The sequence below is a fragment of the Nannobrachium achirus genome (assembly GCF_963921795.1).
Source record: "Nannobrachium achirus genome assembly, chromosome: 1".
NCBI classification, from domain to species: domain Eukaryota; kingdom Metazoa; phylum Chordata; class Actinopteri; order Myctophiformes; family Myctophidae; genus Nannobrachium; species Nannobrachium achirus.
The window spans coordinates 69,989,264-70,061,352 of NC_137810.1; the positions used below are offsets into that span (position 1 = coordinate 69,989,264).

General features: G+C 41.7%; 2 protein-coding genes and 1 long non-coding RNA gene across 3 annotated transcripts in view; all 3 read left to right on the plus strand.

Annotated features, from left to right (window-relative positions):
- Nucleotides 1-26,578: 26,578 nt before the first annotated feature.
- On the plus strand, nt 26,579-32,457 carry LOC308282739. Its single transcript, XR_013961902.1, has 4 exons — nt 26,579-26,664; nt 27,680-27,790; nt 30,509-30,619; nt 32,361-32,457. It is a non-coding gene; the product is annotated as an uncharacterized lncRNA (long non-coding RNA).
- A 12,526-nt stretch (nt 32,458-44,983) lies between these two features.
- LOC308289629 (protein NLRC3-like) lies at nt 44,984-48,135 on the plus strand (the record flags this gene model as incomplete). Its single annotated transcript, XM_080731368.1, has 3 exons — nt 44,984-44,999; nt 45,131-46,895; nt 47,949-48,135. 3 exons carry the CDS (start codon nt 44,984-44,986, stop codon nt 48,133-48,135), a joined length of 1,968 nt encoding a protein of 655 aa, XP_080587494.1.
- A 12,933-nt stretch (nt 48,136-61,068) lies between these two features.
- The window catches only part of LOC308289640 (uncharacterized protein), a gene marked incomplete at both ends in the record, with an annotated part of 158,574 nt that continues 147,553 nt past the window's right edge, over nt 61,069-72,089 (plus strand). The window contains 4 exons of the mRNA XM_080731380.1: nt 61,069-61,207; nt 62,092-62,291; nt 62,663-62,885; nt 63,631-63,796. Of these exons, the coding sequence (XP_080587506.1) occupies nt 61,069-61,207; nt 62,092-62,291; nt 62,663-62,885; nt 63,631-63,796 (728 nt within the window). The remainder of the gene's footprint in view (nt 61,208-62,091; nt 62,292-62,662; nt 62,886-63,630; nt 63,797-72,089) is intronic.

Genomic DNA, 72,089 nt, shown 5'->3' on the forward strand with positions numbered 1-72,089 from the left:
TCTATTGTTCCAACGTTCAAAGCCAAATACTAAACAATATCATTGTTTGTATGATAATGAATCAGCAACTAAAATGTAATGATGGAGTCACTCCTAGAAGTGTTCAGTAGTTGTGGATGTTTCTCGTTTGGACCAAAGAGTTCTTGGCTGCTGAAGACCAAGAACTAATTATTTCTGTAAGAACAACCTATTTTAAACACTTATGGCTTTTTATATGTATCTGACTGTGCCTGATTGATATGAACTTTTTCTATTTTCATAAAATAAAATGCTTTGTAAACATCCTAATCGTACTCTGTCTTAATAGATGTAAACTTTAATTAAATCTTTAGCTCAGTCTGTGATTAATAAATGCATTATGATGTTAATAATAGGACATTATTTGACAACAATACTATTAATATTTTATTAAATGGTTCCAGTGTAAATATATTAAAAATGTCCTTGACATGAAACAGTTTGAGCGCCAATAAGACACCAGACTCATCTAGCTTTTTTAATCTTGCCATAATAGACTGTCATTCAAAAGTATGCAATATTACAGAATACTAAGATATTATATTGTACTGTCATCAGGAAACTCTGTGCTATTCTTCTGCCATAAACACAATGATCAATACATGATGTCATACAACGTCATACTGTATTATTGTGACCGTAAGGTCGCAGTTTAGTATCAACACCTCCACCGGCCGTCGGTCGGTCGGTCGGTCGGTCGGTCGGTCGGTCGGTCACACGTCACACGTCACACCTTTGCCCTGCTCATATCTGGGCTCGTTTGTGTATTGTATGACATCACGCCACATCATCGGCTGAGGACTGTGTGATGTCATCATATCTCCATATATGGAGACATAAGTTGCTCATGCCCAAATATGGGCTGGTGAGGTCAGACTTAGTGTGATGCGTAGGTTATCTCCATATATGGAGATTCAACTTCAATGAGTAACCATGGCAAATCACACCGTACACAAATGACCCTTATATAAGACCGGCATTATCTACCGACAGCTGCTATAAGCCAACCCTGGCGATAAGGTCTGAGTCGAAGAAATGCTTCTTTCCTGGTATAAGACCGGCATTGTCTGTCGTACATTTCAGTCAATTCTAGTGGGGATGCCATTGAAAAGTTAATCTAGTTGTACAAAGTAATCAAAGAATGGGTTGACTGGTAGGCTGGTTGACTGCTTTATCTGTGGAGAGTGTATGTCACTGAGAGTCCTTTTATAGCGATTGAAATCATGATGAGGTCACGATGAGTCATCTATGCCCAAATATAGATTTCTAGGTCAGATGGCCCATGGAGTTTGTGATGTCAAACCTAGCAACCCAATATAAACAAACCTGATGTCAGACCTGAAGTATCCTTTTATACCCATATATGGAGATACAGAGATCTCCATATATGGGCATATTAGAAAGCCCATATATGGGCATATACGGATGACATCAGGGATATCCATATATGGGCATAAAAGGGACAAGGGCTTACAGTTAAGAGATCTCCATATATGGGCATATCAGAAAGCCCATATATGTTCATATACTGATGACATCAGGAATATCCATATATGGGCATAAAAGGGACAAGGACTTACAGTTAAGAGATCTCCGGGCATAAAGGGACAAGGACTGTTACAGTAGATATAGAGATGTCCATATATGGGCATAAATGAACAAGGACTGACAAACACTGAGATCTCCATATAACCTATGGGAATATAAGGGACGAGGACAATGCGTAGCATTGTGAGCTTGTAGACCTATTTTCTAAATATTGTTGTACATTAAAAACTTGAAATGGGTCGTTCTGCATAGTACTTGGGATTTGTTGATGTAAATGTTCACATAGAGTGTAATAATTGGTAAAACAAACTTTTGGCCTATTTGTGGAGATAAGCGACCAACGGTCGCTTATCTCCCGATTAGGGAGTCTTACTGGTAATACTGTATATCGTCCAAACATGTAAAAGAAGATTAATGTTCCAATGTTCTGATTTAACATCAGCCTGTTTTACTGCAGTACCTTTGTCAACCTGTAGTTGTCCTACCAGACCACAGGAACATAACATAACAACTATTATACTCAGAGTGGTCAAAATAATATCCTATTAACACAACATAAGAAAGGGGAAGGTCTCATGACCCAAACCTTGATCTAATAAAGTATTCTCTTGAACTTACAAGATCGAGGCACGTTTGTTTTCATTCTTTTCTCTATGAACTATACGCAAGGCCAGTGGTTTTCAAAGTACCCAGGGGTACGTGTATTTTTCATTCAGTAGGTGGGGGTAAGTGGGGAACATAGAACCTGGGGAACATAGAACCTTTTTTTGCGTGGGTAAATAGGGAACATAGAACCTGGGGAACATGGGAAATGAGCTCAGTACGGTGTTTCTCAAACTGGGGTCCAGGGGAAAAGTAGTTAACATAGCATCACAATCAATTGAACCACTTTATCCATTGTTATGTTGGCTATCCAAAAATAGCAGATCTACAAGCTCACCACAGCTTGTAGGTGTTTGAAGATATTTGAAAAAAAATATCGAAAATATTTAGAATATTTAGAATAATTGTGAAACTTGTTTAACACAAATGCTCTCTTCTGGGGGTCCCTGTTCAAAATCATTTTCAGATGGGGGTCCTCGGCCAAACATACATTTAGGGGTCCTTGGCATGTAAAGGTTAGAGAACCAAGGCTTAAAGGACATCCCTCATCTTACAGGATGTCATTTGTATAAACTGTAGATGTGAGTGGACTAGGATTTTCTGCCTCTTCTGCCAGTGATCAGTGATCAGTGATCAGCCTCCAAGGCTTATTTTTAGTTTGGGTTTAGCTTATAACTTTATATCAATTTCACCACTTTTGCAGTAAAATGTTTTTATACTAGAATCCATGTCATGCATGGGAGGCCTTAGAGAGAGTTGTGTTTGGTCCTGTGTTTCTGTGTGTTTGTCTCTGGTCTGTTGCTGTTGGACTGGTTTGACTCACAGAGAGATGGGTGCAGTCTGGCACCATGCCAAGAGCACTTGAGGACGTTTAGAAGGGGCGTGTGTGTGTGTGTGTGTGTGTGTGTGTGTGTGTGTGTGTGTGTGTGTGTGTGTGTGTGTGTGTGTGTGTGTGTGTGTGTGAGAATGGGTGAATGTAATGAATGTGTGTCAGTGTGTGAATGGGTGAATCACACACACACACACAACACACACACACACACACACACACACACACACACACACACACACACACACACACACACACACACACACACACACACACACACACACACACACACACACACACACACACACACACACACACACACACACACACACACACACACACAGGGTGGGGATGGTGTTACGTTACAGCACACACTTGTGTTTGTCTTTCTCTCCTGATTTCGCCCCACTCCCAGTTCTAATATGATGATGTTGTGGATTGGTTGAGAGGTAAATCTAAATGTATACCTCATAAATTCAGAAACTCTTCTCTAGACACCTACTGCCAGTTGGTAGAAAGGGATGTCGCTGCCATCTGCAGTAAGAGAAAAGAATACAAATTGGCTGACAACATGACAAAAGAGGAACTGGAGGAACTAAATAACATAAAAAAGGATAAAACATTAGTTATCCAGAGTGCCGATAAGGGGGGTGCCATAGTGATTCTTAAGAGGGATGACTATGAGGGGGAAATATTGAGACAACTGGCAAATAAAAAATTCTATAAGAAATAATCCTATTGCAGACACCAAGAAATCTATCCACGATGGTCTGAATAACTTATTAGAACAAGGGATCATCACCAAAGCTGAACATGAATTTATGAAGGTGGATTTTCCCATTACGCCGGTTTTCTATACCCTTCCCAAGGTACATAAAAAAATCACAGAGATCCCTCCAGGCAGACCCATCATTTCGGCCATATAGATCTTTTTTAGATCTGAGAGCTGACTGCAACCCAAGCACAGACTGCTTAGTGGGTCTCATTAAAGATGTCCTAATATCCAACTATTTCTTATTTGGCGATTCCTTCTATTTACAGACGTCAGGCGTGGCCATGGGATCCAGGATGTCCCCTAGCTTTGCCTCCCTATATGTGGGACTCTATGAGCAGGACATCATCTTTAATCACCAGGTAAATCCATATTTAAGATACATCTCCAATTGGAGGAGATACCTGGATGATATTTTCCTTATCTGGTCAGGAACAGAGCCCCTGCTAAAGGAATTCCATGAATTTATGAACGCTCAAAATAGACATCTACAATTTACTATGGATGCAAGTGTCAAGGAAATGAATTTTTTGGACATTCTAATAATCAAGGAAAACAATGGCCTGAAAACAAATTTATACAGAAAACCCACAGACAGGAACTCTCTTTTACATGGTGACTCATATCATCCTCTCCCTCTCAAAAGGAATCTCCCCATCTCCCAGTTCAACCGCATCAGACGGATCTGCAGTGCCAACGAAGACTACAATACCCAGGCCAAGGACTTGGAGGAACGCTTCCGGAAGAGAGGTTATAAAGAAGCCTGGATAAAGAATGCAGCATCACGGTTCTCTGGCACTACACAGGCTGAGTGCCTTACCAGTAAGCGGCCTAAGCAGACCGAACCCAGAGTGTTCTGTGCTCTTGACTACTCACCTGTATCCAACAATATAGAAAAGGCCATAAAGAAACATTGGTATATTATCGACACAGATCCCGTGCTAAAAAAATGTTTACCCCAACCCCCCCAGGTGGTACACAAGAGGGCCCCCAATCTGCGTAACATGCTGGTGAGGGCTGATTTGCCCCCCCTCAGCACCCTCACACTTTCTTAGTGACAACCCAGCTGGAAATTACCCCTGTGGCCGATGTCAACAGTGTGACTTTACACGCAAATCTAACTCGTTTAACCATCCCCATACAGGGAAGAAATTCAAAATCAAAGGCATAATTTCATGCTCAACAGCCAATGTGATATATATGTTGAAGTGCCCTTGTGGGCTGGCGTATATTGGGAAAACCTCACGACCATTGAAAAACCCGCATTGCAGAACATCGCAGTACAATTAGAAACAATGTTATCACTAGCCCTGTGGCTGTACACTTCTCTAAAGCAGGACACACTGTCTCTATGCTTAGATACACAGGTATCGAATCAATACAACTACCACGCAGAGGGGGAAACATTAATAACATGCTGTTAAAACGGGAACTTTTTTGGATTCACACATTGCAGACTCTAGCTCCTAAGGGCCTTAATGAGGACTACGATATTAGACCCTTCCTATAGGGGGTCTCTGCTGGATTTGGGCCTATATGGATCTGGGTACTGACAGACACAGTGTTTGTGTTTGTTGTCTATTTCTGATGTTCATATACATCTGGTGTTTTCTTTTTTCAATTGAAGTACTGCCCTGTTTGTTTATTTCCTCTAGTATAACAGTCTCTCCTGTGTATATTGTAATTGCGACCGAAGGTCGTAATTGCGACCGAAGGTCGCATATACTCTGAAGAATCGTGTCGCTTGAGTGTCCTTCCTTCCTTCCTTCCTTCCGTATCCTCGTGACCGTCCTTCCGTATCCTCTGTGATGTCAGTGTGATGTCAGCGAGTTGTGACATCACTTCCTGTACAGGGCGGCTACACGAAATGTGGATAACACTATATATGGAGATAGTCCAGTCCATCATGTCATATGGGACTACCGTCATAGAAAGTAGCCATTGTTAGGCCGGAGTCATTGGCTGTCTAAACATGGAGATGTGGATAACACTATATATGGAGATAGTCTAGTCCAATATGTCATATGGGACTACCGTCATAGACAGTAGCCATTGTTAATCCGGAGTCAATGGCTGACTGTCTGTACAGGAAGTGATGTCACATGATGTACTTTTTATGCCCATATATGAGTCCTAACATGGAGATGTGGATAACACTATATATGGAGATAGTCTAGTCCAATAAGTCATATGGAACTACCGTCATAGACACAGCCATTGACTCCGGCCTAACAATGGCTACTGTCTATGACGGTAGTCCCATTATGACATGATGGACTGGACTATCTCCATATATAGTGTTCTCCACATTTCCATGTTTAGGCCCCATCGCTCACACCCTCGGTGGGGTTGGCGATAGGGCCTTTCTGTGTGGAGTTTGCATGTTCTCCCCGTGTCTCCTAGGGTTGATACCCTCACAAAAACATGAACAAACTCCCCCCAGAATGATAACAACTAGAATCGTCAGAGAAACAATGTGGTTGGCCAGATAGTCAAGTATTGGCGCGACCGAGGTCGCATGTCACCCTGAGGTGTCTTACTAGTATGTTAAGGTGTTTTTGTCCCATGTTTACTAATCTCTACAATAGACAAGAGGCGCCTCTTTTAGGTAGCATTATGATGGCCTAAGGGCCTGAGTCCTTTTGTATTTGTATATTTGTAATTCTTGGGAACAGAATTGGTTATGTATATGTATGTATATAATGTATACGATGTATGAGGTACAAATACAAGACATGTAATATGTATTGGTGACATTGAACATGGGACACTGATTGGGGACTGATTGGTCTATGGCCCACAGGTGTGGGATGACACACTGACTAGATAAATGCATGTCTACACTGCTATTGTGAATGTCTGATGAAGAGCCGTTAGGCTCGAAACGTTACCACAAGTAAACTTTTATCATTGGGAGCATAAATCGGTGTGCAGACTTTTATTCTTCTACCTATGTGGATTGGTTGAGAACCACTGATTAATTCAGACCAACACTCCATTATTCTTTATAAGAATTTGTCTTTAAAACTTTGTAGACACCCCCACCCATTAATTGTGGGCTCGCCTGGAAGGCGAGCACACGTATGTTATCTTCATTATTTATAGTCAGTCAGTCAGTCAGTCAGTCAGTCAGTCAGTATCTCCTCAAAACTTTGGCGCGATTCATCTCCTAAACGCTTACACCTTTAAACACCATTCAAATTTTTATGTGTTCAGCTTACTGAGGACACGTGTGCTTGTACTTTTGGTTTTGAAATGTTTTGTAGTTTAATTATAAAAAAATAAAAATGTTTAACTTTAAGCACCCAATGCATTTTCAATGGGTTTAGTGAGTGGGGAGAGAGTGAGACAGGGGAAAGGGACCCATGTTTATATTAAGTCGCTGTGGCTGCAATATTCACACTTCAGATATGCTATTCATATCAATGTGTTCACACAGGTCTGCTGTCTGATTTGATCCAAATGTCTAAGCTGTGTGATGTATAAAACTATAGTTATAGTTAAAACTATAAATAAATGTCCCTCTACACTCTACTGATTGACACAGCTGTGATTAAAGGCTTGGCTGTCATTGGCTGTTCTGTGGTGATGTAGCCTTACATAAGTCGGCCCTGCAGTGACAATGCGAAAGTCTCGGCAGATACGTCTTAATGTAAGGCTAGTGGTGCTGCAAAGTAACCAAGTACATTTACTCAAGTATATACAAGTACTTGTACCTACAGTACAATTTTGAGGTACTTTTATTCTACTTTCCATTTTTGTTACATATACTCTACTATAAATACAGCATTTGACAGCTTCAGTTACTTGTTATTTTGCAGATTTTATTATTAATAAAAAAACATAGATGGACCACTTAATACTGCTATGAAGTTGATCTACAATGTGCACGCACACGCACGCACGCACGCACGCACGCACGCACACACACACACACACACACACACACACACACACACACACACACACACACACACACACACACACACAAACAACTGTTACTGTGGAGACGTTTGCTTGTATTTGTCTTTGAGACATGTTTTGTAGTGTTTTAGAAATTTTACTTAAAAAGAATAAGGGATTATTCTAAGTTATAGTTTTGCTTAGGCTTGCACCCCAATTGTTTGGCTACAAATCGGGAAAAATGGTCTACATTTTTTGTGCTGGATGTGCTCTAATTTGTGCAGTTGAAATCATCAATTGTGCTTTTATATATATTTATATATATAAATATTTATATGGTTATGAATTAGCAGATTTAGCAGCAGTATACTGATTGCCGGTGCAGCAGTATTTCATTGTAGAAGATAGCAGCAGAACAGTGGTGTCGTGTAGAATATCTCAATAATGATAGCAGCACAAATTATAAAATTTACGGCACAATTCAGCACTAAAGAATGACACCATTTTTATTATGTTTTCATCATATCTTACTTTCCATTTTTGTTACTTATACTCCACTACAATTACAGTATTTGACTGCTTCAGTTACTTGTTACTTTGCAGATTTTAGAATTAATACAAAACATAGGGAAACCTGGAGGTCCTTGAGGGTCCATTGCTGGTTCCCAAAGTGTGGTTCGGTTACCCCCGAGGGTCCCTGAAAGGTTTCCAGGGGGTCCATGGCTGGTTGCCAAAGTGTGGTTCGGGGACCTCTGGTGGGTCCCTGAGCTGTTTCCAGGGGGAGCATTGCGAATTCCCAAATGGCCGGGCTTTAAAGAGCCATAACTTCAGTTCTCAACATGCTACTGGTCTCGAACTTGTTTGTTTACCCGTCCACATTGTTTTTATTGTTATCTTAATTATTTCTTTATTTATCTATCATAGTAGTATCTCCTGCAGATTGTATTAATACAAAACATACAGTAACCACACACTGTGCATCTGACATACAATGTGACACGTTATGAGCTTGTAGATGTGCTATTTTCAGAAAATGAGAATACATTTTATTCGGTAAGTTAAGTAAACCTTGCTGAGCATGTGCCTCCTGCTTGGCACTTAACATGGTAGTATCCACACGTTTCCAACGTCCCATCGTGCATTGTGCAGGTGGTGTGAGGTTGTATGTCTGCTGTTCTCCGGATGTGTCCCACACATAATGCTACAGTAAATTCTCGCGGAAACAGGTGGATATTTTCATGCTAAAACGTATACCCCCCATACCGTTAAAGGACCAGGTCACCTCTGGGACAACAACCAGATCTTATTTTATTGTTGTGTGGGACACGATCAACACAATCCTGTAATTTCTTGTGTTCAATCTGTGTTTTTAGATATTTTAGTATTTCAGCATGCTACAACTGGTCATGATGCTTTGTAGCATGATATTGCATCATCTCATGCATCATATGATGCAAAATGCATCATATGACCAGTTGTAGCATACTGAAATACTAAAATATCTAAAAACACAGATTGAACACAAAAAATAACTCAACATTGTGTTGATCGTGTCCCCACACAACAATAAAATAAGATCTGGTTGTCCCAAAGGTGACCTGGTCCTTTAAGTTCATGTAATAACACTGCTTGTCTACATTGTATTTGCATTACCATTTTACGTCAGTAAAATGAAAGAGAGCATTGCCTGGGAACTTGACACTTTTACTATTATTGTTTTGGGTTGGAAGCGAGCCCACACTGTTTCGAAGGAACAGTCTTTCTAGTTATGATTAGATATAGTTGATCCTGGGGAAACATTTAGCTCCTCCTATGTGACCTCTATCACATTTGGAGGTTCATGGTGACACAGTAGCAGGGCCTGGAATGGAACCCTGAAACTTCTGCTTTGCAGGTGGGCTCTCTACCAATATATCACAGAGAAGAGGAGAGGAGAGGAGAGGAGAGGAGAGGAGAGGACAGGACAGGACAGGACAGGACAAGCATGGTGTCTTAGTGTAACTGTGTTCACAAAATGGACTTGTGTTTTCATTTGGTACACACGCCATATTTTCAAATGACACATACCATTCATTCAGTACACACAACTAAGCATTTGCTGCACACTACCAAGCATTTACAGCACACTGGAGTGCAAAATTGAAAACACACCATTGAATTGGAACACACCATATGAATGACATTGACTCTGGAGAATGAGCTATTTCTCCTTTTGTAAAATTACTCAGTGTTGGCCTACTTTTTTTATATAGTCAAACATAAAACAGCACACAAATATGCATACAAAAAGTTTTATTTGGGTACATGATTTAGCCTACAGTAGATTTAGGCATCATGCCTCCGGTCAGAGATGGGCAAAAAATATAAAAAAGTATTTTGAAAAAAATCTAAATACTTGGTCAGTACTTGGTCTAATATTGACCAGGATAGTGTCACCAAGATAGTATCTTTGTATTTCAAATATTTTTTGTATTTTGTGCCCATCACTGTCTCTGGTTCCTGTCTCAATGTTCAGTTGTGCAATAGTGTTTATACAACAAGGTGCTTGTGTAATTGACATCAGACTTGAATGTGTAGAGTTTTGAATAGTTGTGTGTTGTGTGTTGATACTTTGAGATTTTACGTGAGAAGTGTGTGCAACAACTGAACATTGTGTAGTGTTTCGACAAGGTGATGTGTAATTGACATCTGTATGTTATAGGTTGATGCTTTGAGATTTTACGTGAGAAGTGTGTGCAACAACCAAAAAAAAAGAAAAGTCATGTTAGGGGTGAAATACTCCTTTAAGGTTAGGTTTAGGCATAGTTGTAAAAACTAGAACTGTCAAAATGTTAAAATGTTAAAACAATATAATAATTGTATATAATAATAATTGAGTGCGTGGCCATGGCATGCACAATAACTGCACACAGAGTAAGAAAGTTATGCCATACGTTGTGTTTTGCTCTGCAGTGCCTCACATGTTAGTGACACCCGACACCGTTGTTTCAGCTGCAGACAGAGGAGAGGCAGGAAAAGACTGCTCTCCTCTCTTCCTTAAAGTTTCCCTCCATGAGCTTTTCTTGAAAGAAACATTTAAGAAACTGTAATAATTATGACAACAATGAAAATGTAATGTAATATTTGTCTGTCTGTAATGTAAAGGAGCAGACAGAGCTTGTAGGTCGGCTATTTTCACTACTAATTATTTGAGTTTGGATCAGAAATTAATATTGTGTAATAATTCAGTTCCACAGTCACTTGTTAGTTAAATAAAAACGTTTCCTTATGGATTTAGTCAACAATGACAATCCAAGTCAACATCAAATATAGCATTTTTAATATTGATACTCTGTGAATGCCAATATGTATGTCAGACTTGTCAGTCTAACCTAATAGACTATACATGTCAGTCTAACCAGTGTGGCTGGTTCTACAGACAGGGATCTCCATATATGGGCATAATAGGGATTATGTTAGTGTGGTTCCCCTACTTGATATGGGCATACCCATATATGGATGCCACATCGGCTACATACAATGCCTTTTATGCCTTTTATGCCATAATAATTATAATATAATTACTGACTTCCAACATGCGTATAGAAAGGGATATTCTACATGTACAGCTCTAGAGCAAATGACAGATGACTGGTATAAAGATCTGGATGACAAAAAGATTTGTGGGGCAGTTCTATTAGATTTTACAGCTGCGTTTGACTTAATTGACCACAAGCTCCTTCTTGGAAAGCTGGAGACTTATGGATTTAAACAATCTGCTATTGCTTGGATGGAAAGCTATCTGACACATAGAGCGCAGAGTGTCTTCTTTAATGGGAGTTTCTCAGATAACAGGTCTATGGAATGTGGAATTCCTCAAGGGAGCTGCCTGGGGCCACTTATGTATTCCATATTTACAAATGATTTACCTCTTGTTCTAAAAAATGCCAAATCAACGATGTACGCAGATGATACTACTGTATATGCATCAGCAACAACATCTGCAGATTTAAATATTATTTTGAATAGTGAGCTAGAGAAAATTGGAAAATGGATCCTGGAAAATAAATTGATACTTAATACATCCAAAACAAAAAGCATAGTATTTGGTTCAAATTATGCTTTAAGGACAGAGCCAGAGCTCAGACTATTTATAAATGAAATACCCATTCAACAAGTAAAGGAAACTAAGCTCCTGGGCATCACCCTTGATGACAAATTGTCATGGTCTAAGCACATAGATGGTGTTGTAAAGAAAATGGGCAGGTCATTGGCAGTGGTAAGGCGATGCAGAACATATTTGACACCGGATCTAATGAAGATGGTACTAAACACACTTGTTCTTTCACAACTTGATTACTGCCAAATTATATGGTCAAATGCAGCAAAGAAAGATTTAAGCAAACTCCAATTAGAGCAGAACAAGGCAGCACGTCTTGCTCTCCAGTGTCCTTTCAGAACTAACATCATCACCATGCATTTGGATCAGCCGGTGAGAAATCACTGTTCAAAAAGACAATAAAGAAACACCTGGGAAAATATCTGTTTTAGAATGTATTGGAGGAACGTTTAATGCTTTTTAATTGGTTTTATATATGTTTATACATTTATTTTGTATGATTGACTAAATGTATGTATGTTTTCAAATGTATGTTTTAAATGTATGTACTGTTTTTATATGAGGACCCCAGGAAGACTAGCTGTGCTTTAGGGCACAGCTAATGGGGATCCTAACAAATAAACAAATAAACAAATAAACAAATGCCTTTTATGCCCATGTATGGAGGTCCCTCACACTGCACTGACATTTTTAGTCTAGAAGTTATATAAACTTAGGTGTCTTACTAGTAAGTAAAGTAAGTATAAGTACTTAATAATTTATAAGTAAAGTAAGTATAAGTACGTACTTAGCCTATAATTACTACTAATATCTAATAACTTCTAGTCAACATGCTGTATAGGAGACAACTCATTATTGTCTGTCTGATTGATCAACTTTACTTTGTTTAATTATCACACACACACACACACACACACGCACACACACACACACACACACACACACACACACACACACACACACACACACACACACACACACATGTCCACTCCTCACCCTCATGAGCAATGGGTTTCAGACAATAAGCCACTCCTCCTCAACTCTTTGCACATGTATTTCTTTTTTTTTTTTCTTTTGGGGGGGGGGGGGGGGGGGGGGGGGGCTTTATTTGATAGGACAGTAGACTGACCTACAACCTACAACCTACAACCTTCACAAAGTCATGTCAATAATTCCAAAATGTTGACTTTCACTACAAAAATGCTGTGTTATTTTATCTACGGTATTGATTGATTGAAGGGTTTATTAGCAGTTTGCAATAGAAAAAAGTACAGTTTCATGACAGCACAAATCACTGGTACAAGGTAAATTACGTAAAAGGAGATCCTAGTAAGCTTTATGGCTTATTTCCACAGGAACCGCTTTATGTATCTCATATAACATTGAAAGACAGAAGGATAGAACAGAGTAGGCCTACTTTGCTTAGGATAACATCAATTACAAAAGCAGAAAAAAAAAAAAAAAAAAACAGCCGATTCCCGTGTTATCCTCCCTTGGGATGGGTCTGTTTTCACCCCTGTCATGCCAAGGCAAACGGGGCAATAAAAACAACAGATGGGGGCTTAGTCAGGCCTGAAGGTGACTTTTCAGAACAATTTGAAGGAGGCTAGGGATTTGCTCTCCTTTAAGGCCTGCGGTAGGGCGTTCCACATGTTGGTGGTATAGCAGAAGAACAAATTAGAGCCTTGTTTAGTGGTAAATTTAGGTTGATCATGATTAGTGCAGCTGCCTCTGGTGTTGTGATCGTGAACATCCTTGACCTTTAAGAAGTAGTTTGTCAGGTACAAGGGTGTCTTGGAGGTGTAGTGTATCTTGTACACCAGGCCCATTGCAAGATGCTGTACTCTGTCATTAGTTTATTATTATGTGGTATTCATAATCATAATGCTTTGATGTGCCAAATCTCCCTGCCTCCCTCCCTCTCTCTACTTTACTGTAAATCACGTGTCTTCAGCAGCAGTTGGCCAATGGCCATGAGAGAGAGAGAGGGGGGGGAGACACACACACACACACACACACACACACACACACAGAGAGAGAGAGAGAGAGAGAGAGAGAGAGAGAGAGAGAGAGAGAGAGGGAGAGGGAGGGAGGTGTTTAAAGTGCTTGTCGCAGAGTCGGAGCAGAAAGGAAACACGCACAGACTGGATAACCCAACAACTCGTCTTTACATGCCTATGGAATATTTTGGAACACCCGCGACGTTACGGAGGGACTGCTACCTGTTTAGGGTAATCACTGACTGTACTTTATATTTATGTTTTAGTTTAGTGTAATCACTGACTGCACTTCACTTTATGTTTTAGTTGGTAGGCTACAGCCATGTTGTTGGAGGAGGAGAATTGCACTTTGGAATGTCAGTTATAGTTTTGGGAGAGTATAGCGACAGAGAATGTCAGAGATAGACGTTTAGGCTAAACCTTGGCCAGGAACGATATCTAGCCTAATCATAATTATGGCCGAGTTGTTAATAGAACTTCACGACCGTTTTGAATGCATCTTCAAAACCTGGGCAGGGGCGGAAATATAACATTAACAACAACAGCAGCAGCAGCAGCAGCAGCAGCAGTAGTAGTAGTAGCAGCAGCAGCAGTAGTAGCAGTCAGTGAGAAAGATACATGCCGGTTATAGTTTATCTCGAGAACAGTTTATCTCGAGACGGCGTCGGTCGTTGTCCTAGTAACATGCTGAGGAGAGGTGGCAAACGGTGGCACCGCTCAAAATATGGCTATAACACCGTAAATACGATTAAGAATATAGACTGGATATGAACGACATCTATCTAAGCCCATCCTCACCTCCCCTTTCCACTGTAAATCTGCTTCTGTTTATTTTATTGGTGTCAGGCAGATTCGCCTAAAACTATTGATGTGGTTACTATGGAGTGCATAGCCATGTGTAGGACTAATGGTCACCGTTTGACAGCCAGGTAACACCACTGTCACAGTCACTATAATACTTAAATGACAAAGAGATAATATGCAAACATGGACAGTCTGACAGCAGAATTGGGGGTAGGCGAAATGAGTCATAAACTGCGGTGAAAAGACTCTCTTGTCTGTGTGTCTGACATGCCTGTCTGTCTGTCTGTCTGTCTGTCTGTCTGTCTGTCTGTCTGTCTGCCAGTCTGTCTGTCTATTGTGTGAACAGGCTAGTGCAGTGGTTCTCAACCTGTGGGTCGGGACCCCCAGGGGGGGCCCAAATTATTTTAGGGGGGTCCCCAGATGATTAACTTAATGTGAAACATTGTTTTCTCTCTCAACAGTAAACAAACCAACATAAGGAGAGGGTATCTGCACACTTCTAAAGTGACAATTTAAGGACTTTTTAATGCTTCTAAAATGACAAATTAAACATTGGCCAAATTGTCAAATTTTAAAGGCAGAAATTGTGAAAATAGCAGATCTACATGCTCACAATGTTTCGTTGCGAGGCGTTGTGAGCATGTAGATCTGCTGTTGTCCCAATCAAACCGTGTTATACAAAATGTAACGGTTCAGGGTGGGGGGTCCCCAGTTAAAATATGATTATTTGGGGGGTCGCGGTCTGAAAAGGTTGAGAACCACTGGGCTACAGTGTTCCTACAGTACAAAAGACAACAAATGCATGGCGTTGTATTTCAGCATGTTTTCATGCAGGGTGAACCCTGTCCTCACGTCAGTCAGCCCAATGATCTTCTATTGTGTGTTTAAACACTGACTACAATCATAGCATAGGCTACTCATAACATAATAACTTGGGGGTTGGAATGAGAGTATGACTGTATGAGACATGTGGGATTTGCCCACCTCGTTCCCTGACTATTATGTGTTGGTTCCTCTGTGTAGAATAGATGACATGATATCATCTAATTCAGTGGTTCTCAAACTTTTCAGGCAGCAACCCCCCAAATAATCATATTTGAACTGGGGACCCCCCTCCCCTGCACAAGCACTTGGAATTATAGGAGTTGGCAGTTGGCATTACCCTTAGTGGTAACACTTTACTATAAGGTACAAAGTAATACACTTAGTTTATGCTTAACTAACACTTTATTACTGATTAACTAATGGATCGGTTAATCATGAATTAATCATGAGAAATCATCAAGTAATGTTGGAATAGCTATTACTTGTCTTAACTAACGTAATCTATCAGTAGTTAAGACTATATTAGTTAATAGTTAGTTAACATCAACCATATTATGGGTGGTTTGTAGATCTGTTTATTTCTGGTCAATTCTATGCCCAGGATGAGTGCTTCATAGGCGGGTAGGATTAGTGCGTTGACCCGGTGATACTGGTTGGTCTAAAACTTCCAGGGGTCTCCCATATTGGACCAGAAAAAACAGATCTACAAACCACCCATAATATGGTTGATGTTAACTAACTATTAACTAACTTAGTATTAACTACTGATAGAAGAAGTTAGTTAAGTAATAGCTATTCCAACATTACTTGATGATTTCTCATGATTAATTCATGATTAACCGATCTATTAGTTAATCAGTAATAAAGTGTTAGTTAAGCATTAACTAAGTGTATTACTTTGTACCTTATAGTAAAGTGTTACCCATTTGGTTTGACCCGATCTGTTCCATTGTGAAAATAGCAGATCTACATGCTCTGTGAGCATGTAGATCTGCTATTTTCACAATGTCTGCCTCTAATATTTGACAATTTGACCAATGTTTGACCAGAGGTACTAAAAAGGTCTTTAAAGTCTTTAAATTCTCACTTTATAAATGTGAGATACACTCATAAATTATAAGACCAACATACATTATAAGTTATAATGTATGTTGGTCTGTTAACTGTTGAGAGAGAAAACAATGTTAACATTTAGCTAAACGTCTGGGGACCCCCCCAAATAATTTGGGGGTCCCGACCCGCAGGTTGAGAACCACTGATCTAACTGACTGTAGCCCTAGAGCTGTAGAGGCGGGTCAAAGTCACAGTATAAGGAAATGAAAGGCACAGCGTATCTCAGGGAGCCATTTTGAGACACGACAACAACTGTGAACTTGACAGTGAGGACAACATGTGAGGAAGACAAAACAAAACACAATAAGGACCAAAAGCTAACGTAAAGTAGGTGTTGTTGTTTTAATATTCACTACTAGAACCACTTGGTTCTCACAGGAACAGTTTATAGGCTACTTTATGCTTCTGGTTTCTACTAAAGCTACCACTCCCTGTTGTCTAGTCTGCCTGTCTGTACTTGTTCTCTGTGGTTAATCTGGTTATGAATCTTATGATTGATGTCACCAGCAAAATACTTATTTAGGCAGAGCAGAACATTATGACATAATTATGTTATTATTTAACCCTATAAGTGACGTGTGTATTTGGTATAATTATTTATGACCTTTTATGACGGAAAACCTGCTGCTTCAGCGTTGCACTCTGCAGTCTTTTCCCACTCGGCTGAAACCTTGTTGGTTTCATTGTGAGTGTAAGTGTCATCCAGTCTAGAGCCCGCCTGCTGTATCCTGTTATCTGTAGTGTAGACACACACACACGCACGCACGCACGCACACACAGTGTTTCCGTTGCAGACCACATGTGCAACATGCAGAGAGCAGGCTGCTGCTTGCTCCCTGCTTCTCTTGAATATAAACCACGTGGTTGAGAGGAAGTTGTTTTAAGGATGTGGTTTGGTTTCCTTTTGACTATTTAATGTTTGTGAATGTAGTAAGCTATTTTACAATTAACACATTTACAATAAAAACAATCCAATCAAGAAAAAATATGTATATTTTAAATATTTTAATACAAAGGAACTGTCCGACATCTCAAAGCTGCCAGCAGTCCATGACTTGGTTTAGTGAATGAAACATTATTTTAACCAGGGTAAAGTATGTTAATCAATAGTATTATTAACATGATATTCAAAGGTCTACCTTGTTCTGTTGGAACATGAGTGTCTCCCTGTTCTTCTATTGTGATATTTCAATTCTGTGGTGCAGTAGGACACCTGTTGGTTGACAAGAGCTACTGCATGCATCTGCATCTACTGTAGTCTCATCATTATGATGGTGATATTGTTGTTCATCTACTGTAGTCTCAGCATTATGATGGTGATATTGTTGTTCATCTACTGTAGTCTCAGCATTATGATGGTGATATTTTTGTTCATCTACTGTAGTCTCATCATTATGATGGTGATATTGTTGTTCATCTACTGTAGTCTCAGCATTATGATGGTGATATTGTTGCCTCATAGCAGCTCACAGTTAATATTTCAACGTATCATCCTATGTCAATGTCATATTAATCAGGGTTTCCTGCAGGAAAAAGTGTTGACCAGGGGGGATCTCATGGCGCACGCGCAAAGCGCGTGCGCAGAAAATTTTTGATAATTAATTAATTAATTCGAGTAATTAATTCACTTAATTTTTAATATTAATTCTTATTTTTGCCCTATAAAAAAACACATGAATGTGCCCATGATGACGGAAAACACAACTACATGCTATCATCCACATTTATTCAACATTGAATAACTTATATTGCCGGTTCGCCACCAAAGGGTTAAAAAAATAGTGTGCACGCTGGTGTACGAATTCGTGCACAGATGATGCACTATGCATGTACACGCTTTTCACAGCTTTCAAACAAAAAAATTCGCTTGGAAATCCGTTCAGGCATTCAGGAGATACCAGCCCTTATGTTTTCTTCAAATGTAAACAAACATGGCTGCCATGTTTGATCGCGATCATGCCTAGTACATTGTTGGAGGTCCAAAAAGTTTTTTTGAAAAAAAAATTTTTTTTGAAAAAAAAAAAAAAAAAATCTTTTTTTTTTTTTTTTTTTTTTTTTTTTTTATATCCTTGGGGGGGCGTGGGGGTTTTCTGGCCAGGCGGGGCGCCTGGCCTGTAAAGTGCTGCAGGAAACCCTGTTAATAATACAGAATGAGATTGAAATATTACTGACACTGTTCTAGAAGTGTGTGTGTGTGTGTGTGTGTGTGTGTGTGTGTGTGTGTGTGTGTGTGTGTGTGTGTGTGTGTGTGTGTGTGTGTGTGTGTGTTTTGTACATTCATTCATTAATCATTTACTATTTTCTGCTAACCTTGACAGGTTAAATAAAGACCAAAGATGAGTGAGTGTGTGGAGAGAGAGGAGGAGGAGGGAAGAGACAAACATCTCATCCACAGAGCAGAGTCTCCAACAGCCAGCTGTGGGTCTAAAGATGAACCTCCACGCTTAAAGTAAGACAATCCTCCTCCACACACAATGGCAGTGGTGTAAAGTAACTAAGTACATTTACTTAAGTTCTGTTCTTAAGTACACTTTTGAGGTATTCATGGGTATTTCCAATTTTACTTCTACTCCACTACATCTTGGATTTTACTTTTACTCCACTACAATTATTTGACAACATTAGTTATGGCTTTTTAAGAAAGTCCAAAGCAAAGCCCATAGACCTTATTCACACTGCGGCCATCTTGTATCACATGACCACATGGGGTGGCAGCCTGCATTACAAACCATTGTAAACAATGGAGCGATGGTCCCAAAATATGAGTTTTGTTCAACCAATTTCTTTTGACCAAATTGACAAATGGGCAGATGACAACATCAACATCCCCTAAAGGATTAAAATAATCCGCAATATTCATTGCAATATTACTCTGTGCAAAGACTTGCTACAGTATCTGTGCAGACTAGTGCTTGCTCTGCCATCATATTAACTTACTGTATCGTGATTTTTGCATATTAATCAAGAACAATTTAACATCAAATAGTTAATATAATGGCGATTTATTTTGAGGCTGGAGATGGGGGGGGGGGGAATTGGGAAATGATCTGAACTTTCCTCCACTTGGAGACATCATCTGCTCCGGCCCCTAACATTATCATTCAGGACATGATCATTGTATGAATATTGTTGTGATTCCAGAAGTGTTGACCACAGAGCAGAGTCTCCAACACCCAGCTGTGTGTCTATGAAGAGTGACGCGTCTATGGGAATACCTCCTGTCTTCAGTGAACCTGGACCTCCACACACACAGTATGTCAATCCTCCTGAGCTTCTTAAACTGTAGCTTACTGTATGTGGGAGCCACGGGAGAAGAGAAACACTCCCATTTCTAGTGATATTTTATCAGAGAACAAGAATACGATTCCTGGGCAGAATCTCCACTTTTGTCAACAAAAGTGCCCTCTGGAGTCTTCCCGGGACCCTCATTCAGTCCCACTTTGACTACGCTTGCACCTCATGGTACTCCAACATCAAAGAATCACTAAAGACTAAGCTCCAAACCTCCCAAAACAAACTGATTGGGCTACTTCTCGACCTGGGGCCCATGACCCATGTTTCTCCCAGACATTTTGCTAGCCTAAGATGGCTCTGCGTTGAAGACAGAGTTAAACAACTAAAAATGGGAGTGACTTTAAAAATAGTCAACGTAAATCTGCCCTCCATCCCCTAAGTACCCGCATATCTGACCAAACATCTCCAAAAAGTTAGCGACACCCACAACCACTAGGCCTGGGGCGGTATCGTCATTTTGTTACCGCGATTACCGTCTTCCCATTTACCGCCGGTACTGCGGTAATTACCGCACCCCCGTATCTATTAATTAAGGTTCGGCGATAAGCCAAAATATTGCAATCATCTTCCCAAAAGTCGCCTCTCCACAGCCTGACTGCCCGAGTTATACTTCTCCGTACATCACAGCGGGTATGGCTTTGAAAGGAGCAGATCTACAAGCTCACAACACATCGCATCCGAGACGCGTTCTGAGCTTTTAGATCTGCACTGTCGGGTTACCATAGTAACGTAGGCTAGCTACTTGGGCTTTTCAGACACAAACAGCTGTGTGAACAAACCAGAAGAAGACGGGTAGTCAGATCGTGTACAGTGATTCTGTAAACTCACGTCACGTCTCAACTCTCAAATCGCAGTGATTGAGTGCTGCTATATACAGGTTTTAGTTACAAGACTTGACAGAAAAGGTTATAAAATCGCAGACGCGCCGCCTGACGGGGCACAACGTGCGACGCGGTGGAAAAAGTAAAATAGTTTCATTTTCGGTTTTAGTCCACGCGGCCCACGCTCCGCCAGTAATCCGTATGAATAAAAAAAAGATATGCCACAACACAAGATTAACATCCTTGTGTCGAGTGGATTACAGAGAAAGTTTATGCTGCTCCGTCATAGTTGTGCTCCGTACTCTCCTGCCCTGTGCACTGTGTGCAGGTCTGTGTCTGAGTGACATGTGGCTTCCAAACATGTGGTACACGGCCCAGAGCAGAGCGGCATGGAGCGCATGCGGTCCTCGCTTCTCCACCGTTTTCAAACTCGCTTGTTTTCCAATAAAAAATATACCTTTTTTTGTCTTTTTTACCGCGGTAAGCACACTGACACCGCGGTAGAACTCGGTATAGCGCGGTACGGCGGTACGGCGGTTACCGCCCCCAACCCTAACAACCACAACACCAGAGGGAGCGCACACAATGACCTGATAACACAAATCCATAAGACAGATATGGGTAAATTCTCCTTCTACAACACTGCCACCCAGGTGTGGAATTCCTTGACTACCTCCCTTAAAACATGTAGCTCGCTGGCATCCTTCAAAACTGCCCTGAAAACTTACCTTTCATGAGGCCAGAGAAGGAGGTAGTTATCACTTCTCCCATAGACAGGTGAAAACTCACCTTTCAGGTGGCCAGAGAAGGAGGTAGTTATCACTTCTCCCATAGACAGGTGAAAACTCACCTTTCAGGGGGCCAGAGAAGGAGGTAGTTGTCACTTCTCCCATAGACAGGTGAAAACTCACCTTTCAGGAGGCCAGAGAAGGAGGTAGTTATCACTTCTCCCATAGACAGGTGAAAACTCACCTTTCAGGGGGCCAGAGAAGGAGGTAGTTGTCACTTCTCCCATAGACAGGTGAAAACTCACCTTTCAGGAGGCCAGAGAAGGAGGTAGTTGTCACTTCTCCCATAGACAGGCCAGAAGTGAGCACCCCCACCTTTACCTTAGCCCCACCCCCTTGTTTCCCCAATCCTGTACATATAGTGTTTTTATAACTGTGATATTATTGAATGTTTTCTTTGCTTGCTATTTATTATGTCCATTAATTAAATACTGAGGGCTTTCAAAAATAAAAAAGACCGTAAAAGGTCTTATTTGAGATGTTCCTTTTAGGCAGGGTGTTTAACTGTACTTGTACTGTACTACATTTATATTGTATTGACTATACTTTTACTGTTCTCCATTTTTGTCTAACCAGTAAGACTCCCTAATCGGGAGATAAGCGACCGTCAGGTCGCAGCGTGATTTTAGGGCAAAATGTGTAGGAGCAGTGTCCAAAAATGTGATGGTGGCGCTATATGGGAAAGATCCATGTTGATGAGATGAGTGTAGACATACTGTGTACCGATTTGCGTGATTTTAGGGCAAAATCTGTAGGAGTAGTGTCCAAAAAGTGTTTTAAAAAATCGGCCTGAAGGTGGCGCTAAATGGGACAGATCCATGTTGATGACATGAGTGTAGACATACTGTGTACCGATTTGCGTGATTTTTGGCCAAAGATTGTAGGAGCTGTGTCCATAAATGTGTTTTGCAAGAACTGGCCTCATGGTGGCGCTATAAGAGGGTCATGTGAGCATTGATGCTTTGTGGTTGTGGTTTGGCAGGCAAGGAGTGTGTGTGCAAAATTTGGCATGGATCGGGGCAACGGTTGCGGAGATATGAGCAGGGGAAAAGTGTGATGTGTGACGTGTGACAGACAGACAGACAGACAGACAGACAGACAGACAGACAGCTGGTCGAGGTTTTAACAATACAGAATCTATAACAAACAGACTCTTTCATTCACATGATCATTGTATGAATATTGTTGTGATTCCAGAAGTCTTCACCACAGAGCAGAGTCTCCAACACCCAGCCGTGTGTCTATGAAGAGTGATGCGTCTATGAGAACACCTCCTGTCTTCAGTGAACCTGGACCTCCACACACACAGTATGTCAATCCTCCTATTATACAATACACACTATGCAAACTTCTAATAAAGTCTTCAAACTATAACACTATACAATATACACAACGCTATAAAACAACAAAGTAATGTGACAATAATGTGCAAATAATGGATAAAAACAAGACACAGTCTAATAATCCCCTTTCAAGCTGTATTCATAGCAGTGGTTCTCAACCTTTTCAGGCCGTGAACCCCAAAATAATCATATTTGAATCGGAGACCCCCAAAATAATCATATTTGAACTGGAGAACCCAAAATAATCGTATTTGAACTGGAAACCCCAAAATAATCATATTTGAATCAGAGACCCCCAAAATAATCATATTTGAACTGGAGAACCCAAAATAATCGTATTTGAACTGGAGACCCCAAAATAATCGTATTTGAAATGGAGACCCCAAAATAATCATATTTGAATCGGGGGACCCCATACCCTGACTTGCAATGTAGTAGTTGAGGCATTACATTTAGTTTCACTTGGTTCCATAAGTAAATAGAGTGAACATAGAAGATCTACAAGCTGACAATGCCTTGAGATGTGAGGTGTTGTGAGCTTGTAGATCGGCTATTCTCAACATCCTTGCTTCTATTTGACAATCTGTCTAATTTGACCAATTCTTCCTTTTTTGTATAGTTTGTTGATTACCATTCACAGCGTCAGAATGGACACGTATGACAATAACGTTCATCAAACGGAAACAAAGAACGTTCAGTTCACATTCGCCCAAAATATGAACGTGTTCATGAACGATCGTTCATTGAGCGTGTTCGGGTACAACCCTGATATTATGTACACTCATGTTGATCTACTGTATGGCTCTATTTTAATACATTTTACTGCTTTCCAGTGATATTTTATCACAATGTTTTTCCTGTTACTTCAAGATGGAGTTTTACTCTCTTGTAAAATACAATGTAACAATACAGAATCTATAACAAACAGACTCTTTCATTCACATGATCATTGTATGAATATTGTTGTGATTCCAGAAGTGTTGACCACAGAGCAGAGTCTCCAACACCCAGCTGTGTGTCTATGAAGAGTGACGCGTCTATGGGAATACCTCCTGTCTTCAGTGAACCTGGACCTCCACACACACAGTATGTCAATCCTCCTGAGCTTCTTAAACTGTAGCTTACTGTATGTGGGAGCCACGGGAGAAGAGAAACACTCCCATTTCTAGTGATATTTTATCAGAGAACAAGAATACGATTCCTGGGCAGAATCTCCACTTTTGTCAACAAAAGTGCCCTCTGGAGTCTTCCCGGGACCCTCATTCAGTCCCACTTTGACTACGCTTGCACCTCATGGTACTCCAACATCAAAGAATCACTAAAGACTAAGCTCCAAACCTCCCAAAACAAACTGATTGGGCTACTTCTCGACCTGGGGCCCATGACCCATGTTTCTCCCAGACATTTTGCTAGCCTAAGATGGCTCTGCGTTGAAGACAGAGTTAAACAACTAAAAATGGGAGTGACTTTAAAAATAGTCAACGTAAATCTGCCCTCCATCCCCTAAGTACCCGCATATCTGACCAAACATCTCCAAAAAGTTAGCGACACCCACAACCACTAGGCCTGGGGCGGTATCGTCATTTTGTTACCGCGATTACCGTCTTCCCATTTACCGCCGGTACTGCGGTAATTACCGCACCCCCGTATCTATTAATTAAGGTTCGGCGATAAGCCAAAATATTGCAATCATCTTCCCAAAAGTCGCCTCTCCACAGCCTGACTGCCCGAGTTATACTTCTCCGTACATCACAGCGGGTATGGCTTTGAAAGGAGCAGATCTACAAGCTCACAACACATCGCATCCGAGACGCGTTCTGAGCTTTTAGATCTGCACTGTCGGGTTACCATAGTAACGTAGGCTAGCTACTTGGGCTTTTCAGACACAAACAGCTGTGTGAACAAACCAGAAGAAGACGGGTAGTCAGATCGTGTACAGTGATTCTGTAAACTCACGTCACGTCTCAACTCTCAAATCGCAGTGATTGAGTGCTGCTATATACAGGTTTTAGTTACAAGACTTGACAGAAAAGGTTATAAAATCGCAGACGCGCCGCCGGACGGGGCACAACGTGCGACGCGGTGGAAAAAGTAAAATAGTTTCATTTTCGGTTTTAGTCCACGCGGCCCGCGCTCCGCCAGTAATCCGTATGAATAAAAAAAAGATATGCCACAACACAAGATTAACATCCTTGTGTCGAGTGGATTACAGAGAAAGTTTATGCTGCTCCGTCATAGTTGTGCTCCGTACTCTCCTGCCCTGTGCACTGTGTGCAGGTCTGTGTCTGAGTGACATGTGGCTTCCAAACATGTGGTACACGGCCCAGAGCAGAGCGGCATGGAGCGCATGCGGTCCTCGCTTCTCCACCGTTTTCAAACTCGCTTGTTTTCCAATAAAAAATATACCTTTTTTTGTCTTTTTTACCGCGGTAAGCACACTGACACCGCGGTAGAACTCGGTATAGCGCGGTACGGCGGTACGGCGGTTACCGCCCCCAACCCTAACAACCACAACACCAGAGGGAGCGCACACAATGACCTGATAACACAAATCCATAAGACAGATATGGGTAAATTCTCCTTCTACAACACTGCCACCCAGGTGTGGAATTCCTTGACTACCTCCCTTAAAACATGTAGCTCGCTGGCATCCTTCAAAACTGCCCTGAAAACTTACCTTTCATGAGGCCAGAGAAGGAGGTAGTTATCACTTCTCCCATAGACAGGTGAAAACTCACCTTTCAGGAGGCCAGAGAAGGAGGTAGTTATCACTTCTCCCATAGACAGGTGAAAACTCACCTTTCAGGGGGCCAGAGAAGGAGGTAGTTGTCACTTCTCCCATAGACAGGTGAAAACTCACCTTTCAGGAGGCCAGAGAAGGAGGTAGTTGTCACTTCTCCCATAGACAGGCCAGAAGTGAGCACCCCCACCTTTACCTTAGCCCCACCCCCTTGTTTCCTCAATCCTGTACATATAGTGTTTTTATAACTGTGATATTATTGAATGTTTTCTTTGCTTGCTATTTATTATGTCCATTAATTAAATACTGAGGGCTTTCAAAAATAAAAAAGACCGTAAAAGGTCTTATTTGAGATGTTCCTTTTAGGCAGGGTGTTTAACTGTACTTGTACTGTACTACATTTATATTGTATTGACTATACTTTTACTGTTCTCCATTTTTGTCTAACCAGTAAGACTCCCTAATCGGGAGATAAGCGACCGTCAGGTCGCAGCGTGATTTTAGGGCAAAATGTGTAGGAGCAGTGTCCAAAAATGTGATGGTGGCGCTATATGGGAAAGATCCATGTTGATGAGATGAGTGTAGACATACTGTGTACCGATTTGCGTGATTTTAGGGCAAAATCTGTAGGAGTAGTGTCCAAAAAAGTGTTTTAAAAAATCGGCCTGAAGGTGGCGCTAAATGGGACAGATCCATGTTGATGACATGAGTGTAGACATACTGTGTACCGATTTGCGTGATTTTTGGCCAAAGATTGTAGGAGCTGTGTCCATAAATGTGTTTTGCAAGAACTGGCCTCATGGTGGCGCTATAAGAGGGTCATGTGAGCATTGATGCTTTGTGGTTGTGGTTTGGCAGGCAAGGAGTGTGTGTGCAAAATTTGGCATGGATCGGGGCAACGGTTGCGGAGATATGAGCAGGGGAAAAGTGTGATGTGTGACGTGTGACAGACAGACAGACAGACAGCTGGTCGAGGTTTTAACAATACAGAATCTATAACAAACAGACTCTTTCATTCACATGATCATTGTATGAATATTGTTGTGATTCCAGAAGTCTTCACCACAGAGCAGAGTCTCCAACACCCAGCTGTGTGTCTATGAAGAGTGATGCGTCTATGAGAACACCTCCTGTCTTCAGTGAACCTGGACCTCCACACACACAGTATGTCAATCCTCCTATTATACAATACACACTATGCAAACTTCTAATAAAGTCTTCAAACTATAACACTATACAATATACACAACGCTATAAAACAACAAAGTAATGTGACAATAATGTGCAAATAATGGATAAAAACAAGACACAGTCTAATAATCCCCTTTCAAGCTGTATTCATAGCAGTGGTTCTCAACCTTTTCAGGCCGTGAACCCCAAAATAATCATATTTGAATCGGAGACCCCCAAAATAATCATATTTGAAGTGGAGAACTCAAAATAATCGTATTTGAACTGGAGACCCCAAAATAATCATATTTGAATCAGAGACCCCCAAAATAATCATATTTGAACTGGAGAACCCAAAATAATCGTATTTGAACTGGAGACCCCAAAATAATCGTATTTGAAATGGAGACCCCAAAATAATCATATTTGAATCGGGGGACCCCATACCCTGACTTGCAATGTAGTAGTTGAGGCATTACATTTAGTTTCACTTGGTTCCATATATACAGTAAATAGAGTGAACATAGAAGATCTACAAGCTGACAATGCCTTGAGATGTGAGGTGTTGTGAGCTTGTAGATCGGCTATTCTCAACATCCTTGCTTCTATTTGACAATCTGTCTAATTTGACCAATTCTTCCTTTTTTGTATAGTTTGTTGATTACCATTCACAGCGTCAGAATGGACACGTATGACAATAACGTTCATCAAACGGAAACAAAGAACGTTCAGTTCACATTCGCCCAAAATATGAACGTGTTCATGAACGATCGTTCATTGAGCGTGTTCGGGTACAACCCTGATATTATGTACACTCATGTTGATCTACTGTATGGCTCTATTTTAATACATTTTACTGCTTTCCAGTGATATTTTATCACAATGTTTTTCCTGTTACTTCAAGATGGAGTTTTACTCTCTTGTAAAATACAATGTAACAATACAGAATCTATAACAAACAGACTCTTTCATTCACATGATCATTGTATGAATATTGTTGTGATTCCAGAAGTGTTGACCACAGAGCAGAGTCTCCAACACCCAGCTGTGTGTCTATGAAGAGTGACGCGTCTATGGGAATACCTCCTGTCTTCAGTGAACCTGGACCTCCACACACACAGTATGTCAATCCTCCTGAGCTTCTTAAACTGTAGCTTACTGTATGTGGGAGCCACGGGAGAAGAGAAACACTCCCATTTCTAGTGATATTTTATCAGAGAACAAGAATACGATTCCTGGGCAGAATCTCCACTTTTGTCAACAAAAGTGCCCTCTGGAGTCTTCCCGGGACCCTCATTCAGTCCCACTTTGACTACGCTTGCACCTCATGGTACTCCAACATCAAAGAATCACTAAAGACTAAGCTCCAAACCTCCCAAAACAAACTGATTGGGCTACTTCTCGACCTGGGGCCCATGACCCATGTTTCTCCCAGACATTTTGCTAGCCTAAGATGGCTCTGCGTTGAAGACAGAGTTAAACAACTAAAAATGGGAGTGACTTTAAAAATAGTCAACGTAAATCTGCCCTCCATCCCCTAAGTACCCGCATATCTGACCAAACATCTCCAAAAAGTTAGCGACACCCACAACCACTAGGCCTGGGGCGGTATCGTCATTTTGTTACCGCGATTACCGTCTTCCCATTTACCGCCGGTACTGCGGTAATTACCGCACCCCCGTATCTATTAATTAAGGTTCGGCGATAAGCCAAAATATTGCAATCATCTTCCCAAAAGTCGCCTCTCCACAGCCTGACTGCCCGAGTTATACTTCTCCGTACATCACAGCGGGTATGGCTTTGAAAGGAGCAGATCTACAAGCTCACAACACATCGCATCCGAGACGCGTTCTGAGCTTTTAGATCTGCACTGTCGGGTTACCATAGTAACGTAGGCTAGCTACTTGGGCTTTTCAGACACAAACAGCTGTGTGAACAAACCAGAAGAAGACGGGTAGTCAGATCGTGTACAGTGATTCTGTAAACTCACGTCACGTCTCAACTCTCAAATCGCAGTGATTGAGTGCTGCTATATACAGGTTTTAGTTACAAGACTTGACAGAAAAGGTTATAAAATCGCAGACGCGCCGCCTGACGGGGCACAACGTGCGACGCGGTGGAAAAAGTAAAATAGTTTCATTTTCGGTTTTAGTCCACGCGGCCCACGCTCCGCCAGTAATCCGTATGAATAAAAAAAAGATATGCCACAACACAAGATTAACATCCTTGTGTCGAGTGGATTACAGAGAAAGTTTATGCTGCTCCGTCATAGTTGTGCTCCGTACTCTCCTGCCCTGTGCACTGTGTGCAGGTCTGTGTCTGAGTGACATGTGGCTTCCAAACATGTGGTACACGGCCCAGAGCAGAGCGGCATGGAGCGCATGCGGTCCTCGCTTCTCCACCGTTTTAAAACTCGCTTGTTTTCCAATAAAAAATATACCTTTTTTTGTCTTTTTTACCGCGGTAAGCACACTGACACCGCGGTAGAACTCGGTATAGCGCGGTACGGCGGTACGGCGGTTACCGCCCCCAACCCTAACAACCACAACACCAGAGGGAGCGCACACAATGACCTGATAACACAAATCCATAAGACAGATATGGGTAAATTCTCCTTCTACAACACTGCCACCCAGGTGTGGAATTCCTTGACTACCTCCCTTAAAACATGTAGCTCGCTGGCATCCTTCAAAACTGCCCTGAAAACTTACCTTTCATGAGGCCAGAGAAGGAGGTAGTTATCACTTCTCCCATAGACAGGTGAAAACTCACCTTTCAGGTGGCCAGAGAAGGAGGTAGTTATCACTTCTCCCATAGACAGGTGAAAACTCACCTTTCAGGGGGCCAGAGAAGGAGGTAGTTGTCACTTCTCCCATAGACAGGTGAAAACTCACCTTTCAGGAGGCCAGAGAAGGAGGTAGTTGTCACTTCTCCCATAGACAGGCCAGAAGTGAGCACCCCCACCTTTACCTTAGCCCCACCCCCTTGTTTCCCCAATCCTGTACATATAGTGTTTTTATAACTGTGATATTATTGAATGTTTTCTTTGCTTGCTATTTATTATGTCCATTAATTAAATACTGAGGGCTTTCAAAAATAAAAAAGACCGTAAAAGGTCTTATTTGAGATGTTCCTTTTAGGCAGGGTGTTTAACTGTACTTGTACTGTACTACATTTATATTGTATTGACTATACTTTTACTGTTCTCCATTTTTGTCTAACCAGTAAGACTCCCTAATCGGGAGATAAGCGACCGTCAGGTCGCAGCGTGATTTTAGGGCAAAATGTGTAGGAGCAGTGTCCAAACATGTGATGGTGGCGCTATATGGGAAAGATCCATGTTGATGAGATGAGTGTAGACATACTGTGTACCGATTTGCGTGATTTTAGGGCAAAATCTGTAGGAGTAGTGTCCAAAAAAGTGTTTTAAAAAATCGGCCTGAAGGTGGCGCTAAATGGGACAGATCCATGTTGATGACATGAGTGTAGACATACTGTGTACCGATTTGTGTGATTTTTGGCCAAAGATTGTAGGAGCTGTGTCCATAAATGTGTTTTGCAAGAACTGGCCTCATGGTGGCGCTATAAGAGGGTCATGTGAGCATTGATGCTCACATGACCTCAGGCAAGGAGTGTGTGTGCAAAATTTGGCATGGATCGGGGCAACGGTTGCGGAGATATGAGCAGGGGAAAAGTGTGATGTGTGACGTGTGACAGACAGACAGACAGACAGACAGACAGACAGACAGACAGACAGACAGCTGGTCGAGGTTTTAACAATACAGAATCAGACTCTTTCATTCACATGATCATTGTATGAATATTGTTGTGATTCCAGAAGTCTTCACCGCAGAGCAGAGTCTCCAACACCCAGCTGTGTGTCTATGAAGAGTGATGCGTCTATGAGAACACCTCCTGTCTTCAGTGAACCTGGACCTCCACACACACAGTATGTCAATCCTCCTATTATGCAATACACACTATGCAAACTTCTAATAAAGTCTTCAAACTATAACACTATACAATATACACAACGCTATAAAACAACAAAGTAATGTGACAATAATGTGCAAATAATGGATAAAAACAAGACACAGTCTAATAATCCCCTTTCAAGCTGTATTCATAGCAGTGGTTCTCAACCTTTTCAGGCCGTGAACCCCAAAATAATCATATTTGAATCGGAGACCCCCAAAATAATCATATTTGAACTGGAGAACCCAAAATAATCGTATTTGAACTGGAGACCCCAAAATAATCATATTTGAATCAGAGACCCCCAAAATAATCATATTTGAACTGGAGAACCCAAAATAATCGTATTTGAACTGGAGACCCCAAAATAATCGTATTTGAAATGGAGACCCCAAAATAATCATATTTGAATCGGGGGACCCCATACCCTGACTTGCAATGTAGTAGTTGAGGCATTACATTTAGTTTCACTTGGTTCCATATATACAGTAAATAGAGTGAACATAGGTCCAAAAGGTTATCGACACCCACTACACCAGAGGGAGCGCGCACAATGATCTGATAACACAAACCCATAAGACAAATATGGGTACATTTTCCTTCTACAACACTGCCACCCAGGTGTGGAATTCCTTGACTACCTCCCTTAAAACATGTAGCTCGCTGGCATCCTTCAAACTGCCCTGAAAACTCACCTTTCAGGAGGCCAGAGAAGGAGGTAGTTATCACTTCTCCCATAGACAGGTGAAAACTCACCTTTCAGGAGGCCCGAGAAGGAGGTAGTTGTCACTTCTCCCATAGACAGGTGAAAACTCACCTTTCAGGAGGCCAGAGAAGGAGGTAGTTGTCACTTCTCCCATAGACAGGTGAAAACTCACCTTTCAGGAGGCCAGAGAAGGAGGTAGTTATCACTTCTCCCATAGACAGGTGAAAACTCACCTTTCAGGAGGCCAGAGAAGGAGGTAGTTATCACTTCTCCCATAGACAGGTGAAAACTCACCTTTCAGGAGGCCAGAGAAGGAGGTAGTTATCACTTCTCCCATAGACAGGTGAAAACTCACCTTTCAGAAGGCCAGAGAAGGAGGTAGTTATCACTTCTCCCATAGACAGGTGAAAACTCAACCTTTCAGGAGGCCAGAGAAGGAGGTAGTTATCACTTCTCCCATAGACAGGTGAAAACTCAACCTTTCAGGAGGCCAGAGAAGGAGGTAGTTATCACTTCTCCCATAGACAGGTGAAAACTCACCTTTCAGGAGGCCAGAGAAGGAGGTAGTTGTCACTTCTCCCATGGACAGGCCAGAAGTGAGCACCCCCACCTTTACCTTAGCCCCACCCCCTTGTTTCCCCAATCCTGTACATATAGTGTTTTATAACTGTGATATTATTGAATGTTTTCTTTTCTTGCTATTCATTATGTCCACAAATTAAATACTGAGGGCTTTCATCCTAAAAAAGACTGTAAAAGGTCTTATTTGAGATGTTCCTTTTAGGCAGGGTGTTTAACTGTACTTGTACTGTACTACATTTATATTGTATTGACTATACTTTTACTGTTCTCCATTTTTGTCTAATAAAATAATCAATCATAATGTTTTTCCTATTACTTCAACATGGAGTTTTACTCTCTTGTAAAATACAATGTAACAATGCAGAATCTATAACAAACAGACTCTTTCATTCACATGATCATTGTATGAATATTGTTGTGATTCCAGAAGTCTTCACCACAGAGCAGAGTCTCCAACACCCAGCTGTGTGTCTATGAAGAGTGACGCGTCTATGAGAATGCCTCCTCACTTCAGTGAACCTGGACCTCCACACACACAGTATGTCAATCCTCCTGAGCTTCTTAAACGGTAGCTTACTGTATGTGGGAGCCGCGGGTGAAGAGAAACACTCCCATTTCTAGTGATATTTTATCAGAGAACAAGAACAAGATTCCTGGGCAAAATCTCCACTTTTGTCAACAAAAGTGCCCTCAGGACTCTTGCTGGGGCCCTCATTCAGTCCCACTTTGACTACGCTTGCACCTCATGGTACTCCAACATCAAAGAATCACTAAAGACTAAGCTCCAAACCTCCCAAAACAAACTGATTGGGCTACTTCTCCACCTGGGGCCCATGACCCATGTTTCTCCCACACATTTTGCTAGCCTAAGATGGCTCTGTGTTGAAGACAGAGTTAAACAACTAAAAACACAAGCACACAATGATCTGATAACACAAACCCATAAGACAAATATGGGTAAATTCTCCTTCTACAACACTGCCACCCAGGTGTGGAATTCCTTGACTACCTCCCTTATAACATGTAGCTCGCTGGCATCCTTCAAAACTGCCCTGAAAACTCACCTTTCAGGAGGCCAGAGAAGGAGGTAGTTATCACTTCTCCCATAGACAGGTGAAAACTCACCTTTCAGGAGGCCAGAGAAGGAGGTAGTTATCACTTCTCCCATAGACAGGTGAAAACTCACCTTTCAGGAGGCCAGAGAAGGAGGTAGTTGTCACTTCTCCCATAGACAGGTGAAAACTCACCTTTCAGGAGGCCAGAGAAGGAGGTAGTTGTCACTTCTCCCATAGACAGGCCAGAAGTGAGCAGAGCACCCCCACCTTTACCTTAGCCCCACCCCCTTGTTTCCCCAATCCTGTACATAGAGTGTTTTATAACTGTGATATTATTGAATGTTTTCTTTGCTTGCTATTCATTATGTCCATGAATTAAATACAGAAGGCTTTCAAAAGTAAAAAAGACCGTAAAAGGTCTTTTTTGAGATGTTCCTTTTAGGCAGGGTGTTTAACTGGAGAACGGGGTAAGATGAACCACTTTGTGCTTATGTTGCCCTGGGAGCAAGAAAAAGTGAGCTGGCAGTAAATTCAAAACATCTAGACATATTTCAGGATGTCTGCTATCATTTGAAATTACAAGTAAGTGTCTATGACAAAGGACCATAAAAATATGACTTATTAAAAAAAAGTGGTCATCTGGTTCAACTTGCCCCAGGTGAGGGGTAAGTTGATCCAGGTAAAGGGGTAAGTTGACCCACGTGATATTCTAAACTTTTAAGAGTTTAAACTTGAACAAAGAATGTATGTACTTATTAGAAATATTTGAATAACACATTTCCCTTTTACAAATAGTCTTATTTCCTTTCTTACGGTTATTTAAACCGTAAGAAAAAACATTAAAACCAATTAAATTAAGTTTGTTATTCAGAACCTTTTAATATCTGCAATTATTAATATAATATTAAAATCTTCTCTTAAATTAGTGTATTCATCAAAATGAAAGATCATTCAGCATAAATTGAGTAGCAAAGACATAATACAAAATATGAATGGTGATTCACATAGTTCAATTTACCCCAAGGCATGTGGTTCATCTTGCCCCACGGCCACCATTTTGACAAAACCTGGCAAGCTTAATGCTTAAGGCTCATCTTTAGCTAAATGATTCACATAGTTTTATACATTGGGATATTACCAACATGCATGATATATAAGTTTAGACCTGGGTACATTTGCTTTAACATAAACATCATTATACCATAAAAGTAAAAAATGTACTTCGACCAGCAAAAAACACTTTTTGGGGTAGAAATATGCTTTCCACTTTGCCCAGGTGTCTGTAAACTCCACAGCCAGGTGGAAATGATGTTTGCGTTCTTATTGTGGGGTCAAATGACAACTCATGTGTAGGCCTGGGGCGGTATGGACATTTTGTTACCGAGATTACCGTCTTCCCATTTACCGCCGGTACTGCGGTAATTACCGCACCCCCGTATCTATTAATTAAGGTTCGGCGATAAGCCAAAATATTGCAATCATCTTCCCAAAAGTCGCCTCTCCACAGTGGAGAGGCGACACAGCCTGACTGCCCGAGTTATACTTCTCCGTACAGCACAGCGGGTATGGCTTTCAAAGGAGCAGATCTACAAGCTCACAACACATCGCATCCGCGACGCGTTCTGAGCTTTTAGATCTGCACTGTCGGGTTACCATAGTAACGTAGGCTACTTGGGCTTTTCAGACACAAACAGCTGTGTGAACAAACCAGAAGAGGAAGGGTAGTCAGATCGTGTACAGTGATTCTGTAAACTCATGTCACGTCTCAAATCGCAGTGATTGAGTGCTGCTATATACAGGTTTTAGTTACAAGACTTGACAGAAAAGGTTATAAAATCGCCGACGCGCCGCCGGACGGGGCACAACGTGCGACGCGGTGGAAAAAGTAAAATAGTTTCATTTTCGGTTTTAGTCCACGCGGCCCGCGCTCCGCCAGTAATCCGTATGAATAAAAAAAGATATGCCACAACACAAGGTATGTATTAACATCCTTGTGTCGAGTGGATTACAGAGAAAGTTTATGCTGCTCCGTCATAGAGTTGTGCTCCGTACTCTCCTGCCCTGTGCACTGTGTGCAGGTCTGTGTCTGAGTGACATGTGGCTTCCAAACATGTGGTACACGGCCCAGAGCAGAGCGGCATGGAGCGCATGCGGTCCTCGCTTCTCCCCCGTTTTAAAACTCGCTTGTTTTCCAATAAAAAATAGACCTTTTTTTTGTCTTTTTACCGCGGTAAGCACAATGACACCGCGGTAGACCTCGGTATACCGCGGTACCGCCTCCAACCCTACTCATGTGTATAGTTTTAAAGATAAAGGGGGTGGTTCATCTTACCCTGCGGTTCATCTTACCCCGTTCTCCCCTACTTGTACTGTACTACATTTCAATTGTATTGACTATACTTGTACTGTTCTCCATTTTTGTCTAATAAAATAATCAATCATAATGTTTTTCCTATTACTTCAACATGGAGTTTTACTCTCTTGTACAATGCAATGTAACAATACAGAATCTATAACAAACAGACTATTTCATTCACATGATTGATCATTGTATGAATATTGTATGTGATTGCAGAAGTGTTGACCACAGAGCAGAGTCTCCAACACCCAGCTGTGTGTCTATGAAGAGTGACTGGTCTATGGGAAATCCTCCTGTCTTCAGTGAACCTGGACCTCCACACACACAGTATGTCAATCCTCCTATTATACAATACACACATTATAAGACCATACAATATACACAACGCTATAAAACAATGTGAAAATAATGGATAAAAACAAGACACAGAGTCTAATAACAGTATCCTCCCCTTTCAAGCTTTATTCATAGCAGTGGTTCTGCTATGAATATTTGAATATTTGCATATTTGAACTGGAGACCCCCAAAATAATCGTATTTGAACTGGATGACCATTTTTTTCCTTTTTTGTATAGTTTGTTGATTACCGTTCACAGCGTCAGAATGAACACGTATGACAATAACGTTCATCAAACGGAAACAAAGAAGGTTCATTTCACATTCGCCCAAAATATGAACGTGTTCATGAACGATCGTTCATTGAGCGTTCGGGTACAACACTGATATTATGTACACTCAGTGTTCCATGTAGATCTACTGTATGGATCCATTTTAGTACATTTTACTGCTTTCTAGTGATATTTTATCACAATGTTTTTCCTGTTACTTCAACATGGAGTTTTACTCTATGAAGAGTGACTGGTCTATGGGAAATCCTCCTCACTTCAGTGAACCTGGACCTCCACACACACAGTTTGTCAATCCTCCTGATCTTCTTAACATGTTAACACGTTCAGAGCAATGAATGTGTTGAGCAAAAATACTCCTCCTGCTCATAACCTACTGTAGTTTACCATGACTCTGTGGGAGTCTAAATGTCAAAGCAAGAGAGGAAACCTCAACCCTCTTTAGTATAGAGAGGAGCTGGTAGTTTATACCTGTCACCAGTGGTACCTTTTTTAACCCAAGACCCAAAAGAGAAATTAGATGTTTGCCCGGGACCCATACTAGTGAAAATAGCAGATGTACAAGCTCAAAATGTGTTGCTTTGTGCCATGTTGCTTGTAGATGAAGACATCTCTGAATAAATAGTTACTCCTGTGACCACAGTAACTGCTACTTAATACAAAGATAATAAAAGTAATCGTTATTGTCCCTGAAGCGAATTTTGTCTTCATAAGTCTGTCTGTGGGTTGAGATTTCCAGGGGCAATCGGCCCAGATCATGCATGTCACACGTGTCCTTTTCTTCTTTTTTAGTTTTTTACTCTCAAAAAAGCATCTGCAATGTAGTGCATTTGAAACTACATTGCAGTGCACATCATGGGGTGATCACTGCTTGCCTCCTGTGAATTGTTTTATTTGTATTTTTGTTTATTTTATTTTTATTTTGTTGCTGAGTGAGGTCAGCAGACAAAGTAACATGAGTGATATGAAAAAAAAAAAACATTGAAAAGTGTCAATGTGAACCAGAAACATCGGTATAACACACAGACAGATCATCAGGTCTCCACTATGCACAGAAAACCATCCTATCAGTTTAGTGCAGCGATGGCTGAGCGGACAAAACTCCTGCTAAACCAACCTTGTACCACTTCAGGGTTCTGTATCTTCACCCTGATGGCATGAGGTGGAAGTAGAGATATAGAGGATGATCAGTGTAATTTATTACTGATATAGTTATTGATACAGAGGATGATCAGTGTTATTTATTACTGATATAGTTATTGATACAGAGAATGATCAGTGTAATTTATTACTGATATAGTTATTGATACAGAGAATGATCAGTGTAATTTATTACTGATATAGTTATTGATACAGAGAATGATCAGTGTTATTGATATAGTTATTGATACAGAGGATGATCAGTGTTATTGATATAGTTATTGATACAGAGAATGATCAGTGTTATTGATATAGTTATTGATACAGAGGATGATCAGTGTTATTGATATAGTTATTGATACAGAGGATGATCAGTGTTATTTATTACTGAGAGGACTAAGCGTGTGATGGCCTTATTGTTCATACTTCTTACTGTCCAAAAACACAAAAGGTCAAGAATTGGGCAGAATTCCAACAATAAGCACTGCAAAGAACAAACAGGACTTAAATGTCTGGAGATTATAGGATGGATGTTGTTAGATTGTTAGAACTTACAGTTACAGACCAATAAACAAAAAGATAAATGTCTAAACCAGCCAAACACAATAATATAAGGGAACATCATTAATAATAATTCCATGACAGAGTTAGTGTTTCTATCAGTGAAGAATAATTATGGATAATGAATTTATTTATACATTCCAGACGTCACAAAGTGCTTTACAGAGCAGGGTAAAAGAACAACATGATATGCATTTATTGACAATCTACAACACACGATCAGTGAATAAAAAGTAGACACACATTTTAAAATAGACACATGCAGATATAAAAAACTAAAAATGGCAAGAAGAATTTAAGAAAAGGTTTGGACATAGAGGTGGGTTTTTAAAAGGGCTTTAAAAGATGACACTGAATTCACACGTCGTAGGTCAACAGGTAGGGAGTTCCACAGCTGAGGGGCCCAGACTGTGAAAGCCCTGCCACCCTTTGAGACAAGCTGTGCTGTGAGCAGGGGTGTTGCACCAAATCCTGGGCCCTGGGTTCAAGCATTCACTGTGGGCCCCCCATGAATGTTCTTCAGGGGAGGGGTTTAACCCATTTAGACTGGGAACGCTTTATTACACGTTATTTTGTGCTTTAACTATTGAGACATAGCAGATATACAAGCTCAAAGTGTGGCACCGAGCACTTGCAAGCTTGTAGATCTTCTATTTTTGAAAAATCTTGAAAATGTGTGCAAGTCTTTGAATATGTCAGTGGTGCTCAATCTGTTTCATGTGAAGGACCCACAAGATGATATGTATGGACCCCCATCTAAAAATATTTAGCAAACAAAGCAACATTTTAGTTCAAATGTTCGCTTAAAAATACATATATTCAAAGATTTGCACACATGTTCACAACTTTTTCAAAAATAGCAGATGAAGTATAACATAATTAAGGTCCCTCCACCTTGGGCCCTGGTAACTCAGTCCCCCCCCCCCCCCCCCCCCCCCCCCCCCCTTGTGACGCCCCTGGATGTGGGAGTCTCCAGGAGGCTCTTATCTGATGATCTGATGCTGAACACAGACTGTAGGGTTCTAACATGATGATCTGATGCTGAACACAGACTTGTAGGGTTCTAACATGATGATCTGATGATGAACACAGACTGTAGGGTTCTAACATGATGATCTGATGATGAACACAGGCTGTAGGGTTCTAACATGATGATCTGATGATGAACACAGGCTGTAGGGTTCTAACATGATGATCTGATGCTGAACACAGACTTGTAGGGTTCTAGCATGATGATCTGATGATGAACACAGGCTTGTAGGGTTCTAACATGATGATCTGATGCTGAACACAGGCTTGTAGGGTTCTAACATGATGATCTGATGATGAACACAGGCTTGTAGGGTTCTAACATGATGATCTGATGATGAACACAGGCTTGTAGGGTTCTAACATGATGATCTGATGATGAACACAGGCTTGTAGGGTTCTAACATGATGATCTGATGATGAACACAGGCTTGTAGGGTTCTAACATGATGATCTGATGATGAACACAGGCTTGTAGGGTTTGTAGCAACTCATAATGTAATAACGGCTCATAATGTAATAAGGGCTCATAATGTAATAAGAAAAATGTAATAAAAACTCATAATGTAATAATCAGCTCATAATGTAATAAAAAAACGAGCACATAACGTAATAATGGATTTTTCAATAATGTAATAATGTAATAATGTGTTACATTAAGAACCTCCACATAATGTAATAAAACTTCATAATGTAATAATGTATTTTTATTACATTATGAGCTGATTATTACATTATGAGCTTTTATTACATTTTAATTATTACATTATGCACTTGTTTTTTATTACATTATGAGCTGATTATTACATTATGAGTTTTTATTACATGTTTTTATTACATTATCAGTGACGTCATTATGTGCGCATCCCGCGTCTCTGACGCATTCACGTTGCCTAGAGACGCATTCACGTCAGTGTTCTGGGGTCCCACGGACGCATCGCCTCCATTGGAGTCCACGTGAAAATAATTTACCACTCGCGAAAAAAAATATATTTTAAAAAGTCCACAGACGCCACCATTGTTCATGGGTGAAGGCATGCTACTGTACCCTACGTAAACACAAATGAAATCCGCGTAGAAAGTCTTAAAACAGACGATAGAACTAACGACAGTGTGTGTTTGGAATCCACCGACGCTATTGTGTGCTCCATGCATGGTCACAGAATTCAATGGGTGCCTTAGTTTTAGCGTAGCACCGGGCCGCTCTCTGACCATAGTGGCACAGCGTGTTAGGTGATACACCAAGAAGGGTTCCCCCACCGAACGTGGGTTTGGCTTGTCGAGCCTGTTATCGGGTAAGCGTCACGTCATGGGCTGCTATAGCGGCCGGGGGCCGGGAGGTACAATGTGTCATCGATAGTTGTGTGCTTTGGAAGTGCATGCGTGCCGCGGAACAACGGTGGAACGCGTGAAACACTAAAAAGTTTGGTTACCTTTTGGAAGGGGAGAGCTAAATACAATGGGCTATATGCAGCACGGTTGTTACATCATGCTCGGGAGGGAACACTGTCTTCGACAATGCAGACGGAGCCAGGCACTTGTCACATAAGACCCAAGTGCAATCAATAACTTTGCACGTCTGCGACTAGCTCTGGTCCATAGCGTTAGTGGAGTTCTCCTCCACTAACGCTATGGACCAGAGCTAGTCTGAGACGAGTTGAAACAACTCCAACGCGGGCTGTTGAAGCAGCGCGACACCCGTTCTCTTCCACCCACAGTATGTGGTGCTTGAAAATATGAATGATTCCATCGATAATAATCCGTTTGGGACACTCAAAATCACTGCCATAGAGTTATAAGGTATCGCTCCGTGCGAATGAATCCGTAGCGTTGCCAGCGCGACTTCTGAGTCTACCGAAAATAGCAGATGTACAAGATCACAACGCGGTGCGAGCAGACACGGTTTGAGCTTGTTGATTGGGTATATTTTTGTTGCGTGACACCGTCGTACTATGCATTATAAATTACACTGTTAAAGAGACGGTACACATTTAGTTTCTTCAAATATTTTCCAAAAATAAAAAGGTTGACTTGCCTTCTGTCTGTTAAAGTACTGTATTTGAAGGCCCTGGTCAAATGTATTTAATGGAAAAAATAGATATGCATTTACTGTAAAAAAAAAAAAAAAAAAAAAGGAGAGACATGGAAATGTTAGCCTATAGTTATAGTATAGTTTTACAGTAGGCTATTATTATTAATTCATGAATAGTACTGTAATTATATATATATATTAGTGTCTCATCATGTCTTTCCACAAAATAACAGAAAAAAGCTCAATAGTGGGCTCGATAAAAGCCCGGCTCGATAAGCAACATCGATAAGGTGCTCATTATCAATAAAAATTAACGAGCTCCATCCCTAGTGCTTCTTCATCTCAAGGTACTATTATAGTTTAATTGTTTCATTCGTTTTTGTATGTATTTTGTAAGATAAACAATGTAAATAACCATATAATAACCAATTCAAGTTAAATGCTGCACTTTGTCAAAAATGACATGACGCGTTGAATTTTTGTGGGACCCATAAAATATCCCTGGGACTCATCCGAAAGACCCTCCTTGGGTCCCGGGACTCATTACATTAAAAACCTATTAACATCACTGCATTATAAGCCCTTATTACATTATGAGTTGCTACACACCCTGCCAACTTTTCAACATACAGTTCTTGATTGTATCAACACTGGGTGTTGATGCAACATCGATAATATCCCCATGTGGTCAGTATGACGACAGTCTGCCATTGCCAGTTCTGGGCCACTTTGCCGAACAGGCATTGACACTAAGGCTTGCCCACCTGCCCCCGGCAGGTAAATAAAACTTTGGGGCAGGTGAAGTTTGCTTTCAGGTTGCCCGACCGGGCAAGTGCTCATTTGAGAGGGGACACGACCGTCTACAAACACAACACGAGATATCTGTCTAAACACCTGAACGTGGCCATAACAAAATCTATAAAATGACGAAGTGTGAAACCATAGCAATCATAACTACCTAGGTATTTGGATTTGGAGGTATTGATATGATTAAAAATTGTTATTGAGTTAAATTGAGTGGTAATTCAAATCTCACCTGTCATTTTATAATGGACGATTTACTTTTTGTGCAAGTGTACATGACCTTTGGGCAAGTAGAACATGACCTGTACTTGCCCGACGGGCAAGTGCCTCTTAGACCTTAGTGTCAACCCCTGCCGAAGGTCATGGGGACCATTATGTAAGCCTTGATTGACCAGTCACACACTTGATTCAAAGAGCGCACCACTTCAATGTGTCCAGACTTAGGGCCAGAGTGAGAGCCTTACGTGAGAGTGAGGGTCAGATTTAGGGCCAGAGCAGGGCAGGATTTACCCTTCATGGTGTCCTGTGCTTGCCCCCCCCCCCCACACACACACACACGCACACACTGGTGACCTGTGGTAGCCGCTGGCGCAAAACACACACACACACACACACACACACACACACACACACACACACACACACACACACACACACGGCCACTTAGACATAGATAGGAACAGATAATGTCATTATGAGGACGCACACACGCACCACCTCTCACTTCAAACTTGGTTTGATTTTTCCCCCTTCTCCACCAGCATACAATATCAGGTAGCTACAATTTCGACAGTCCAGTAACTACAAGCCCTGGCTTCTCTATCCCACAAAAACATCAATCAAACAGGTAGCCACGTATCACAGTCAAGCTCAAAGTATAAATAACAATAGTGTAGAATATGCCCAAGATGGTGTATGAAACAACAGGGACGTCACATCCATACATTAGCATAATGACTTAATAGTAGGGTGACCATATTTTCAGCCGCTCAAACCGGGACGCGAACCACTGTTGTTGCCTAAAACCGGGACCCTAAAAGCAATGCGCACGTTATCGCGCACGTGCGTGCACATTCTCTAACGTTCATGCAAGCGCACATACACCGCAGGGTTGCAAACAGGCAGTGAGTGATTGACAAACAGCCTCAGCGTTGAATTCAGACGCGCAATGAATTTGTACATGTTTTCTGATTGGTTAGGTGAGCATGTTTTCGTGAAAAGAACATGATAAATGTCTATGCAAACACTGAAAACAGATACTATTATTGGCACAATTTTGTAGTTAATGTTGAAAAGCGGGACATATTAGTGTTTTAGAGATATTTGTCAGGACACCCGGGCACGCAGCTTGAAAACGAACAGTCCCGGCCAAACCGGGACGTCTGGTCACCCTACAATAGTGTGGTCTCAGTTGTTATATGAGATACATGAAGGTTTCCTGTGCAAATAAGCCGAAAATCTTACTAGGATCTCCCTTTAGTTGACCTCGTAGCAGTGAACTGTACTGTCATGAACCTTTGCCTATGCAAACTTCTAATAAAGTCTTCAATCAATCAATAAATCAATCAGGGATAGATGGCACCTTAACTCTGCAGCCGCACTGAGGCGCTCCAACACAATAGTGCACCAGTTCTTTTAGAGTTGTGCATACTAGTATCCACCTAACGTTTCTTCAAAACCCTTAAGTGTAACCAGTTATTAAAGACAACAACGTTAGCTTAGCTTAGCTCATGTGAATATCTTTTGTTTACAGTTGATCCTCTGGTGCCCCCCTGTGGTTGTTGATGCCTTGTGCTTCAGCACGTCAAGCCCTATTATAAATCCGGCCCTGGGCCAAAGTAAGGGACCGAGTCAGGGCCAGAGTGAGGTACCGAGTCAGGGCCAGAGTGAGGGCTAGACTTAGGGCCAAAGTGAGGGCCAGATCGAAGTGGTGCACTCTCCTCTGCTTCCTGGACTCTTTGAATCAAGTGTGTGACTGGTCCATCAAGGCTTACATAATGATCCCCAAGACCTTCGGCAAAGTGGCCCAGAACTAGCAATGGCAGACTGTCATACTGACCACATGGGGATATTATCGATGTTGCATCAACACCCAGAGTCGATACAATCACGAACTGTATGTTGAACATTGTGGATGCTCTTTGTACAGCTAAATGATCCCCATATTTATTCATTTGCTGCATGTTTAGCAGATAGTTGCTCCATTCTTCATCAACAAAGTTGGCAGGGTGTGTAACAACTCATAATGTAATAAGGGCTCATAATGTATTAAAAACATGTAATAAAAACTCATAATGTAATAATCAGCTCATAATGTAATAAAAACAAGCGCATAATGTAATAATTAAAACGTAATAAAAGCTCATAATGTAATAATCAGCTCATAATGTAATAAAAAATACATTATTACATTATGAAGTTTTATTACATTATGAGCCTCCTATGTGGAGGTTCTTAATGTAACACATTATTACATTATTACATTATTGAAAAATCCATTATTACGTTATGCGCTCATTTTTTTATTACATTATGAGCTGATTATTACATTATGAGTTTTTATTACATTTTTCTTATTACATTATGAGCCCTTATTACATTATGAGCCGTTATTACATTATGAGTTGCTACAGGGTTGTAGGGTTCTAACATGATGATCTGATGCTGAACACAGGCTTGTAGGGTTCTAACATGATGATCTGATGCTGAGCACAGGCTTGTAGGGTTCTAGCATGATGATCTGATGCTGAGCACAGGCTTGTAGGGTTCTATCATGTCAGAGATAGAACTGGGAGACTGGCCATTTACACATTTAAAAGTCATGAGTAAAATCTTAAAATCAATTCTGGCACTGACCCACTGAGGTAGCCTCAGTGGAGAGCAGCCGGGATGGGGCATATAGTCCTAATAAAGTTCTTTATCTCCACAGACAGAGGAAGAGGACTGCGCAGACGTCCAGATGTTCAGGAGAGACATTCACAACCACACCTGGACTGAAGACATCCGCTCAGACCAGCAGTGGACAGAGTAAGACAATTTTGCAAAATAATTTGGACAATTTAGCAAAAAAATAAAAATATAAAAAAAGAAACATTGTCAAAAAGGGTACATCTATCAACTCTGGACTAAAACAATTCAGATAGATACCTATATTATCCCACACATGGCCCTCTTCTAGCACCACCATGAGGCCGATTCTTGCAAAACACATTTTTGGACACTGCTCCTACAGATTTTGCCCTAAAATCACACAAATCGGTACACACTATGTCTACACTCATGTCATCAACATGGATCTGTCCCATATAGCGCCACCATCAGGCCGATTTTTTCAAACACATTTTTGGACACTGCTCCTACAGATTTTGCCCTAAAATCACGCTGCGACCTGACGGTCGCTTATCTCCCGATTAGGGAGTCTTACTGGTATTTAACACATTAATAATGTGTGTAAACCGTTGTAAGCATGTAAAGTTATAAATGAAGCTGAATGTTTAAAATGTCTTCATTGTCTTCTCATAGCAGGTGTCAGTGTGCAGGAGGATTTAAAGGTTTATAAGATCACTTTGAACAGTCTGGATCGTGTGACAGACGTCACTGAAGTGCCCTCCCTCAGCAGCATCTTCACAGCGCTCTACATCACAGTGGGAGAGAGTGAAGGGGTTAATAACCAACATGAGGTCTACCAGCTTGAGACGCTCTCCAAGAAGAACACCCTCCATGACCAACCAATCAACTGCTGTGACATCTTTAAGCCCCTCCTCCTTGGCAGAGAGACACCAATCAGAAGAGTTCTGACCAAGGGCGTCGCTGGCATTGGAAAAACCTTCTCTGTGCGTAAGGTCGCTCTGGACTGGGCAAAGGGTTTGGAAAATCAAGATGTCATTCTCCTGGTTCCCTTCTCATTCCGGGAGCTGAACTTGGTCAGAGATGAGCAGCACAGTCTTCTCTCACTGATCCATGTTTTCCATCCAACGTTGAAGAAGGTCACAGCAGAGCAGCTCGCTGTCTGGAAGGTTGGCCTCATCTTTGATGGTTTGGATGAAAGCAGGTTGTCCTTCAACTTCAACAATGACATCATCTCTGATGTCACAGTGACATCGTCAGTGGACGGGCTGTTGACAAACCTCATTGAGGGGAATCTGCTCCCATTGGCTCTCATCTGGATAACCACCAGACCTGCAGCAGCCAATCAGATCCCTCCTGCATATGTTGACCTGGTGACAGAAGTACGAGGGTTCACAGATCCCCAGAAGGAGGAGTACTTCAGGAAGAGGTTCAGTGATGAGGAGCTGGCCAGCAGAATCATCTCACACATGAAGACGTCAAAGAGCCTCCACATCATGTGTCACATCCCAGTCTTCTGTTGGATCAGCGCTACCGTTCTGGAGGACATGGTGAAGACAGACGAGACAGGACAGCTGCCCACGACCCTGACTGCCATGTGCTGCCACTTCCTGTTGGTCCAGACAAAGAGGAAGGAGCTGAAGTATGATGAGCCTCATCAGGGAAAGAAAAGAAACAAGAAAAGAAACAGAAAAGAGGGAGAGAATCAACAGAAGATGATGGAGAAGGACAGGGAGGTTCTTCTGAAGCTGGGCAGGCTGGCGTTTGAACATCTGGAGAAAGGCAGCATCATGTTCTACCAAGAAGACCTGGAAGAGTGTGGTCTGGATGTGAAAGACGCCTCGCTGTACTCAGGAGTGTGCACAGAGATCTTCAAAAGAGAGGGCGTGCTCTTCCAGAGAGCAGTCTACTGCTTTGTTCATCTGATCATCCAGGAGTTTCTGGCTGCAGTCTACCTGTTCCACTGTTTCACACAGAAGAACATGGAGGTACTGAAGACATTCCTGGGACGTGATACAGGGGGACATGATTACACCAGTGACATGTCCTTGGAGGACTTCCTGTACGCAGCCAACCGTAAAGCCATACAGAGTAAGAATGGTCACCTGGACCTGTTTCTCCGCTTCCTTCATGGTCTCTCACTGCCGTCCAACCAGAGTCTGTTAGGAGGTCTACTGGTTCAGACACAGTACAGTCCAGAGAGCATCCAGAGAGCCATCAACAACCTGAAGAAGATGGATGAAAGCCTTGCCTCTCCTGACAGATTTATCAACCTCTTCCACTGTTTGATGGAGATGAACGACCACTCAGTGCATCAGGAGATCCAACAGTACCTGAAGTCAGGGGACAGATCAAAGACAGAACTGTCTCCAACCCAGTGTTCAGCTCTGGCCCACATGCTGCAGATGTCAGAGGATGTTCTGGAGGAGTTGGACCTGGACAAATACAACACATCAGAGCAGGGCCGACGCAGACTCATCCCAGCTGTGAGGAACAGCAGAAAGGCTCGGTTAGTAGTCATGTGAATAGAAAACTTAGAACAGAAACAATGCACTGTACCTTCACAACACTACAATATAACTAAACATGATAGTTAAATCAACAGTGATACGCACGCACGCACGCACGCATGTACGTACGCACGCACGTACGCACGCACGCATGTACGCACGCGCACACGCACACGCACACACGCACACACACACACACACACACACACACACACACACACACACACACACATACACACACACACGCGGGCTGGGTAGAATATTGGGTAGAGAGTGCTAGAATAAATTCAACGTTTCATTGATACAAACTGTGTGTGTGTGTGTGTGTGTGTGTGTGTGTATGTGTGTGTGTGTGTGTGTGTGTGTGTGTGTGTGTGTGTGTGTGTGTGTGTGTGTGTGTGTGTGTGTGTGTGTGTGTGTGTGTGCGTGCATGCAAGCGTGTGTGTGCGTGTGTAGCACAAATAAAATATTTTCTTTCGGCCCACAACCTAGAGAAAGTAATCCATGCCCTTGTCTCGTCAAGGCTGGATTACTGCAACTCCCTTTACATAGGGGTTGCAAACTCCACCCTCTCCCGTCTTCAGCTCGTACAGAATGCTACTGACTGACTGGCACCAGGCTTCTCAAAGTCAATCTAACAGCCAATCTAAGGCAAAAGGGTGACAGAGCTTTTTCTGTGGCTGGCCCAGCTCTCTGGAACAGCCTTCCATCCCACTTAAAACACACCTCTTCACCCTAGCATTTGAGCCCTAGACCCCTCCCTCCCTGTGCCTGTCATTGTTTTATATCTTAAATGTTTTGTTTTTATAGCTGTACTTACAAGGTTTTAAATGTTTACAAATGTTTCTATTGTTTTTGCTTTGTATTGTTTTTGTTTTTACTGCGTTCTCATGATGTACAGCACTTTGGTCAACCTGGTTGTTTTTAAATCTGCTTTATAAATAAATGGACTTGACTGTGTGTGTGTGTGTGTGTGTGTGTGTGTGTGTGTGTGTGTGTGTGTGTGTGTGTGTGTGTGTGTGTGTGGTCTGATTGACCACCTCTAATTACAGACTTGTTGGCTTTGGTCGTGGCCTCTGGAAGCAACACATGGAAGTTGTGTCTTCAGCTCTCAGTTCTAATCCATCCCATCTGAGACACCTGGACTTAAGTTACAACGTCATGGACCACCTGGATCTACTGGATCTACTCTGTGCTGCACTGAAAAGTCCTCATTGTAGACTGGAGACTCTACGGTGAAATTAATTTACAATCATTATTTCCATCAGTGATTTATCATGTGATTATAATATGAATATTGTGGCATGAATAAGGTTGATATCATAGTAACACAAATTGACTGGGATAATGAGGAGGTACAGTAACTACAGTATGTACATGTTCACTAAATTCACTCAAACCACTCAAAGACTGTCTGTCTGTATCAGGGTAAAAAATAATCCAAGTGGCAATACCACAATGCAGCTCTGTTACTAGTAAAAGTAATAAATACACTTTATTACCAAAAACTCAATCTGCAGAATACCCCCTTTTTATGTTTTCAACATGTGTCCAAAAAAAAAGTGTATAATAGGTGATACAATAGCTGGTTTATGTATATTGCAATAATCTAAATCAGATCTGAAGTAAATGGTTACTAAAGTTTTCAAATAATTAATGAGTAAAGATTACAGTATTTGCCTCTATAGGTGTAGTGCAGTAGAAGTATAAAATATACAAAGTTGACATAATCAAGTAAAGTAAATAAAGTAAACTAAACTTGTACTTAAGTACAGAAGTTGAGTAAATGTACTTAGTTCCATTCCACCACTGGTCTGTATCGTCTCTTTCTCCAGCAGATGTCCTTCCTGTGTCTGTGACATCAGCAGTTATCAGCTTCACTTGTCTTAAACCAGGGATGTCAAACATACGGCCCGCGGGCCGGATCCGGCCCGCGAGGTGATTCAATCCGGCCCCGGGCTTGTAGAGCATATATTTCTGAGCATTTAGAAAAAAAAAGTAAGTCTCTAGCCCATTCCTGTCCTGAGTTATGATTGTTTTAAGAACTGCAGGCTAGGTTTCTCCCACCAGGTGGCGGTGATTGAGTTGATTGATTGGAATGTTAAGTGATCAGCTCTCTCTCTCTCTGAAAATGACAGCATTGCTAGGAATGGGGTAGGGGACCTGGCTATGAATAACACCTGAACGTACCTACAATATTCGAACTGTACTCAAAGATTACACATATTAGACATGGAAATTAATGTTGTTAAGAAAATAACTTATTTAAAAAATATAATAATAATAAATTGTAAACGTTTTATTATTCAGATATTTTCTGAATAGCCATTATTGTTCATTACTTTTATTCTTTTTATTATAAAATACAATAAAAATAATTATTGTCCTGCATCAATAATATATCAGGAATTGAATAATTCTATTATCAAATGGTTTATTCTTATTGGCACTTCTTAAAGGAGTAGTTCACCCCCAAAATGCCATGGAGCCAATGTAGACTCATTCCTAAAACAGAAATTTGATTACAATAAATGCATGCCTATTGATTCCGGATGGGGACCCAAATGCATTTGGGTCCCCATCCGGAATCAATGGGGGGAAGTGTACTATTATCACATTTTTGTCTTAGTAATGCGACAAATAAAATAAAAATATATTATTGAACTCAAGTCTCCATGGCGTGAGTAATCAAAGAAAAAGAAGTCCTTTTGGAGATGAACTACTCCTTTAAACAAATAGCATCTCTCGTATCTAACTGCAACTGTAATACCAATAATGAAAGTAGCTATTTTACTTAATAATGAACACAATTTGTAAAATGATATACTGCTATACTGCTAGCTATAGCAGTGGCTAAGACGACAGGAAGAAAAACAGAGCGAACATGTGAGCGAGTGTGCATGCCCTCCGATCCGCGACTGGTTCGGCCCTCATCAAGTCACCTTTCATCCAATGCGGCCCTCACCCCAAAATGAGTTCGACACCCCTGTCTTAAACTGTCCATCAATTGACCTTTGACCTGTTAGGTCTTATGTGTATAATGAAGCAATAAGCCACAAGAGGCATGTGGTTACCCAGTATTTTATAACGTCTGAAAGGCGTGGTGAGACACGAAGCGGAGCCGAGTGTCTCCAACCCTCTCAGCCGTTATAAAATACAGGTAACCACATGCCTCGCGTGGCTTCTTGCTTTTCTAAAACCGTTACAATATGTCAACATGATAAATCATAGACATATACCAACTAAAACTGTTCTATTTCACTAATAATTCACTACAAGGTCTGCAAGAAAGTAGTTCCCAGCTACAAAAAAGTAGTTCCCAGCTACAAGAAAGTAGTTCCCAGCTACAAGAAAGTAGTTCCCAGCTACAAGAAAGTAGTTCCCGGCCAGGCTGCAGACACACCTGTTGCAATCAGAATGGGTTATAGGGGGCGCGCTTGGTGTTTTTACAAGCCCCGCCCAGAGGCACTCAGTTACAGTCCTATGTGTGTGGGTGGAGCTTATAAGCCCCGCACGGCAGGATTTGAGAGAAAATCAAGCGCTCCCTTCTCTAGTTCAGCTTCACAACACTGTGGAAAGAAATAACACACCTGGGTTTGATATAAACTGATTCAAGGTGTGGATTATCATGTCATTTAGACACTGGTTTAATCAGAAACCAGCCAATCAGAATTAAGTATTGGAACTAACCATTTAGAAACTCTGTTTGTCTGTTGCGAGATTAAGTAAAGATTATTTAGTTCATGTTACTCTGTCTGGTTTTCTACTCTAAAACCCAGACAGTCCATCCAGACCAGGTCCTTTAATAGGTGGTTGTAAGCAGGTTCTCAGAATAATGTATTTTATTGCAGACAATCAAACATTGTGTGTTTTATTTCTCATTTAGACTGATGAACTGCTGGTTGTCAGAGAGAAGCTGTGAAGTTCTGGCCTCAGCTCTCAGATCTAATCCTTCTCATTTGAGAGAATTAGACTTGAACTTCAACATGTTGCCGGTGTCTGGACTGAAGAACTTCTCTGGACTGGAGTCTCTGCAGTGAGTAGACTTGGACTGTGTCCATGTTGGTTAGTGCAGTGATTCCCTTGTTTCATGTTCCAATGGCATAACGTCTATTGTGCTAGTCTGCCCCAACAATCCCCTCCTCCCACCCCATTTATACAGTCATACACCTGCTGAAGATTCATGTTTATGTGTATAATCTGTTGCAGTAAAATATCCAGGAAAACTACACAAAATAAGCTGGGCTTGCGTGATTTCATTAACCCTGCATTTTTACAGTGGTGTAAAGTAACTAAGTACTTTTACTTAAGTACTGTACTTATTTATAGTTAGGTATTCGTATTTCCAAATTCCAATACTAAAACTATAGTTACTAGTTACTTTGCTGATCTAAATTATAATATGTTACATAAACCACTTTAGCCCTATTTTATACAGAGGCGATTTGAAAATAGCCAAGCTACAAGCTCACAACGCGTCACATCGTGACACGTTGTGAGCTTGTAGATCTGCTATTTTCAAACATTTTGGACTTTTACTTTTAGTATTTTAAGTAGATTTTGATGCCAATACTTTTGTACTTTTACTCAAGTACATTTTGAATTCTGGACTGCTACTTGTAACAGAGTACTTCTACAATGCAGTATTGATACTTTTGCTTAAGTAGAAAATGTACTTTTTCCACCACTGCATTTTTCCACATAAAGTTTATAAAGTCATCCTCACCAGTTGTTCACACAGAAGCAAAACTGCTGTGAAAAAACAGTGCTCCTGTGTGTGTGTGTGTGTGTGTGTGTGTGTGTGTGTGTGTGTGTGTGTGTGTGTGTGTGTGTGTGTGTGTGTGTGTGTGTGTGTGTGTGTGTGCGTGCGTGCGTGCGTGCGTGTGTGTGCGCACACCGACTCTGTGCAAGACAGAAGATATAAACTCTCTCCTTGCTCAATAAAACATAATGTCTATATTATCTGCTCCGTTAAAATTAAAATAATGACAATTTAAATGAAACCACCTTGATGCAACATTCATTGCACTCCTTGTAAACTGAGCTTTGCCACGTTCATAAAGTTATACTACAGTAGCCTAGTAAGAAAAGGGCGGTCACCTTTTCAATCACCTTTTTTAATCAAAACACATATTTTTCTTTTGCAAGTTCCCACAATTTTAGCAAATTCCTGTAATTTCACTTGTAGCAGAAACACTGTAGTGTCAGGTAGTGGAGACGTTGTGTTAGACAGTCAGACATTGATGCATTGTTGTTCTACTTCCTACAGAGTGAAACATGGAGGAGAATTCTGGAATTCTAATCCTAATCCTCAACTCCTCTCAAGATGTGAGTATCTGTCTGTCTGTCTGTCTGTCTGTCTGTCTGTCTGTCTGTCTGTCTGTCTGTCTGTCTGTCAGTCTGTATTTGTATACAGTGTTTTATCCTCTGTTGGCCCCTCCCTCCCTGGATGCTGTCCTGAAAGCTCTTCAGTAGAGCTTCCAGTGAATGCAGGAGGTTTCTCTGCTCTTGGCCTGGTCCTTCACACCAGCTGATGCTTGTTTACAAAACACTCCCTCTACCTGACACACCTTCTGCAATGTTCAACCCTCCTTCTGCCACACATTCTGCTTAATGTCCCCCAAACACACTGGCCCTCATTTATCAACGTGGTGCAGATCAAAATGTTGGCGTACACCAAAATGTAGGCAAGTCTCAGCATTTATCATTTCAATGTGACTTTGACGTTGGTGTAGGGTAGGATCAAATCTCACATCAAGTTCAGAGGTGGTGTAGGATTCATCTTACACCTCTTATTCCATTGTAGACATGCAGGGCAGCATTGTCTAACTATCTGACAGACAATGGACACATGTATCCACTCGAAAATGCATATCTAACACACTAATAAATAATCCTGTGAAAATATAACATTTTATAAAAATATCTAACCAGCTACATCATGGACATGCACGCTGATTTTATTTCCAAGTTACAATGACAAGCAATCAAAATCTAGCGATATGGCAGCAATCTACATTAAGTGCTTTAACACTAACAGTCTATTGCAGATCTGGCTCAGAACAAGCATAGATACGAACGCATGCGAGAGCATTTTCGGGAACTGTGAGCCTCCAATTTATAGTGACGTGAATCCTTTATTAAGGATAAAACCTGAAGGTCCAAACCTGGCTGTGCCCAGCCCAGTGCACACTGTGGATGATTTATTTGAGGGTCCACGGCCCACCGGGGAGATGGCCAGCCAGTGCGGAATACCGGTACATGATTGCTATAGTTTAAGCACTCAAACGTGCCCAAACATAACCGTGGGGTCTCTCAATGTATACAGTAGCTACTGTACACTATGCTGGAGTTAATGATGAAACCCGACGCTCCACCTGTGCCCACAGCGCACCATCTTCCCCGTGGGCGCCGTGGATTTATTTATGCCACCTGGAGATCACTCAACACCAGCCAGCCTTCATCCATCAATGCTTAGAGCCTCATTCATTCTGCAACCACTGCATTCAGATGACCTTTAGTTTCCAGGATATCTGTCATTAATGTGGCGAGCCTGTGAGATCATGGCCATGGGGAATTATGATTGCTTGTAACCAAATGAACGCGCACGGATATGGTTTAAATTAATATCCCAAAGTATTCTCTATAAATACATACATACATACATACAATATAAATACTCCTTGTCAAAGATTGTACCGTTGGTTAATCCCACATTCCCACTGTCAAAGACTGCTGTGTAAACCAAAATGCTGCTGTTCCAAGCCTAGTTGTGTGTGTGTGTGTGTGTGTGTGTGTGTGTGTGTGTGTGTGTGTGTGTGTGTGTGTGTGTGTGTGTGTGTGTGTGTGTGTGTGTTCTGTGTCTGTGTGAGAGTGTGTGTTTGAGCTTAAAAATTCAGCCCGAGCCCTGTTGTTAGGACGTATTCCACTTGATCTGGCCGTAAAGTCGGGGCCGCCCGCCGCCACCTACCTGTAGACCCCCACCACCTACCTGTAGACCCCCACCACCTACCTGTAGACCCCCGCCACCTACCTGTAGACCCCCACCACCTACCTGTAGACCCCCCCACCTACCTGTAGACCCCCGCCACCTACCTGTAGACCCCCGCCACCTACCTGTGGACCCCCGCCACCTACCTGTGGACCCCCGCCACCTACCTGTAGACCCCCACCACCTACCTGTAGACCCCCCCACCTACCTGTAGACCCCCACCACCTACCTGTAGACCCCCGCCACCTACCTGTAGACCCCCGCCACCTACCTGTAGACCCCCCCACCTACCTGTAGACCCCCGCCACCTACCAGTAGACCCCCACCACCTACCTGTGGACCCCCGCCACCTACCTGTGGACCCCCACCACCTACCTTTAGACCCCCGCCACCTACCTGTAGACCCCCACCACCTACCTGTAGACCCCCCCACCTACCTGTAGACCCCCGCCACCTACCTGTGGACCCCCGCCACCTACCTGTAGACCCCCCCACCTACCTGTAGACCCCCGCCACCTACCAGTAGACCCCCACCACCTACCTGTAGACCCCCGCCACCTACCTGTAGACCCCCCCACCTACCTGTAGACCCCTGCCACCTACCTGTAGACCCCCACCACCTACCTGTAGACCCCCCCACCTACCTGTAGACCCCCACCACCTACCTGTAGACCCCCACCACCTACCTGTAGACCCCCGCCACCTACCTGTAGACCCCCCCACCTACCTGTAGACCCCCCCACCTACCTGTAGACCCCCACCACCTACCTGTAGACCCCCGCCACCTACCTGTAGACCCCCCCACCTACCTGTAGACCCCCCCACCTACCTGTAGACCCCCACCACCTGCCTGTAGACCACCTACCTGTAGACCCCCACCACCTACCTGTAGACCCCCCCACCTACCTGTAGACCCCCGCCACCTACCTGTAGACCCCCGCCACCTACCTGTAGACCCCCACCACCTACCTGTAGACCCCCACCACCTACCTGTAGACCCCCCCACCCACCTGTAGACCCCCGCCACCTACCTGTAGACCCCCGCCACCTACCTGTAGACCCCCGCCACCCGCCACCTACCTGTAGACCCCCGCCACCTACCTGTAGACCCCCGCCACCTACGCCACCTACCTGTAGACCCCCGCCACCTACCTGTAGACCCCCGCCACCTACCGGCAGACCCCCGCCACCTAGCAGCAGACACTGCAGCCCAATAAAAAGGCTGTAACTCGGGCACCCCGGCGGACCCTCGCGGACCCCGCAGACCCCCACGCCGCTGGGAAAGAAATATGGGAAAATAGTCTAAGGTAGCCGATCTACAAACTACTGCTCCACTCCACGGCCCCTGGTGTATACATGTGACCTGACGGTCGCTTATCTCCCCATTAGGGAGTCTTAAGCTGGTTGCACACTGCTGCGTTTTTCGTTGCAAAATGCGTTTTTCAGGGCAAGGAGAGAGAGAGAGATAGAGAGAGCAAGGGACCGAGTGGTGCGCGAAACGGGTGTCAGTGTGCAAACGTGACTGACATAACGAGAGGTTGATTTTTTTATTCACGCGCTCCGAAATTCACCCCGATATTCGGCCCGAAAAACGCAGCACTGTGCAACCTGCTTTACTGGTAGATCTGCTATTTTCAGAGCGCAACACCCGAGCAGAATCAAACATAAAATGACTTGTCTTTTAGTTCTACTGGATCTCGTCTCCACTAGTCCCTCCCTAACATTTTAGTCTACTTTTATTTATTTTTACAAAATTGTCAGTAAATTCAGTCTTAGTCATATTATCTTAAATGTGTGTTTAGTTTTTATTTAGTTTCACACAGTGACAAAAGTTGACAAACATTTTTCGTCATAGTTTTAGTTGACAAAATCAACACTAATAGCCTATCAATCATAATAAAAATACCCGATCTACAAGCTATTTTTACTGAAAAAAACTACATAGGGCATAATAATTCATAATAAATAAATGTTTTCTCTTCCTACAAATGTAGTGGAGTTAAAAGTACAATATGTGTCTTTGAAATGTAGTGAAAGTCACAAGTATCCAGGTATTAGTACTTTAACTACACAACATTAACTTATTGTGTACTCAGTTACTGTAAACCAATCTCTCTCTCTCTCTCTCTCTCTCTCTCTCTCTCTCTCTCTCTCTCTCTCTCTCTCTCTCTGAATATTGTAATACTTTTTAAATATTAAATATTTGTAATGTTTCCTGTCTTGTTCTCTCATCAGACTTCCATCGTCTCACACTGGATCCAAACACAGCGAGCAGAACACTCTGTCTGTCTGAGAGCAACACGAAGGTGACTCGGCCAGAGAGGGAGGAGCTTCAGTCATACCCTGATCATCAGGACAGATTTGATGATAAGTGGGATCAGGTTCTGTGTACAGAGGGTCTGACTGGACGCTGTTACTGGGAGGTGGAGAGGAGTGGAGGGGTTAGGATAGGAGTGGCTTACAGAGGAATCAGCAGGAGAGGAGAGGGTCCTAATGGACTTGGGGACAATGATCTGTCCTGGAGTCTGGACTGTTGGGGAGGCGATTACATTGTCTCTCACAATAGTAGGACCACTGTCCTCCCTGTTGGTTCCTCTGACTCCAACAGAGTAGCAGTGTATGTAGACCATGCTGCTGGGACTCTGTCCTTCTATAAGGTGTCCTCTGACTCACTGAAACACATTTACACCTTCCAGTCCACATTCACTGAACCACTCTACCCTGGGTTTAGGCTTGACTCCTCCTCCTCCTCAGTGTGTCTTTGTGAGGACAGATAATGTCTCTGATGAGTTGACATCAACCAATATGGTTGCTATGGATGTGTTTGAACACAGGAAGCATTTTGGACATCCAAGGTGTCCAGCCAACAGCAACATAGTTTATGTATATATTTATGTACGGTATATAGGGTATATATATTTTTATATGTCCACAGTACAGTCAATACTGCAGCGTAGAAATACTGATACAAGTAAAAGTCCCGAATTCCAAATTTGCTTGAGTAAAAGTGCAAAAGTATTGGCATCAAAATGTACTTAAAGTAGTGTTGATTTTGTTTACTAAAAATATGATGAAAAATGTCTGTCGACTTCCTTTTTTCACTGACTAAATAAAAGCTAAACAAACACTGAGCTATGATGACTAAAACTAAGACTAAATATAGAATTGTCAATTTCGTAAAATGTCAGGGAGGGACTATTAGTGGAGAAGAGATCCAGTAGAACTAAAAGACAAGTCATTTTATGTTTGGTTGCGCTCGGGTGTTGCTCTCTGAAAATAGACGATCTACAAGCTCACAACGTGACGCAGCGCGACAGGTTGTGAGCTTGTAGATCTGCTATTTTCAGCACACAACCAAGTATAAAATCAGGCATGCCATCATGGCCGCCAAATAACATTTTAGTCGACTAAAACTAAAATAAAATCAGATGACAAAAATATGACTCAAACTAAATGGGGGGTAGGGGGGCTGTCTCATAAGGATGCAGCTGCAGTACACAGTTCTCCCTTACCCAAAGTGGTGGCAGTGTCTCAATCGTGGGCTGGAATGTGTAGGCGTCCGTGTGTCTCTATAGAATCAATGTTCAATTTCAATTCAAAGAACTTTATTGGCATGAGAAAACATATGTTTACATTATCAAAGCAATGTAATGTCACACTGCGGTGCTCTAGACATGTTCTCTGTCTACTGTCTCCCCTCTGCTCTGTATGGCTAACACATTCAAGTATCAAATTAAATGTTAAACACTTCATCTATTTAGAAAACAAGAAGGTATGTTGACTAAGACAGTCCATACATTTGGAAACATATTTTTACTTATATTACTTACTTATACTTATATTGTCTTCAGTTCATGTAGGATTATTTTAAAAGTAGGCTAACTACAGTTGAATTGCAATTTGACTTCTATGGGCTGGCTTGCAGTGCACCGTTCTCCCTTACCCCAAGTGGTGTCACTGTCTCAATTGTGGGTGTGAATTTGTAGGTTCCCGTGTGTCTCTATAGATGCCTTAACAATGCAGGTGCAGGTCTGCACCAAATGAACCCCACCGTCCATATGATGCAATGGATAAGTGGTCACTGCACTCACCTTTAAAAATGCATTCCATGTTTATATTGCATGTGACGTTGTTGCTTATGTTTAGCATAACATCCACTGGCAAATCAATTTCTTGTCCAAACAATACCCTGTAAGGCAGGGGTCTTCAACGTTTTCAGGCCAAGGACCCCTTAGTTGAGAGAGAGATGAAGCAGGGACCCCCACAACCCATAGATTCCATATAGTTTCATTGTTTGACGGCACAATCATCAGTGTGTTTTGGTTTCATGACAATTTGTGTTTTCAGATATTTAACCACTTGACCTGTCAATACTTAATAAACTTGACCTTTCGCTCTGTACTTAGTCTGCTCTTTTTCTCTTCTACACCAAAGCTCTCGCAGCGCGAGGCGTTGTGAGCTTGTAGATCTGCTATTTTTGGCTAAAGTTATCAGAATATGTACGCTAGGGTTCAAGAAGTGATTAATATAAAAAAGGAGAAAAAAAGCTTCTATCACACAAAGATTTGGAGGACCCCCTGTAGTAACTCTGAGGACCCCCTACGTGTCCCAGACCTCCTGTTGAAGACCCTTGCTGTAAGGAGTCATGTGACATCTTCATGGACGTGTGTCTGTTAAGAGGTTGTTGTATTTTTGGACGTAGTCCATTATGTATGTTGATGATTGGTCGCAGTCACTGTCAGTCATTTATTTGTATATTTAAGTCAAGACTCTGAACCCCCAGTTGCTCCTGATGAGCAGTAGGTGGCGCTGTATAAATGCACCATTTACCTTTTTATGTTCTATGCAACTTTTATTTACAAAGCCTAAAAGGCAAGTCTGATTTAAATGTTCCAATGTCCAAAGCCAAATACACACATCATTGATTGCAATAATTTGTATGACAATCAATTTGCACTGTCCTAGTGTCTATTACTGTTTTTTATTATTATTATTGCTATGTTTTTGCTTTTACTTATGCATTATTTTAATTGTGTGTGAAGCATTTGTTGTGTGATTTGTTTTTGTTCTTTGCAACAAAGGAAGGTGACTCTGCCAGAGGGAGAGTCACAAATTATTTTACCAAATATGTTTATATCCATCAGACAATTCCAATTTACTGTGGACCTTTTTTCTACTTTTATAAAAAATAAATGTTGAATACAACCAAATCTTTGCAGTTTCCTTTATAGTGGTGTACTTTAAATCCTCAGGTCAAGCTCATTAAGTCTAATCAGCTGTGTGATTAATATGAAATGCATTATGCTGTCTGGGCCCGTCCCCATACACACCCATTGTAACTTCAAACTCCATTTTAACCAGGATAAAGTCATCAAAAACACCCTTTTTTCTGGTGACTCATACTGTCCTACTAATACATTTAGTTTTTAATATTATTTTGTGGGAAATGGAAACATTCAATACAATCAGATTAACGTTCATGTTCCAGCATGGATTTATTACCTTCTGTTTTTAGTTACTGCAGTACCCCTCTTCAACCTGTAGGTGTCCTACCTGACCACAGGAACATAACATAACATACTCTATACTCCAGAGTGGTCAAAATAATGTCCTATTCACAAAAGAAAAAAACTAGAAGCAGTGCTCTTCCGAGCACAGGTCTCCACCAGGTCAGGTTGGTCCTGGTGGCGCGTCCGCCGCGTCGCTAAATGTGAAAAGGGTGTCATGTTTTCTTTGGCCTTTAACGGCAATGTGACATGATTGCATGCATGATTTGAGGCATTTTGATCCAAAAATGTGTTTGGCAAAAGTCGACCTGCTGGTGGCACTATAACAGGCCAATGTGAAAAGAGTGGTTGTTCCTTGAGCTAGTGGGAATGTGCATGCAGAATGTCTCTGTAATCACAAGCTGCCTGTAGAGATACTGTCTACCCATTTGTGTGATTTTTGGACAAAATCTGCAGGAGTACTGGCAAAAGTTAGTTTTGCAAAAGTCTGCTTCATGGTGGCGCTAGAACAGGCCCATGTGAATTAAAAACGTGGGGCAGAGGTTCTGAATTGGTATCCAGGGAGTGTGTGTGCACCGTTTGGCAGTGACCAGGCCAACGGCGCCAGAGATTAGCTGGTAAAACCTGATGGACGGACGCACAGACACACAGACACTCACACACAGACGGACGGACAGGGTCGAAAAGGGAGTCTCTCCCCATGCCTTTCGGCTGTTGGAGACAAAAAGTTAGGGATTGCAGTAAATTGTAATGTTGCTCTGATACATGATTGTCTTGAACTAGCAAGAGGCAGTGTGCAGGTCTAATCTTTCATCCTACTACTTTTTGTCTTTATTTAAAGGCCAGTGGTTCTCAAAGTGGGGTTCCGAGGACCCCCAGGGGTCCTTGAGGGGGTTCAAGGAGGTCCACAGCTAAATTAGTCTGTATATAGTGTATAGCATCACATCAAAGAAGGAAAAATACCACATTTTATAAGCATCTCTTAATTTAGAAAAATATATATTGCTTTCTACAAAACAAATATCTACCTTAAATGAAATACATTTGTTCAACCAATGAAAAAAAGGAGAGCACTCAAAATGGCCAGGGGGACAGGCGGGCAGACTTGTGCACTTTAGACAAAACATGTTCAATAAAATATATTTTTTGCGTGCACTTTTTAACTATCAATAAAAATAAAACAATTGTGGGAAATACATATGAATTCTATTATGTTTAGTTGTTTTGTAATAATTTAATTTAAGAGTAGGCCTAGTCATGTCATGTGACATGATTTTCTGTTCGCATTCACGTGTGATGGAATGGAAGATGGAAGTAAGTGAGTCCGCCCTCTTCCTACCTGAACCCACAGACATAAAAAGATAGACGCCTCTTCCGGCTCACTGGTACCCGTCTCGCCTTGGTGGGCATTTTTGATTGACAGGCTTGGAATTTTTCTGTGTGCGTAAGGTCGGTGGGCAGGTTTGAATGGAAAAGTCCCGGAAAAGACGCGTTGTGATTGGCCAGTAGTGTTTTTGAGTGGCAGCCTGCCCTCGACACTTCCTCTTTTGAGCCCACCAAGGCGAGACGGGTCGCTCCAATCAACTGCAGTGGGTGGACGAGGTATCTAGCTTTTTATATCTGTGGTGTGTACCTGTAGCGTGACTGATAGCTCAAACAAATTCAGCAGCAAACATGGATATCCGTCCATTTCTGAAGCGTAAAACGCCAACACAGGAGCCGCAGCCGCCTGACGACGGCAGCCAACAGCAGCCGGTCCCGACCATAGCAGCAGATTCTGCCGAGATACCAGCGGCCCCAGCAGAGCCGCCAGGCCCGCAGCCGCTAGCAGCAGCCCCAGAACCACCACCCAGCCTGGGGCCATCAGTTAGAGTGGATGAGGCCCCAGAACCACCACCCAGCCCGGGGCCATCAGTTAGAGTGGATGAGGCCGCGGGGCCTTCGGTGGATGATCTTGGGGAAAAACACAAGCAACCTGTTCTATCTGAATTCCCCCAAAAAATGATTGGAAAAAGCAGAAGATCTTTTTCCACCATTTATTACAATAAGCACCCATGGATGGAATCTTCTATTGCAAAGGACGCCGTCTTTTGTTTTCCCTGCCGGCAGTTCCAGAATGACAGCAGCGTCAAGGATTCATTTCGTAAGGATGGAGTGAGTGACTGGAGTAAGCTGGGCTCTAAACTGGACAAACACGCAATATCTGAAGGCCATAAGAACTGCATCATTAAATGGGACAACTTTAAAAAGAGTGCATCTACAGGCTCTATTGCAGCTAAACTATCAGATAGTCATAAAGCTACTGTTGAGAAGAACAGATCTTATTTGTGCAAAGTGGTTGATGTCTGTTGTCTGTTGTCTAAACTTGGATTGCCTTTCCGTGGACACAGGGAGGGGAAAGAGTCAGACTCACAGGGCAATTTTCGTGATTTTTGCAGCTGGTATTCTAAATATGATTCTGATTTTGAAAGCATGCAGTCAAATTATTTTAATTCTACAAGTCCAAAATTCCAGAATGAAATAATTGAAATATATTTGGTTTATGCAGACATTGCAAAAACTGTGCAGGATACGTTTTTTTTTCTATTATGGCAGACGAGGCCAGGTCCTCCAAAACGGAACCGTTGTCGATTTGTTTAAGATATACAGAGCAGCTTGAAATCAAGGAGCGTTTTCTGTGTTTCCTTGACTGTTCAGCATCTCGTGATGCGGCTGGGATCGTGGGCGCTATAAACACAGGACTGGAGATGGGTGGTCTCAAAAACATCCCAATTGTTGCACAGAGTTACGATGGTGCCTCTGTAATGTCGGGGCACCTGTCAGGAGTACAGCAGCGCATCAAAGAGACCTATCCCTACGCAGCTTATATTCACTGCTTGGCACACAAACTAAATCTGGTGCTTGTAGAGTGTTGCACTGTCAATCGCAGCGTGAAAACATTCCTGAACGTTATTGATAAACTGTTCTCTGTATTTGCACAACCGTCAAATCACCATAAATGTATTGAAATCCAGAAATCACAGCTGCACATGAAAAAAAGGAAATGGTACAGCCCAGTGAGACGAGATGGGCATGTAAGTGGAGGGCCGTGCATGCAGTTAAAACCCACTACTCTGCTATCACTGGGTGCCTAAAAGACATTAGTGATGAGGGAGGGAGATGGGCTGTTGATGCCACTGGCCTAAATGAACACATGACAAGAATGTCATTCATTGCATGTCTGGTTTTATCTGAGGATATACTGCGTGTGATCCACGTTACACACAAGGCCCTGCAGTCCAGCAACTCCACGCTCTGCCAGGCTGCAGAAAATCTAAAAGCTCACTTCAAATCTCTGAGGCAGGCAAACACTGATACGTGGAGCACGGTGTGGGAATCAGAGAAAAGGTTCAGCGAGGACAAGGTGAAAGACGTGGCGGCGGTGACTGTAACTGAGGAGGATGCTGAAGCAGCAGCAGCCCCTGCCCCTGGCCCAACTGCAGACCACTCCAGTGACTCCACCCCCCTCCTCCCCAGGGGCGTCACAAGGGGTAGGAAAGTGGGACTGAGTTACCGGGGCCCAAGGTGGAGGGGCCCTAGTAACTTTAGCTATTGAAAAATAGCAGATGTACAAGCTCAAAGCGCGGCACCGAGTGCCGCGCTGCGAGCTTGTAGATCTGCTATTTTTGAAAAGTTGTGAATTTTTTTGAAAATCTTTGAATATATGTATTTTTAAGAGAACATTTCGAACTCAAATTTTGCTTCTGGGGGTCCCTGGAACTAAATATTTTGAGATCGGGGTCCGTGGCCAAATACATATCATCTTGGGGGTCCTTGACATAGGTTTCTTGCACACATTTTCACGGTTTTTCAAAAATAGCAGATCTACAAGCTCGCAGCGCGCGCTGCGAGCTTGTAGATCTGCTATTTTTCAATAGTTAACATTCATGGGGGGCCCGCAGTGACACCTTGTACCCAGGGCCCAGAATTTGGTGTGACGCCCCTGCTCCTCCCTGTCGGGTTTCCTGATAAGGTCTACTTTGGGCCAACGCCAAATGGATGATGAAAGTGAGACAGTCACAGAAGTGAGTCAGAGTGTGACAGAGAGTGACACATTTCGCCAACACCTTTATCTGCCCGTATTGGATTCTCTGATCGCCGAACTTGACAGGCGGTTCACGGGGGAGTCAATAGAACTTGCACAGGCATGTGCAGCAGTGTTTAAATGTGACAAGAACGGAGTCCAACCTCTCCTAGAAAGATATGCACAGCCGCTGAAAATCCATCCTGTCCTGCTTGGAGCAGAGATGGATCTGGTGAAAGCCTCGGCTGCCTCGTCAAGCACAACAGTTTCACTTGACCTTGACCATCTTAAAAAGACAGTTAAAAAGGACAGCTATCCCAATCTGTTCAAGATGCTACAGTTGGCACTGACTCTGCTGTATACTGTTTACTGTACTGTGTGTGTGTGTGTGTGTGTGTGTGTGTGTGTGTGTGTGTGTGTGTGTGTGTGTGTGTGTGTGTGTGTGTGTGTGTGTGTGTGTGTGGGGAAATAAATCTTGAAATATTCTGTAACCTAAACTCTTCCTTGATCTTCATTTGACTCTTAATCATCATATATCTCTTGACTCTCAAAACAGCAATAAAAAAGATCAGCAGAGAGCACTGCTGATGTTATATTGCTGTTTTGAGAGTGTGTGTGTGGCCTCAGAGTGCTCTGTTCAGAACTGTGAACTGCCTCTACCTCAGCTCTAATTAACAGAGCTCCTAAAGCACCCTTGCTCATCAACAGATCTGAATCAGCTGTCAAGAAGTCACCTGGGGTGGTAAAACCTCAGTACACAGGAGGAAAACAAAGACACATGAAATGGACCAAAACAAGAACATTATGAACGTATTCAACCTTATTAAAACAAAAGAAAATATATATCCACAAGTTTCCAACATCCCATCGTGCATTGCGCAGAAATTGGACTGAGCTTCCGGCGCCGCAGCCGAGTGTGATCTACAAGCTCACAACGGCTGCATCTGCAATGCGACATGAGCTTGTATGTCTGCTGTTAACCGGAAGTGTGGTGCAAAAAAATCTCCAGTAAATTCCCGCGGAAAGAGGTGGATATATATACACATCTGATGGCGGCTACATCTTGTGTACAATTATGCTGTGCAGCACTGTGGTCTGCATTTGGTTGTTTTGTGTTTTATAAATAAAACATACTTTTGACTTGTTTTAGCAGCAGGCTGTCTTGAACACACCTATAGGTATATAAATACATTATTGACTTGCTGCCATGCGTTTGTCTTATTAAAGGCATACCATGTAACTTTCCCAAGTAGTGGTAGTGGTCACTAGCGGTATTGCAGGTACCGGTATTTCCAGTGTAGTTCCTACACTAACCACTAGTCCGAAAGACTACACCGGAAGTAGGAAGCGGGCACAAACAAAACGTGTCCACTCTCTATATTCTGTTCATTCTGTTTTCGCACGGCATCCCTCTGCTACATACACAGTATGCCAAAAATACAACTTGGATGCATACATTATATGTCAAGGTTTACACATTAGCTCCCCAATAAGCTTTGTTAGGAAGACAACCAATAAAGCTTGCATTTGTAAAACAAACAAAGCAAATACAAAAAAGGGAAAATAATTATGGGGGAGGATAAGCCTAGCTGGAGCTAGACTTCATCCCCACACATGTTCTTAAAACCTATGGTTAAAACATGGAGGGGATCTATAAGTTACTAGTTAGCTGCATAGTATATAGGCTGGCCCCAGGCTAACTCAGCGCCGTTACCGAGTTATGTGCCGTTATGGACAGAATAGTAAATATTCGTCCCCCCGACTTTCGGCGGGGGGGATAGCTAGCTACAAGCTAAGCTACCATTCATAAACATTGAAAGTTTGGGGGAATGGTGCATCGCCGCGGTATTGACTCAGAGAACACAATATGATTGCAAATGTAAGAGTAGCCCAGAGTCAATAACAATGTCTTTAGGAGATTCGGATGTATTCAAATTCAAATACTTGTGAATGAACACACACACAAAGGGCTGCTGAATAAACAGGACGGTCGTCAGAGGGCTACTGCTACAACATCCTTTGACCAGCGTTGCTATCCATCGTATACATTGACTAAATTCTATACCAACGTATGGTATGCACTTGCACTAAAAGTACAACAATGACAAAGAGCAAGTGTGTTTATTTTTTACAAACTTACCAGTTCAAAAGAAAAAGAGCCAGTTTCCAATCAGCGGGGAAGTTTTTTTCTTTCCTCAACTTTTGCCACCTCTCGTGTATATGAAGCAGATAAATCCGTGATTTCTGCCGTAGCTGGTCATATTCTTTTTGTTTTTGAATATAGTCCTGTGTTTTTTTCCTTTTCGTGGGTGGAGGATTAGTTCCAGGGAGCTCAGGTTTTTTCGGCTGTTGCTTCTCCATAGTTCAGCTCCAGAATAACTACAACCAGGCCAGCCTGTGCTAGCGTAATGGCTGATGTTATTTGCAAAGCCTCTAGTTACTTCCGGAGAACACGCGCTGTGATTGGCCAGAAGTATGATCCGGGACAAGGCGGATACGGATTCAGATGCAGATTACGTCATTTTGGCGCGAGATCCGGTCCCCGGTAAGGATCGCAGTTTACATATATAGAGAAGGCTTTACAGGCTGAAATTCACGGAGCGGATCTTCTAAAACTTTTGTGATTTAATAGTTAGGACAATTTTAAGATTTGTTTTATAAAAAAAGTTACATAGTACAACTTTAAAAACATTACATTTAATTAGGTGTGCATTTAGATTTTCCTTCTACATCCTGGAGTAGAATCCTTAGCTTTTCAAGTTAAGTTCATGTTGGGTCTGCTGTCAAGATGTGAATTAACAGAAGAACAAATTACAAAAATATTGCAATTTTTGTTGTAGACATTTGCAATTCTAGTTGTATACATTTTCCCTGTATGTATATGGATGTTTTAGTTTGTTATTTTGACTGGTCTTAGTGAATTCATGTTGGTCATGTTGGTTAGTTTTTGTCTCATTGTTTGTCAAATGAAATGGGACTGTCTTTTGTGTTCACATGTTCTGGGTTGCTCAACCACCTTTATTAGGCAGATTGGACCAAGCCTAACTTCATCTGGTATCTGTCATCCTTGACCTAATATCTAAAAAATAAATTGATAAAAAGGCTGCCGTTCCGGACCTTACAGGCCATCGGTCGGTAACCTTTCCTCATAACAACACACATCTTCACCCTACAGCAGTTTGGCTCACACTGAGCCAAGGGCAGGCAAACACACTGGAGTATATATAGACAACTCTTAACAGGACACAGCTGAACACTGTGGGCGATTAACACGTGATTGGCTATGAGTCTAATAGGACACAGTTGATTGGCTATGGGTCTAACAGTTACAGAACACCAGAGATGGACAGAGTAGGCCTACTCCAGGGGCGTCAAGTGGGTATGGCAGGGGTATGCAGCTGCCATACCCTGGGACCAGGGGGGTCCAGGGGTATGCAGCTGCCATACCCTGGGCCCAGGGGGGAAAATAAAAGTTACTTTTAAATATAAATCCATGAATGTCTCTTTGTCTATCTGTGCTGGTTATTATGTTGTTAAATTACAGTAAAATAACTACAAATGCAAAAGGTTACAACATGGTCACTTTAACAAGGTATTATAATTATATTCTCTACACTTAAATGGTATATTCCCAGGTTCTGCAGGTCAGCTGCACAGGTGCAATGCACTTGAACAACCGTTCCAGACCTTAGCTTTTTCTGAACTGACGCCACTGGCCTACTCGACCCCAGTACCTGAGTAAGAGTACAGACACTCTACACAACAAGTAAAAGTAGCTCAGTCAAATGTTACTTGAGTAAGAGTAAAATTGATTTTAAATGTAAGTATTCAAGAGTTCATGTTTTTAACCCATTCAGGCCTAAGAGTAAGAGCACATGAATTAATGGATGAATTATTGTCTTTTTTTCACAATTAATTTATGGACCTTGAACTAGGGCATTAATGAACTGTGATTTTTGCAAGTCGACTCGACTCAGTAAAAAGTTGAGTTGAAGTCTGACGACATCACATCACACAGGACCCCCCAATTATTTTGGGGGGGTCCCCAGATGATTAACTTAATGTGAGACATTGTTTTCTCACTCAGCTGTAAACAAACCAACATAAAGTTTAAGTGTATAGAGGGTATCTTCACATTTCTAAAGTGACAATTTAAGGACTTTTTAATACCTCTAAAATGACAGATTAAACATTGTCAAAATTGTCAAATATATAGAGCAGATCTACATGCATGTAGATCTGCTATTTTCACAATAGAACTTTTTTTTTTTTTTTTTTTTTTTTTTTGGCAACTTCGACTTTCTCTGGTGGGAGTCGACTTGTGTAATGAAGTTGACTGAGTCGACTTGTCGACTTTTTCGTTAATGCCCTACTAGTCGGGGACCCAGTCCCCAAAAATGGAGAGGACCTGTGATGTTCTGCCGTACTTTTTATTTCTGTTTTATCTATTAGTTTGGCAATTAAGGTCCACAGAATGAGAGGCCTGCTCTGCCGGAAAGTTCGCGAAAAAAAGTTAGTGGCATTTTTGTGTAATAAAGCCTTCATTTTTTGACCCTGTGATATGAACTAGGTTTCCTTTCTTAAAGTGCTCTTTAAGTTGTGTAGAATGTCAATAAATCATTCCCAGATACACAGAACACACGTGTGAACAACACCAAGTCAAGAAATAATCTCCCAAAGCCTTTCCAAATGATTTATAGCCATTTTATGTACAAAAATGTACCCGTTTCTTGCATTTTTCCCAATAATTCTATCTTTACTTCAATTGTAATCAACTTTGCCATGGCTTATGACATCAGGAAATGTTTCATCCTTTTCAGCAATCTTTATAGTTATTCCACACAAAATATTATTAAAATCAACCCTAAATTAAAGGAACTGTGGTGATTTTATTACCCTTATGCTCCGAATTCATTTAGCCTTTTTTTTGGCAGAAAAAAACCTGTACCCCCTCAAAAAACAAAACAAACATGTAACACAACAAATTCAAGTATTTTTATCATAAACAGCTGTTATCTTATACAGTATATGAATTGATAAAACAGGAAATTAAACATTTAGCTAAATAAAATCAAGATTATGATATCTAATATCACGAAAATGAAAATAACTAACGATTAACTCATTCACTGTCACTGTCCTCAAATATGAGTTCAACTCGTGAACATTTGTTTGGGTCCCCAGTGCAGAGACATGCAATTACACACTTGACCCCGGCTCTTGCACATGAGCATCCTTTGGTACACTTGCTCTTCTTGCAGTGGCAGTATTTGGTGCGTTTATATTCTGCAGGTTTGGCATCCTTCAGCATCATGGTTGCCACTAGCTTACCACTGACAAGCTCTCTCCCAAAGTTGGTTGCAACAGGGTAAGTTGGCTGAGACGTGTGCTCGTTTACATACAGCCAACTGATGCAGGGCTCTGTAAAGGTGTAATTGGAAGGCATCTTCAGTAGGTGGAAGACAACGTATGTCTCCTTTGATGTTGCCAAAAAGATGAGCTCGCAGTGCTCGCAGTACAACATCTGCACCACTAACGGGCTGTAGTTGTTGTGGCTACTGACACAGATGTGATCATGATGTGCATATACTACATCACACACATGGATGGCCTACATGAGTTATGGGTAAAGAAGATGGACACTTACCTACCTGCTCATGCAATTGTGGATGCCCTGGCAGTGAAGTATGATGTTGAAGCTTTAGATCTTTCATGCATACTCCTCAGCAGCTACATACTGACTGGATGTGACACAGTGAGCTATCTTTACAGAAGAGGAAAAAGGCGTGCCTACAAAACTGCTGTTGAGCACCCAAAAGTCCTTCTGCCTCTGTGCCGATATGGAGACTCTGGGGAAAGTCTGGAAGTTACAGAAGATGTTGTGACGGTGGCTAGACGATACATGGTTTCACTGTATGAGAGGAGTGATTTCAGTGGTAATCTGGATGCACTGCGAGCTCATCTTTTTGGCAACATCAAAGGAGACATGCGTTGTCTTCCACCTACTGAAGATGCCTTCCAATTACACCTTTACAGAGCCCTGCATCAGTTGGCTGTATGTAAACGAGCACACGTCTCAGCCAACTTACCCTGTTGAACTTTGGGAGAGAGCTTGTCAGTGGTAAGCTAGTGGCAACCATGATGCTGAAGGATGCCAAACCTGCAGAATATAAACGCACCAAATAAGAAGAGCAAGTGTACCAGAGGATGCTCATGTGCAAGAGCCGGGCCAAGTGTGTAATTGCATGTCTCTGCACTGGGGACCCCAACAAATGTTCACGAGTTGAACTCATACAACAAATGTTCACGAGTTGAACTCATACTTGAGGACAGTGACAGTGAATGAGTTAATCGTTAGTTATTTTCATTTTCGTGATATTAGATTTTATTCAGCTAAATGTTTAATTTCCTGTTTTATCAATTCATATACTGTATAAGATAACAGCTGTTTATGATAAAACAATACTTGAATTTGTTGTGTTACATGTTTGTTTTGTTTTTTGAGGGGGTAAAGGTTTTGTTTTCTGCCAGAAAAAGGCTATATGAATTCGGAGCATAAGGGTTATAAAATCACCACAGTTCCTTTAATTTAGGGTTGATTTTAATAATATTTTGTGTGGAATAACTATAAAGATTGCTGAAAAGGATGAAACATTGCCTGATGTCATAAGCCATGGCAAAGTTGATTACAATTGAAGTAAAGATAAAATTATTGGGAAAAATGCAAGAAACTGGTAAATTTTTGTACATAAAATGGCTATAAATCATTTGGAAAGGCTTTGGGAGATTATTTCTTGACTTGGTGTTGTTCACACATGTGTTCTGTGTATCTGGGAATGATTTATTGACATTTTACACAACTTAATGAGCACTTTAAGAAAGGAAACCGAGTTCATATCACAGGGTCAAAAAATGAAGGCTTTGTTTGTTACACAAAAATGCCTCTAACTTTTTTTCGTGAACTTTCCGGCAGAGCAGGCCTCTCATTCTGTGGACCTTAATGACCAAACTAATAGATAAAACAGAAATAAAAAGTACGGCAGAAAATCACAGGTACCCCTCTTTTCTTTGAGCTTTTGGCCATGTGGGTCCCCGACTACTACCTTGAAACTCTTGTTTCAGAGAATTTTAAGCCACCTGTACTGATGTACATACGTTGAGCAACTATGTTATACAAAGCCTGCAGAAACACCTCTAAAAACTGTAATAAAATGAATGGGATCATAAAAAAGGACAGTTGTGTCATTCTCACGTTTTATTAAACACCCCCCGCACACACATCACATCAGGCAAGGCATCTCAATCTCCCCCTCACACAAGGTCTATTCATTATTCTGCATTTGAGCCACGGACCACCATTATGAGATTTAGCCTCTCAGAGCCAAGGTTTAGTCTTGTCCACACTAGGGCATAACGAAAAAGTCGACAAGTCGACTCTGTCGACTTCATTACACAAGTCAACTCCCACCAGAGAAAGTCGAAAGTCGAAGGTATATATAGTTATATATAAAAAAAATCGCACTGTTTCCAGGTATGTCAAATATCATTGTGTGATTAAAATGTGATTAATTGAGATTAATGTATTACAAAGCCTGCCTACTGGAATCAGTTTTAACCCTGTCATCGCAAGCGCAAGTAGTTAGCGCATGCACAAGTAATTTAGTTTTGGGTTAAAACTGATTCCGGTTTGGTAGTTCCGGCCAAAATGTAGTCCGTTTTTACTACAAAATAACGTAGGATATCATCCGGTCTAGACCGGATCAACCGACCTTTTTAGTAAACGAATACCAGGCTTTCCCCAGAAAGCCAGGTGACGCGAGGTTATCTCTTAAAGACACTGATCACTATAAGATAATCACAATTATTTTACATATTCCTCAGAATCCTTTCCCTTCATCTGTATGAATGAATCTGTTGAAAAACAACATTGGTTTTGTTTAAAATTGGTTTTGGTCAAAATTGGTTTCTAAAAGTCCACAAGGTCACAAGCTCACTTGCACTATAAACTATTTGCACTATAAAAGCATATTTAAAGTATTAAAAACGTAATATTGCCCTACAAATGATGTATTAAGATTATTGTTAACGGACATTGTCATTGTCATTAATTTGTGTATTTAAGTCATCATATTTTTCTTCTAGTGCAATGTTTGGTAACAAAGCATAAAAGCATAAAAATATTCTTCTATTCTTGTGTCAACGTTCAAGGCCAATATTATTGTTGTTGATGAATAATGAATCAGCAACTAAAATGTAATGATGGAGTCACTCCTAGAAGTGTTCAGTAGTTGTGGATGTTTCTCGTTTGGACCAAAGAGTTCTTGGCTGCTGAAGACCAAGAACTAATTATTTATGTATGTAAGAACAAACTATTTTAAACACTTATGGCTTTTTATATGTATCTGACTGTGCCTGATTGATATGAACTTTTTCTATTTTCATAAAATAAAATACTTTGTAAACATCCTAATTGTGATGAAGGACATTCTATTTAATTACTTGATTGATTATTGATTATTGATAATTTGTGTTTCAGCCTAGAGAGAGGGATTGGCAGCTAATTGCAGGTGCCAGGTGTGTCCTGGAGTGTGGGGGTTGCTGCTAGTTCAGCTCAGTTTGTCTGCAGCATTCA